Raw genomic sequence first — 72,089 nt, 5'->3', positions numbered from 1 at the left:
GTTGTTCCTTGCACTTGAGCCAAAGATTGTGTTTTTCTAGCCAACTTCCAACTTCCTCTTTACTCCTCTTCGCCGCTGTTTTACTTCCTCATTTTGCGATTCTCTTCCATGTTCGACGCACCACAAATCTTCACATCAACAAATTGCATCAGCACCAATATCGAAATCGAGTCGCTGGATTTACTTCTATCATCATCAATAATTGACGTGTAACAATTGTGGAGGCGGATCTCAGTTTCTCCTGGCTCAGTATTCGCTGTTGATTCACCAAAGACCACTCCACATGTTGTTTGTAAAAGGGTTGGTTTAATGAGCGCCTGCTTCGAGGTCGCGCCATGGTCGCTCAAACTTTCTGAAACTCTTTTGTTTTGTGGTGAATTAGTACGGAGCGCCTGCTCTTGTGGGCTGGGAGTAATACGAGGCTGTGGTGGAGATGGTGTTTGGTGTGGTGATGCTGCAGTGTTTGGGCATAGGATGACATTAGTGGAGTGGAGGTGGTGTTTGGTATGGTGAAGGAAGATGATGGTGTTGAGGGTGGTGGTGGCGTTGTAGTGTTGTGGGCTATGTAAGAAGGTGGTGGTGATGTAGTGTGGTGTAGGGTCAATTTAGTGTGGTGGAGGTTAAGGAATGGTGTGTTTATTAAAATAAGGGTTGTGTTGTTCCTTGCACTTGAGTCAAAGATTGTGCCTTCTCTTGCAAATTAACCCTTAAAACAATAGAGATTTCCTAGCTCCGGTGGAATCTCCATGCTCCGGTGCCATTTATGCTATTTTCTGCACCACGTGTTTAAGTTGGTGATATTCTTTGCACTCGTTTAAGGTTGTGTTGTTCCTTGCACTTGAGCCCAAGGTTGTGCTGTTCTAGCCAATTAACCCAAAATAAAACGAACACTAAATTATGAGATAGAGGGACTATGTAATATGGCTTGCAGCCTCAAGGTGACTATTCGTCACTATGTAGGCCTCTCTAAACACATAACAGAAGACTTGTTATATATTTCTAGGAATATTTATAAAAAAATTAATACCAATGAAAATAAGCTAGCATAATTGTTAAAGTTCATGGGTTAGTAATTAAATAAGACATAATATTGCACCATACTATACATCATCATTACCCATATTTATCATTTGTATGCTTTTTTTATAATTTGGATTTTCATTAATATAGTGGGATTTATAATTTGTATGCAATCAATGTATTATAGAGAAGAAGATTCTGATTATGAAATTGCTTAATTAACCAAATCATGAATAATCAACAATAACATTACTTCTATTTTATCTCTTTTCTCATATCTTTTAATACAAATACGAGCAAATTTTGACCCTCGTACAAAATTCTCCAAATAAGTCATAAACAATAGGTCTGCTAATCACTCCCTCCGTCTCAAAATATATTTCCATTTCGATTTTGGGTGTCCCAAAATATAGTTCCCATTTTCATATTTAGTTCCAATTTTTCCGTAATTTTTCTAGGAAAACCATGTCCCATCATTTATTTGCTTTTTGAATTTTGTTTTTTTCTTTGTTTATTCAACCAAAATGTTACAATTAATGTTCTTTCACCAATTATTCTCCATTCTCTCTCATAAAATCATATTTTCCCATACAATATTTATTTAAATAAACAAAAAATCCTTATCATCTTTCTTATTTTCTACTTGTATAAATTACAGTGAAAAAAGGTAAATGGGAACTATATTTTAGAATGGAGGGAGTATAAAAAAACAATAGGTCTTGGTATCACTTATAAGTTACATCACCTTTTTTTTAAGGCTACTTTCTTAATGCCACATACAGAATCAATAAGTTGATAGGATTTAAGACTCCACCTAATACTTGCACGCAGTTCAAACAATCCTTTATTTAGTAACAATTTTTTAAATTATCTATGCTGATTTTAGATATACTATCCCAATATAGAATCAACTACAATCAAGTCACTGACAGTCAGACAATTAACGTTACTACAATTAGTGAAAATCTTGGTTAAACATCCATCAACGAATATCAAACATTCCAAACAGAGAATATTATAATAAATGGAGATTATATTATTACTTGGATAAGATACAACTTAACCATGAAGACAAGATCCAACAAATAATAATTAACTCCCAAGATGCAGAAATAAGAGCAACTAACAACCAAATTAAAGGAAATTAATTAGGAGCTGCTAACTAAACAAGTAAATCAGCTCCAATAATGCAAGGTCATTTCAACATAATTAGTGATCAATCTTGAAACTCAATCCTCACATCCTTGATAATGACTGAATCAGTTCCAGTACGTGGAACAAAGATGATATCAAGTCCTTCATCATCATTAGCATCCAAATCGTCAATTAGCTCACTTAATCCAAATTTAATAGTAGTCATCTTCAAGTGTCCATCCTTACCACTATGTCTATGAGGAACGTTTACGAAACTTCCTGCGTACTCAGTTTGAGTACGATTTTCCAACGTTGGACTTTCATCTTCATCGTTAACATACACATCAAACTTAGAGTAAACATCCGATCTCGATTCGACATCGATCACCAAAACCTCTTCTTCATCATCCTTCTCTTGCTGAGTCCTAGACTTCCTTGGCCTTGCCAAGTTAGTCCTAATGATGTTGTCCAACGGCCTAGGGAAAACCAAGGTTGGCACGACAGGATCTGTCTCAGCTTCCGCTTCCGCTTCCGCTTCCGCAGCCCGAGCATTCTTGACGGTGGAAAACACCTTCTTAGCTGGCTTCTTGCCTGGCTTCTTACCTGGCTTCTTACCAGCTGGCTTCTTAGGACGACGATTACGCTTAGGAGTTGGCTTTGATTTCAACCAAGGGAGGTCCATTTGTTGATAGTCGTACCCCAATTTCTTGGTATCCAAGACATCTTTAACAAAGATTTTTATAGGGTTAGCATTTTCATCATAGAAGTAGAAATAGGAGTTCAAGAAATCTGTGTCCTTGAAATCCTTATTCTTAGGGGATATATTCTTCCATATGGACCATGTTCTATCCACATTACCATGGTGGGCATAGAAGATCGGGTCCCGCCCCGCGGAGTAGAAGTTACCCATATCCTCCCAAAATGGAGTATTTGGTGGTGGGTTACCAGTCCAATTATGGACGGTTCCATGTGGTTGGATCTCTAAGGTTCCAGGTCCCGGGTTGACTGGATCCCCTGCCCGGTAAGGTGCTCCTAGGAAAAGAACAGGCTTCTTGGCATTGACAACCATTTGTTTGTACATGATTGTAAGGTTTTGTTCTATTTGTTGCTCATTGGTTAATTCGCTAACCGTATCCGGCCCATCGTAACTAAGATTCATCAAGGTTGGTGGGAGATGGTTTTGGTCACGAATTGCGTCGAAGAAAGGCGAATTTTTGTCGTTAAACATGGAAGGCATATACATGCCATCAGGGTGATCCCAGTTCCAGTATGGAATGGAAAAGGTTGGATCATCGATCAAATTAGCTAAGATTCTTTCATAGAAATATAGGTAAGCCCTATGGAAGGGGAAAAATAACCAAGATCCATGGACCTGAAACTCGAGATTAGGTAAGCCAACTTGATTGTAACCCCCATTACAATAAGCACAATGCACATTTGCTTGGTTCTTAAAGCTACGAGGGTCACTATCAGGTAGAGCTTTCATTAAGGCTAAAGCTTTAGAGTACTTGGCTAAGTACTCATCATCGACCAAATGGGCAGCAGGTCGGAACCTCAACTGGTTTGGGTTAACTTTAGGCAGCTTAAAGTCGAGAAATTGTGAGGCTTTGGGTGGGCAACATTGTAAGGGTGAACCATCATCTATTTTGGCTGGCACACATTGGGTCGCATCGGGGGCGGTAGGGGCAGCTAAGGTATCATTACCACCAGTTAAGGTGGTAGCTGCACCATATAGACCACCTAGCCCAATGAGCAAGTTTCTCCTATCAAACTTGTTGGACTCATTATTGTTTGCTGCATTGCATGAGATCTTAGAAGGGATGCGGCGACGTTGGGTGGATCTAAAGGCAGAAAGTTGGGATGATTTTGATTGCGAAGGGTTGCGGGCGACGGCAGAGAGGTTGTTGGTGGTGGTAGTGGTGGTTGTGGAAGGAGAAAGAGAGGCCATTGTGCTTATATTGTGGTGTGTTTTTATTTATTGGGTGATGGTTTACCTTTCCTTTTATAGTAACTTCAGGGCAATTGGTCTAACCCCAAAAATAAATGCGAGGGATTTTCTTGCTAGAAGTGCTATTAAAAAATTGAAAAGATCAAGAAAGCCGATAGGATCAACGTGATAAGCACTAAATTGATATGATTAAATATTAATAGCAATTATTACTTTACGGCTAGTGAACTATTGATCAAATTGCGTAACTAGTATGGACACAGATCCAGCAGATGGTGACGTATCTGGACAGAAGTTATGGATGAATATTATCAAGTATAAATTTTGAGGTACACAATTTACAAATTACACCTTTTTTTAAAAAAAAATTCAAATAAAATGAATGTAATAACAAAATGACATAAAATTTATATCATTTTATTGAAGTTTATATCATTATCTGTCATTAAATATACGTGAAATTTTGTTACACAATAAGTTATGATGTAACATGTTATGATATTCAATATGCACTCATTTTTTTTTCACAATTACAAGATTATTATAATAATCATATTCTGAAGGACCAAAAATCTATGCACTGATGGCACAAACAATGATGGATGCTTTCCTCCTAGAAAAATATGTCTTTCTTTTACAACTTGTACTGTTTTTTTTTTTTTTTTTTAAAAAGGCATGCATATCATAGAAGGTTTAAAAGATTACAAGTCTAAAATAGTCTATTACAATCCGACATAATAATATCATGACATAAGTTCGGTGGTTCCAGCAGGTTCCTACGAATATTACAATCCCAATCTAAGGATCTACTATCTTTCGTCAGAGCATCTGCAAGTTTGTTTTCTTCACGCCTCACGAACTCGAACCTCACAGCTTGGAAACCCTTTTTTAGATCCCTGCAAATGTTTAAGACACACGAGTATTCTTCATTTAGAATCTGATCATGGGTGATGGATGATATAGCAACTCGGCAATCTGAGCATATAACAATAGAAGGACAGTTTTCCCGATGAGCCAAGTGAAGTCCCTCCACTATTGCAAGTAGTTCGGCCATTTTTGCATTAACAGTAAAAATTTTATTTTGAAAACCCGCAACCCAAATCCCGCGGTTTGTTCTGAGGCTACAACCTAGACCCGATGGTTCACGGGGGGAGGAGAACGAAGCATCGACATGAATAATCATCCAGCGAGGGGTCAGGTCTTTGAGTGGGTAGCTGGGTTGGGGGGTAGCCGTGTTGGCGGTGGGGCACGGTAAACAGGAGTTGAACTCTCCTACTGCAAAGGTGGCTCTCTTTAGGGTCGTGATGGGGTTTGGGAGGGGGGTCCCTTCGAATAGAAACTTGTTGCGGTTTTTCCAGATTTCATGGCATATGTATGGAAATAAGGATTGCCAACTCATTCCATTATACACACTATTGTTTCCCAGATTGTGGGTGCACCAATCATGAAGGTCACCTAAGTGTTGACCAGTGTCAATGGGGATGAGGTCCCAGATGGCCGATGCCTGGTCACAGTCTCGAAGCACGTGTAGGTTGTTTTCCTCAAAGGAGTCACAAATGTTACAAATTGGGTTAGGGACGATGTTTCTAGAGTAGAGCATTTTTTGAGTAGGGAGACACTTATGCCAAATAAGCCAAAGGAAGAATTTGATTTTTGGGGGGAAATTGCCATTCCAGACCCAAGATATATCTTTTTTGTTTTGATGGGTCCTCATGGTTTCACAAAGGAAGGCTTTTTTCAGAGAGAACTTATTCTCCTCAACCAAGGATGAGAATGGCGTGTCAGGTTGATTGGAAGGAGTCCAAGGGGAACTAAGCAGGTGGTGAGTAATCTAGAGAGGGATTTCAATTGAGAAGGGGATTCCATCCCAATTCCCCTAGTTCCAAACATCCCGAACGCTCGCGTTTAACTCTCTATGAGTGAGCGGTCCCGACACGAAGGTTCTAATTGGCCCTATTCCTAACCAATTGTCATCCCAGAAGGACACATTTATACCAGTTCCTAAGGTCCATTGACAGCTTTCTTCGAGAATGTACCACCCTTTACCCACACTCTGCCATACTTGGGACCCTCGGTTAAATTTGGTAATTCTGTCGTGATGAAAATATTTCGAGCAGATACAATCCTGTGCTAGGTTAGGGGGACCATGACACATTCTCCATCCTAGTTTAGCCATGAGGGTTCTATTTAGAGTGAGGTGGTTCCGAATCCCAAGGCCTCCAAGACTCTTTGGGAGAAAAGTCGTCTCTTTAGCAACTAAGTGCATTCTATTTTTCCCGTCCTTCTCTCCCCAAAGGAAATTGTTGCAAATTCTATCTAGGTCAGATAGAGTTGTCGATGGGAAAAAGTTTGCTTGCATGTAGTAGTTCGGGATTGTGTTTAAAGTGGAATTGATTAGAACAGCTCTTCCGACCCTAGATAGAAACTTTGTTTTCCAATTTGCTAGCCTGCTCCTAACTTTATCTACCATAAATTGCACCTCCCCCCTCCTAGGTCGCTTATGTGAGATAGGTAGCCCTAGATACATACCTAAATTTTCCAATTTTTCCACGTTGATTGTACCCATGAACAGTTTTTGAAGGTCAGCGGGGGTGTTGGGGGAGAATATTAACTTACTTTTCTCCTCATTGATTTTTTTGGCCCGACTCCTGGCTAAACTTTTGAAGCACATCTCTTACGGCAAAAGCCGTTGATTCATCAACCCTCCCAAACAACAATAAATCGTCCGCGAAAAGGATATGGGAGACCGGGACTTTTTTCCTACCCACCCAGAAAGGGATCCAATCTTTTCTCTCACATGCAAGGTTTATAAGGGAGGTGAGATACTCCAGGCAAATGTTGAAAAGGTAGGGGGACATGGGGTCCCCTTGATGGAGCCCTCTAGAATGATGGAAGGGTTTTGTTTTCTTACCATTGATGAGGACCGAAGAAGAGGTATTGGAAATGCAGTTCATTATTTGATTTATGGAATCTTGATCTAGGTTGAGGGTAGTCAGGCATTTCCTCACAAACTCCCACTCCATACGGTCATAGGCTTTCTCTAGATCTACTTTGAGTGCAATCCAACCTGATTTCCCTTTCTTTTTATGCATAGAATGAAGAATTTCCGAAGCCACTACTAGGTTAATCTCCGGTCCTCTCCCTTTGATAAAGCTATTTTGATTGTGTGAAATCCAGTTCGGGATGAGAGGCTTGATTCTGTTAACCAAAATTTTAGTGACGAGTTTATACAAGGTATTACAAAGACTAATTGGTCGAAGGTGTTTAACTGTTTCAGGACAGGCTTGCTTGGAATCAGGCAAATTAAGGCATGGCTTAGGTTTTCGGGTATTTTACCTTTCGCAAACCAAGATCCTATTTCCTTGAAAATTTCGTCTTTGACCACACCCCATTTGTTTTGGAAAAATATTGGGTGAAAACCGTCCGGACCCGGGGCTTTAAGGGGTTTCATTGAAAATAGGGCCCCTTGCACCTCTTCCATCGATGGGGGAAAAGATAGTTTCACTGAGCTATCCCATATATTAGGGGTAACCCTAAAAAAAACATGTTCGGTTGTGTATAGTTTTAGAAAAGCCAACCTTATGTGCTCGCTAACCTCCTCGGGGGTTTCTAGGGTGACTCCAACATAGAAAGAATACGACTAGCGTTTCTTTTGATAGCTACACTCTTTTGAAAGAAGCTCGTATTCCTTTCCCCCTCAACTACCCAATTTACCCTACTTTTCATAAGCCAAAGCCATTCTTCTTGCTCAAGGATGTCCCTAATTTCGTTTTCTAGGCTCAGTTCGAGATTTTGGAGGAAGGGGGACGTTGGGTTCAGGTGAAGGGCCATTTGGGTACTTTCTAGGCGCTTCATGGCTCTACTTTTCCTAAGGTAAATGTTCCCAAACTTTTCCTTATTCCAGTGAGTTAATTTTTCCTGCATATTATGGATTTTACCCTGGACATTATCGCTCATCTCATCCCACGCAGTTTGGACAATATTATCGTATGAGGGGTCTTTAATCCACATGGGTTCAAATCTAAATGGTCTATCCCCGTTTCTAGGCCTAGGGTTATCCATTTTTAGCAGAATCGGGCAGTGATCCGAAGTAACTCTAGGTAAGTACCATATACTAGTGTTTGGGAAGGAGGTAAGCCATGCATCGTTCCCCCAGCCCCTATCCAACCTTTCAAGGATTGGGTTGCGTTTTCTTTTATTAGACCAAGTAAATTTTGGACCGTTATAGCCTAGGTCGATTAACTTGCAATAGTTCATGGTTTCAACATATAGCTCGACGCGGCGCCGATTTATCATCCTTCCCCTAAATTTTTCAGATTGACAAGTGATCTCATTAAAGTCACCAAGTACTATCCAAGGTATGTTAATGTTTTCCGAAAAATCACAAAGCTGTTTCCATAAATTTACACGTAGATGATGCTTTGGGCTTGCATAAATAGATGATAATATAAAGGGTATTTTTAGGGAACTTAGCTCCACCAGCGCGTAAATCCCTTGGTAATTCTCCCCAAGTATCTGGATGCTGACTCGCTCCGATTTCCACATAAGGAGAATACCCCCCGTGCGCCCGATAGGTTCCACAAGATGAGTCGAGTCAAAGCCCAAGTCGTTAACCAGGCAACCCGTATTTTTTCTCGAGACTTGCGTTTCAACAAGGATACAAATGTCTGGGTTATAATTTTGGATTAAGTGCCGCATGTTTGGTTTGAAGGAGGGGCGGCTAATCCCTCTCACATTCCACATTATTACCGACATATCATAGGGGAGTTGAGGCATCTTTTTGAGGCCTCGTAGTTTTTCGCAGTCGGCCGTTAGCCACGGCAACACTACCTCCCCCGATTCAGGGTGTAGCCAGATGTCCCTCATGGGCTTGAGAGTGACTTCGGCTTCGCAGAGCCCATTTTTTCTTTTGGCCTCTTCCCAGTTTGCCATGATCTTCATCTGTTTCATCATGGGTAGGATGTCCGTAAGGAGTAATGCATTTGTGTTGTTTAATGCCTTGAACGTTATTGGGGCTCTTCTCACTTGGGCTTTTTGGCGATGGTGTGGAAGAAGGCTCATGGGATCCAGCCACGGCCTGAAAGAGTGGAGAATTTCCCTCTCCTCGCCGTCGGCTCCTCCCTCTCGCTGCAAGAGCCATTTCAGAAATATTTGGACTATGCTGGGCAGGTGAGATGTGTCTTTGAATTGGGGGAGGTGAGCTGGAAAGAAACCTTCTCCGGACACATACATTAGGACTTCCTTGAACCGAGGGTCTACATTGCGTGCTCGGGTCCATAATTATCTGCTTCACCTTGAAGAGCGATAGCTCTATTATCTCCCCATGCTCCTCTGCTACGAGATATTCCACAAACAAGGGAGACGTGTCCGGTTTGAGGGGTAGGGCTGGTCTCGTGAAGAGAATCGGGGCTTCGGGTTTTATTTTGTGGATTCCGGGGGGGGAGATTCCGGAGATAGGCTTAATGGGCTTAAGGATGGTGATAGTGGTGGTGGAGGGGGGGGGTAGATGGTTCGATTTCCTCCGGGGGATGATTCATCTTGGTTATTTTTTCAGAGCGATTTGGATACACTGTGGGTTTTATCTTTCTGGGTGGGAGGAGGTGGAGATTGGGTTTTTAGAGGAGGAGGGGGGGGGGAGGGAACAGGTTTCAAGGTGGGATGAGATGTATGGCCATGTTTCGGGCTGGGCATGGTTTCTGTTTCGTTGGGATGATCATGAAGATCTTCCGCGATTTCCCGTAGGAGAGAGAAGGGATTTTTATGATTTGTTTCGTCTTGAGGAGCAGGTTTCTTTGAGACTATTGCAGAGCTTTCTCTCTCTTCCGCCGTCTGATACTTCCTTTGTAATGTATCACCTTTTCTTTTTGGAGTCCATCTTCCAGAAGGTTTGCTTCTTTTGTCAACTGATTTACTTCTTCCAGAATTGCCCTTGTTGACTTTTAATAATTTTTTCTTTTCAACTTTCTACCATGCTGCATCGTTTCGAGGTTCGAAACCCGATTTCCCAAGGCGAGATGATGATGGTAGTGCACCCTTTTCTTTTTCGTTTACCACCACTGCCACCGGTGAACAACCTTTGTGCCCGAAGGCGTTACAAGTTGAGCAGTGCCACTGGCCCTCAATGAATTCAAGGGCTTGAAACCCTCTGCCAACCCAAGCTCTAGATGGTGGCCGCTTTCCACTCTCCACAAGAAGGCAAATCCTTGCAAATCTTCTGTTTCCTCCTTCCAGTGTTTTGGCATCGATTTTAACCACTTCTCTTATTGCTTGGCCTATTTTGACGAGGATGTCTTGCTTGTAAAGTTCGATAGGCAATTCCGGCAGATTAACCCACATTATTCCTTTACTGCATTTTGCTTGGGAAGGGCGAAATCCCGGTTCCCAGTTTTGGATCCATACATGGGCACCTTGGATGAACCAGGGCCCTTTCGATATTATGTTCGCCCGTTGGCTACTTGTGGCACATTCCACAACGTAAAATCCTTTCCCTAAAGCAATGAGGTTGATGTCTGCGGGCAGTTGCCAGTTCTTTCTGACAAAAGATTTCAAGAAATCCCTCGAGAAGGATTTTCCGGTGACTTTGGATATCAAGGCGTTACTCCATGGTTTAACCAGCTTCGAGTAACGTTCCTCTGAGATAGGAATGAAGACATGGTCACTTTGGATTGAAAGAGGAGGGGATAGTGCAAAAGGACAGGGAGAAGCAGGGTTTAAGGGGAGGTGGGCCGGTGGAGGGGGACCTGCGGTAACAGCTGCAAAGCTTTGGGGAAGAGGGGTGGATGGAGGGGGTTTTAGGGAGGGTGGGGGAGGAAACGTAAGAGCTAAAGATATGGGCTTTGACGCAGTAGACTCACACTCGGGGAACCTTACCTGTGGCGGGGCGGATCTACGGCGGCGGAGGGGCTGAGATTTGGCCTTCAGGGTTGGGTAAAGGGAGGGGTGATTATTTTGAGGGATTTCTCCTAGTCAGGAGGTTTCTCTCTCATCTCTCTGATATTCGTGGTAGTTGTTTTACTAATCGCTATATATCAACTAACTAAATTAATTAGTTGGTAAGTACTAAAGTCTAGATTATGGGAGAATCTTCTTCCACACTTGTATGTGACATGAGTACAATTATTACCCCTTGCAAATAGGTCTGTTCCTGACATTTTGGAGACACTGTGGTAAATTGAAAAATATGGGACCTCCCTAATTTCGACTAATATTCTCAACATATATTGATTTAAAGATATTAATGGCAAAGTTCTACTTTATATAGTTTTTAGCTCATAAAAAATGAATTTATTTTAGCTTAAATTATTTTATAAGATACCCACAGGAATGATGGTCATTATATGTTTATGACATGTCTTCCTAAATTAATTCATATATTGCTTCTTAAATTTATCATGTCATCCTCGTCATCGAGCTGTCAGTTGGAGTCTAGGTTTTAGATTACAAAATTGTGTAAACTCTTTGACCTTTTGGATTACTTCTTTAATAATGGGTCTGAATTTCGTAAAAAGAAAAGGCGACAAAAGAACCGCTCCACTTTTTAACAGTTCCACTGTGACATTCATTTTTACCCATGCACTACTTTATTAGCATATAATATCTTCAACTGTCTTACTTTATCAATTCGTACAAGTAATAAAACAGAATACTTTGAAATCAATATACAATGAGATAAATCTAATAACATATCATATAATATTTATTCTCATATATTAGTAACTTGGTAGTCAAAGTGGGGTAAATGAACCATCTAAAGATAAAAAGTGAACAATTATATAAAGTTGGAGGGTATGAAATAGCAAAGAGAAATAGTTACTCTATCCAAAGGAAAATAAAACTCTCTTACTAAAGATTAGGTAGCTATTTTAAAATCATTGACAATAAAAAAAATCAAAAAAGGAAACTGAAGCAGTTTCAAAATAATTGAAAATAAAAGAAAACCCAAAAGGAAAAATAGAAAGCTGAAAAAATAGAAAATGTTGGAGGTGGGATTCGGACTAGGGATGGAGAGATGCAACAGAATCCTTAATCATTATGATAATGATTTGTAGAACAACAAAATGGGCCTTTTTTCCTGGGCCTTGGGTGGGCGACCGTCCTTCCCGAGCTCAGGGACAAGCCTAGTTGCAAAGTGGGATCACCAAATACCCCTTCCAACTTGTGCAAGAAATATTCATCTTATCTTTTAAAAAATAGTTAAAGTATAAATGGTGCGAGCTAAGTTTGAGTTTGGAGTAGGTTAATTTAACTCGCTAGTATTTTGAGTTCAGTCAAGCTCAGTTGAGTCAGGTTTTAACCGAATTTTCAAGAAATCGAGCTTTTATCATGTCAAGCTTGACCGTGTTTTATCTTAAGTAGCTCAAAAGTGTCTCGTCTTATTAGCATTGTACCCTTAAGGTAGACGATATGTTAGATTTAGGCAGTTTGCTTGTAATATTAATGGAGTATTAGAGTTCCTCACGAATTTTGGCCAAGACCATCTCAAGTAGCTCACGAGTTGCCTCCTCGCATTTATACTCCTAAGCACAGTATCGAAAATGTTGGGTCGATTTTAACTTTTCTGACAAAAATAATGTAGTACTAATAACTCACGTTATAAAAGTGTTGAGTCAACTCCATATATCGTTATTCTGAGGTGAATAAACATTTAAGAGTTTTTCTATGTAGTGCATCTCTGTTTTACGAAATATTATGGTACCTGATTTTTTTTAAAATTTCCACGTTGTACCCCTAAGTTTTCTAAACATCACACAAAATTCATTTACAAAAAAATTATCAAACAGTAATTTTGGGACTATCTTACCCAATGGACATAAAGTAGGATTTTTTAGCCTTGTTAGTTGACTAGGGTTTGAGATAATTAAGAAATTGAAGGCTAAGTGATGTTTGGGATTGGACTTTCAATTAGTAAGGGTATATTGTGTAATGTTTAGAAAGTTTAAGGGTACAATGTGGAATGTTCAAAAAGGTAGGGTACGTACAACATAGAATTTCGCAAGACACAAGGGCACTATATAGAAAAACCTAAATTCTAATTAAGGGGTCGAGAGTTTGAGTCAAGCCTAATTGATTCTTTAATTACAAGTCAAGTTTGAGCTTCTTGAGCCCGAGCCTATGCCAACTCAATTGCAATTTAGTTTGTGTTAACTTGCTTTCTACAAATAATACAATATTTTTTTTTGGATTTTCATGTTGGGTAATAAAATATCTATGTTGTAGTAGATTTTAAATTTTCATTTGTAACTACCAAGTTGACTATTGGATGATCAGTTGAGATTCTCCCATTCTCTTAAAAATTGTATTAGAAATTGACAATTGCAATGCCAAGAAAGGAATTGATTTGAAAGCTGTGTCATGGTAGGACGCCGCTGACTTCGCCTGACAATGGTGGTAATTAACACTGACCGAAAAGCTATCCAAGGTTAACACAATATAATATAAGTTGTCACCACTAACAGAGTAGGCTATGGAGATCACAACGTACCGAGGAAGAAGAAAATAGAAGAAGAAGAAAATGAATTTTGTGTATATCAACTGATTTGTGAGGCATTGATTTTATAGGAAGAAATCAGAGCAAAAACGAAAGTGAGTAAAAGAGAGGAGGATATCAAGGGATCGCCATAAATATTGTAACGGTTGATTACGTTATAGTCTCCAAAAAAACCATTACACATACATTCAGGCCCGAGTCCAAAAAGATAGGCTTCAGCTCAACCCAGAACCCAGGCCTAGGCCTGGTCTGGAAGGGCCGCGCACGCTCGTGTTTGTGATAACATGCCCAAATCCAAGCATGATAACCAACCACAAAAGCATCTAAAGTAACCAAGTCCATAAGTATAAGAAGGGAGGGAATATATATAAACAAGGGAGTATACCCTCCCACAAGCGATGTGGGACTTTTGGCAAAACCAAAGGAAGCTTTTTATGAGCTTACTGTATATTCGGTACAAGTGTTACAAGGTGTTGAGAAAATGTGCAGAGCCTTTCTTTGGTCAAGAAATGTGTATGCAGCTAAATCGGGAAATATATATAGCTTGGGATAAATTGTGTTGTGGCAAAACTAATGGTGGCCTGGAGTTTAGAAATGTGCATATATCGAATTTGGCTAGTATGGGTAAGTATGTGTGGGTCTTGGCTACAAATCAAGAGAACCTGTGGGTGAAGTGGATAAAGGCAGTGTATCTGATGGATGGGGATTGATGGACTCATACTCCAAGCTAAGGACTAGTGGTAGCTTGTATTGGAGGAAAACCTATGAAACCTAGCAGTTTTTGCAGCAACAATTTAGCAGGGCAGAGTTCTATGCTATGAATGCTTACTCTATTAAGCAAGTGTATTGTAAGATGATTGGAACCATGGAGCAGGAGCATGTATACTGGGATCATATGGTATGGAATAGATTAAGTACACCAAAGCACAAATTCATTACTTGGTTAGCTGTCCAGACTAGACTTCACACTAAAGTAAAGCAAGTTCGAATTGGAGTTTCCACTTCAGGTACTTGCAGCATATGTGAGAATGGTGTAGAGACACATGCTTGTTTTTTAAGTGTGATTTTAGTAAGAGACTTATGGGAGTTGTTAAAGAGTGGTTGGGGATTACAACAGTCACTAGTGACCTTGTTCGTTTGCAGCATTGGATTCAGCAGAGCATAAAGATTAAATTTAAAAAGAATGTGTGGTATGCTAGTCTAGCTGCTGTGATTTATTTCACCTGGCCGTGTAGGACTAATGCTTAGTGGAATTGTGTTGTTCCTACTGTTAGTCATGTATTTAGTTAGTTGAAGCAGATTGTTAGGTAAAGAATTGTGGTTGTTATGCCACAAAAGGTGTCTAGAGTCGATCAGAATTGGTTTGTAAGCTTGCAATGGTATAATTTGTGTTGCTCTTCTTGGCTTTGGGGTCCAACCTAGTTGGTTCGATCGCTTTGTCATGAAGTAGCTAGGTTGTAATGCATTTTTGTGCAATCAATACCTTTCTTACTTAGACAAAAAAAGGAGGCTTTTCAAGCCTTGATTCCAACAATCCCCCACAAAGGCTCTAAAACCGAAAAGAATTCATGGGTAATAAGGAAATGAAAGTACTTAAACATAAATATCTTTCGATTTGATTTGATACTGTAACGCCCCGACCTCTAATCATCGTGGTTAAGTTAATTAGTTGATTATTAGCAGCGGAACCTAAATAGTCGGCGCGTTACCGCCGTACTTTCCATAAGGAAAATACAAGGCGACATAAAACATAAATTAAACATCTTATAACATGAAGCATAACGTAGATCCAACATTAGTCTTGATTAATAGAGACTTAGTTACTAATCAGAGTTTTGACATAAACTTAAATTAAAACCATGGGAGTCTATATAATCTAGATATTAAGTAAATCCTCACTGCTACGCCATCCCATTATCACAATCGGTACCTAAAACATAAAACAATATGTCGTGAGCCGAGGCTTAGTAACATACTACTCTAACATCGTAAATTCATTTCACATCATTTTAGTCAAAAACAGGAAGGAGAGAATAAGTAAAACATTTCCCAAATATATCATAGTAGGTTACATTATCTTCTTTATCATGTTCATCATCATATATCTTTTACTTTGGTAACTTGGCAAATATCGCATATCACATATCACATATAGGGACGTCTCCCTAAACAAATGGATGACGCTCTCGGTGTCCAAATATTGCCAGAAAGGCAGTCACAAATGGATGACACTCTCGGTGTCCAAATATTGCCAGAAAGGCGGCCACAAATGGATGACTCTCGGTGTCCAAATATTGCCGGAAAGGCGGTCACATCATAGGTGACATTTTCTATGCCCACATACTTGCCAGAACCATCTTTCACTTTACTTTATCATGTTTCAAATATCATAGTTACATTACATCATTATAATCATAGTCATGAAATCATTAAACCATAGCATCATTATACTCATATTTTGAACATCGAAGTCGTTTCATTTCATCGGAAATCATCATATTCGTAAAACCTTTCATATCCCACAATCCATAAATCAACAACATAGTGCGAAATACCATAAAACATCATTCAAAAGGGATTGTGGGTGTTGGCAGTAGACGTTACCTGAATTCCTGCTTAATAACCTTGATAGCCGGGGGAGGCTTGTAATATCCTTTATCTTCCTTAATCTATTCAAGAATAATTTTATTAATGAACGTTTCGTTATTTAGCTTTTAAGTCTAAAATATTAGTTTAGCCTTTATTAAGGTCATAGCGGTTATTATAACGTCGAAAAGGTCTCCTTAAAGGCCATTATTTTTTAATCGTTAATAACTTTTTAATTAATTAAGGTGACTCTTTAACAACGAATTAATGAAATAACTCATTTAGATATACCTTTAGAATTATCGAAACATTGAAGTTATATTACTACATATTATATAACCTTTCGAGAACATAACATTATTCTAGTTCATAGTTAATAACTAATTAGTCGTCCAATAATTAATTAAATAAGTTTGAAGTTATAATAGATCCATTGACATTATTTTAATATTATTTAGTCATTTAAAACTAACAAGTCGATTAACTAATTATTATAAGTGAACTTAAGTATTAGTGAAGTACTCATAACTTAAACCTAATTATAAACAACAAGCTTAATGAATTATTTTTAGTTAGTTTTAAACAACTCAACTAGTTTAGAAATCATGAATCATAACCCAATAATAGAATTTAGTAAATAAGTTAGGTGGTTTAGTAAAAATAACTAAATCAGTCCACTAAAGCTCAAAATATTAAAGTAACAAGATTAACTTGATTTACTTAACTAGGTAAATCAGATTATAAGCCCAACATTATACTTAACTTAATAAATTAAACTAACATGACTTATTAAAGCACTAAATCAGCTCTAGTTTAACTCAATTTGTCCATCTAATACTAAATAGCTTAGCTAATACAATTAAAAGTCAGATTTGAGCCCAATTAGTGAACATGCAACACTTAAATTGAATTGGTTTGGCTAATATAAGTCAGTTTTCTTTAGGCCCAATTTAACTAATTACACTAGGTAGTAGTTTGGGCTTGCATTAACATAAAACTTGAAATCAGTTTATAAGAGGGAGAAATAAAAAGAGGTGGTGTTATACCTCTGCTCTCTTAGAGCAGGGACGACACCTCGACTGATGAACGGACGCCGGCGAGCAGTGACGTCGGCGGCGAGAACGTCGGACGATGGCGGAACGTCGCGGGCGAAGGTCACCGGTGATGCTGCACAACCTCGAAAGTGACGCGCGAAGAGAAGAGAGGAGCGAGGGTGAAGAGCGCGAGGAGGAGAGAGAGATTGAAGCTGCTGGCGCGGCGGTCTCCGGCGAGTGACGTGCGAGGCGGCCGGCGAGCGACGATGAGGTGAGGGCGGGACTGAGCACGGCACAGGTGGCGCGCGCGGTGGATGCGGTGGTCGGTTGTGTGGGGTCCGAAACAGAGGAGAGAGATTATGAATTTTGGGCTTTCTCTTTTTTTTTTTGATTTCTTTTAGTTACAATTTTCCGGCGATTATTAACTGAATTTCTGATTAGAGAGAAGAGTTGTTGTTGGTGTGTTCTTGGTATTGAATCCATGACTATTTATAGGGAATTTTGGAGTTAAAATCAGTGGTTGGGAGGAAGATGGTGAAGTAAATAATCTGATTTTGTTAACTTGAGGAAGCTTTGGTGAGGATTGGTGACAGATTTGACTGAAGAAGGAGAAGAGAGTTGTTATTGCATGAGTGACAAATGGACATGGTGGAGTGAGGAGGAAGACACCATTAATGGGGATTGACCATAGCTTTCTCTTTTCCTTTTTCCCTTTTTGTTTCCCAACCAAAAATCAGAAAATTTTTCCACACTAACACCTATCAACGTGACTTAGTAACACTTTGGGTGGAATGTTGACATTTTGTACTTTAAGTAAATTATCAACTATATTAGCCTTCTTGTTTAACTCATGAAATGGTAAATTATAAATTATCGTCATAATTTAAGTTGGTAATTTATGTTAAAATTTTATAATCATTTTATTATACGTTGCTTAATTAGTGGAACGAATAAAATAGAATATATTCTAACTACATTATTATGTTAATTATTCACTTAAATATGTTTAAGATTTTTAGGATATTACAGATACATAGTGAAAAAAAAGGCAACAACTTACTTTCTAGCGAGTGAATTTCTCTTAAACTCACCAGAGTTTCGATTGAGACACCCCAATAACACATACCTACTTTAAGATCGTGCAGTTTCCGCGATACATTACACACACTTTAATTCCATGCGCACACCTTGAGTCTCATAAGTGCTCTAGAAAGTCAGCCTAATCTTTCACATAAGTCGGCATAACCTCTAAACTTACATAAGTAGTCCATCAAATGTTTCTCAACAACATCACCTCTTCAAAGGTCTTTTGGTCCTCTTCTATCATGAAAGCATAAATTAGTTCATCACTCAACAAGTCAACACAAGAACCCTCGGACAGAAAGATAGTGACAAAATCATAACCAAAGTCTTTTGCTACTTTAGGCGGTCTTTTACTTCTCCTACTATAGGCTCATCTACAACTGAAGAACTATTAGAATGCAAATCATCAGAAGTACTACTCAAAGTCAAATCAGCAGGAATATCACTATTAGTTAAATCAACACCATGCGTAGAACAAGTAGATAAACTAACAGCAGGAGAAGAATAAGAAGGCATAGATGCAATGTTACCCTTTTCAAAGGAAAATCGTGTTAAAAAAACTCAGCATCTCTATATTCTTAAATATATAGACCTATCGCTCAAAGTCATGAATCTATAAGAAGCATGAGCATAACCAATAAACATTGCATCAAAAGTCTTGGGTCCAATGATTAACTTCTTATAAATAGGCAGCGCAACTTTAGCTAGACACCTCCACACTATAAGGAAAATCAAGTTTGGGGGATACCACTTCTATAGTTTATTTGGAGTCTTATCTAACCTTTTATGAGGTACACGGTTAAGAACATGTCAGGTTGAAAGCACTGCTTCTCCCCACATACCATCAGGCAACCCAGAGCTTACAAGCATAACATTCATCATATTTTTCAAAGACCTGTTTTTTTGTTCAACGATACCATTTTGTTGAGGTACATAGGGGGAACTAAGTTCATCAATGATATCCAATTTTTCACAATGGTCATTCAAAGAGTTGTTCTCATACTCTCTACCCCTATCAGATCTAACCCTCTTGATTTTCCTATCTAGTTGGTTTTCTACTCCAGCCTTATACTTTATCAAAGCTTCCCCTGCCTCACTTTTGGCTTTAAGAAGGTATATGTTGGAGTGCAAGGTGACACTGAAGAAGGGGGGTTGAATTGAGTGACAAAACTAATCGCTTTTTGCAAAAACGCTACTGTAGCACCGTGCCTAACACAATGTTTTTGACTCGAAAATTCTGCTATTTGAATTTTTGCAAAAACTAACTTCTAATATAATATTAAAGCAAAGAATTCTAAAAATACGCACCAGAAGTAACGTGATTCAATCTCACCTCTGAGATCTACGTCCACAAAAACAAAATCTTTTATTATTTGAATCCTAAAATATCAAACTCTTGATACAATATGAGTCCCCCACTACTAACTCTAGTAGTGCTCCCCAACACTTAACTCTAAGTGTTGTTACTCTCTATAATTAATAAAATTAAAGAAAGAATAAATCCTCAAAAACGTGCTTCTTATTCAAATAAATTAGAGGACAATTACAAATGTTGAATAGTTACCTAAACTGATTAGAACTCTGTGCCACACTCTATGCTTTGGAATTAGTTTTCAGCACTCAAAATCTCTAATATTAAATATGAAAACGTGGGTTATGAAACTGAGTTTCAATCCCTTTTATATCTTATTTTCTAAACGAAAATCCTTCTCCAAGTTATGATTGTCTTTTACTCCTAATATTAAGGGATAAAACTTTTTCCTTTATAAAAACAATTTTTACCTTCTTATAAACTTCAACTTTATCTTTAATCCTTATAAGATAAGATTTCTTAAACCAACTTTTATCTTAAACTTAATAACCAAATCAGTTTTTCTTTTATCTTTATTAAAACTTCTTTTGCTTGAGAAATTCTTTTCCTTAATGTTTTCCTTAAAAATTGATTTTTACAAAATCCTTTTTAACTCGATTTTTTTTAAAATCCTTTTTCAAATCGGTTCTTATAAATTATTTATTAAAAACGTTTGTAAAAGAAACTAGAAGATCGATGATGAACATGGAGGACGAGAAATGCTAGGTGAAATCACTAGGGGGGGGGGGGAAGCCTCTTCCCAGTGATGGATAGCATCCTAAGCTGAAATATCAGGGGACTAATATGTCAAAGAAACAAGTGGAGGTAGATAAAACTTATATTAAACCCGAGTTTATATCTTAGAGTTTGTCCTGGATGGTGCATTACATCCAATAAGTGTGATAAGACTCCACTTAATGCTTGCACTTCAAATAGAACAACAATCCATTATTTTATATACTCTTTGAAAAAATTTTGTGCTTAATTTTGACGTACTATTATAATTTAGGATCAAATAAAATCAAATCACTGATAATGGGACAATGAGTATTACATTTGAATTGTAATATAAAATTAGTGAAAAATATTGGTTAAACATCCATCAACGAATATTAAACTTTCAAAACAGAGATGTTATATGTATAGTTGTATGCATTATATATGGATATTATATTATTACTTGGACGGTAACCAAATCATAATTGGAAATCATTAAGATCACAACTAAACCATGAAGACAAGATACAACAAATACTCTTATTATTATAATCAACCCCCACGAGGCATGAATAACACGTACACGAACACAAAGAGCATCCAACAACCAAATCGAAGGAAATTAATTAGGAGCTAATTAAACAAGTAAATCAGCTCCAACGCAAGTTCATTTCAACATTCAAGCAAAACAGAACTTAACTTAATCAATCTTGAAACTCAATCCTCACATCCTTGATAATCACTGAATCAGTTCCAGTACGTGGAACAAAGATGATATCAATTCCTTCATCATCATTAGCGTCCAAATCGTCAATTAGCTCACTTAATCCAAACTTCACAGTAGTCTTCTTCAAGTGTCCATCCTTACCACCATGTCTATGAGGCACATTTACGAAACTTCCGGCGTACTCGGTTTGAGTACGGTTTTCCAACGTTGGACTTTCATCTTCATCATTAACATACACATCAAACTTGGAGTAAACATCAGCCCTCGACTCAACCTCAATCACCAAAATCTCTTCTTCATCATCCTTCTCATTCTGAGTCCTAGACTTTCTTGGCCTTGGCAAGTTAGTCCTGATGATATTCTTCAATGGCTTAGGGAAGACCACCGTTGGCACGACAGGATCGGTGGCGGGTTCGGCAGCCACGGCATTCTTGACGGTGGAGAACACCTTCTTGAGTGGCTTAGGACTACGATTACGCTTAGGAGTTGGCTTTGACTTCAACCAAGGAAGGTCCTGAGGCTGATAGTCGTACCCCATTTTCTTGGTATCCAAGACATCTCTAACATAGATTTTTACAGGCTGAGCATTTTCATCATAGAAGTAGAAATAGGAGTTCAAGAAATCTTTATCCTTGAAATCCTTATTCTTAGGGGACAGACTCTTCCATATGGACCATGTCCTATCCACATTAGCATGGTGGGAATAGAAAATCGGGTCCCGCCCCGCAGAGTAAAAGTTACCCATATCCTCCCAAAATGGAGTATTTGGTGGTGGGTTACCGGTCCAATTATGGATGGTACCGTGTGGTTGGACCTCTAGGGTACCAGGGCTCTGGCCTGGTGGATCCCCAGCTCGGTAAGGTGCACCTAAGAACAATTCAGGCTTCTTGGCATTAGCAACCATTTGCTTGTACATAACAGCAAGGTTTTGGTTAATTTGTTCCTCATTGGTTAGGTTGCTAACCGTGTCCGGCCCATCGTAACTAAGATTCATCAAGGTTGGTGGGAGATGGTTTTGGTCACGAATGGCGTCGAAGAAAGGCGAATTTTGGTTGTTAAACATGGAAGGCATATACATGCCATCAGGGTGATCCCAGTTCCAGTATGGAATGGTAAAAGTGGGATCATCGATCAACTTACCTAAGATTTTTTCATAGAAATAAAGGTAAGCCCTATGAAAGGGGAAAAATAACCATGATCCATGAACTTGAAACTCGAGATTGGGTAAGCCAACTTGATGGTAACCCCCATTACAATAAGCACAATGCACATCAGCTTGTTGCTTAAAGCTACGAGGATCACTATCAGGTAGAGCTTTCATTAAGGCTAAAGCTTTTGAGTACTTGGCTAAGTACTGTTCATCGACCAAATGGGCCGCTGGTCGAAGCCTCAACTGTTTAGGGTTGACTTTAGGCAGCTTAAAGTCGACAAATTGTGAGGGTTTAGGTGGGCAACATAATAAGGTTGACCCATCATCTATTGTGGATGGCGCACATTGGGTCGCATCGGGGGCGGTAGGGGCGGCTAAGGTAGGATTACCACTTGTTAAGGTGGTAGCTGCACCATAAAGACCACCCAACCCAATGAGCAAGTTTCTTCTATCAAACTTGTTGGACTCATTATTGTTTGCTGCATTGCATGAGATCTTAGCTGGGACACGACGACTTTGGGTGGATCTAAAGGCGGAAAGTTGGGATGATTTTGATAGCAAAGCGTTACGTGGGACAGCAGAGAGGTTTTGGGTGGTGGTAGTGGTGGTTGTGGAAGGAGAAAGAGAGGCCATTGTGGTGTGTGTTTATGTTTTGGGTTAATGGATTACCATTCGTTTTATAGTAGCTTAAGGGCTATTGGTCTGACCACAAAAATCAATGCGAGGGAATTATTTTCTTGCTAGAACTATTAAAAATTTGAAAAAAATCAAACAAAATCGACAAGATCCACGTGATAAGCATTAAACTAATATTAGTATATGAATTAGAGATATTAGGTAATCTCCATTGGCTGTATTATATGTATCCATATAGTAACTACTACATTACGACTAGTAAACTATTGATCAAATTGCATAAAGAATATGGATTCGTCCAGCATATGGTTACGCATCTGGCAAGAAGTTATGGAGGAGTATTATATCTCTCTTTCTTTTACTAACTTGTACAGTTACTACTCGCTACGTATCAACTAACTAAGTTAATTAGGTGGTTAAACTCCAAATAGGTGATGCGAGTTGAATTCAAGTTTGACTGTTAGGGTTTAAAGTAATTTGACTTACTGGCATTTAAAGTCGATTTCTAGCTGAGCTTGAAGCTCAGTCGAATCGAGTTTTAATTGAGTTTTGACTGAGTTGATCTCGAGTAGCTAGTTAGCAAGTGTTTCATCTTATAAGCACCCTTAAGGTGGACAATATGTTTGATTCAGACATTTTACTATTAAAATTACTTGATAATTGGGTTTTTGAGTTTTTGATCAAAAGTTTACAGGTCGAGTTTTAAAGTTGCTCAATTCAACTAGACAACATCTTGAATCTAGCTTAATAGAGTTCAAATTGGACTTACTCGAGTCAAGTTTTGACCGAGACAATATCAAATAACTTAAGAGTTGTCTCATCCCATTTACACGTGGTATTGAAATTTGCCCCAACCCAAAACCCCCAGCCGAACTTCTATTCATCGCCCCAAAATACTTAAATCATCCCAGAAAAAGTTGAAATTACATCTCTAACATTTTCCTTCTTTTCCCGTAAACTACCACCACCATCCACCATCAGCCACCTCACTCCACCACCATCCACCTCCTGCCACCACCACCCCATTGCCAAAACCATTCACCAACCACCTGGAAGGAGTAAAAAAAATTTTAGGACGATGGACGAACGTCTACGCTGCCCATCGTCCTAAAAACATTTCGCTTGCTTCCAGGTGGGTGGTGGAGGAGGTGGTGGATGGCAATAGGGAGGTAGGTGATGGCGGGTGGTTGCAGGGGGTGGCAGGTGGTGGTTGGTGGTATGGAAAAGAGGAAGGGTAAAATAGTTTATAAAAATAAATTTGGGGTGATTTTACGTAATTTTGAAGCGACGTTTAACAACCCTTCTTCAGGTCAACTAGAAAAAAATCATTTTAGCCAAGTAAATCCATGCAATAACTATAATTTTCATTTCTAAAAGTACTTTATTCCTAATTAATACTGATTGGGTAACCTTTTCTTACAAGCAAATTTGTCAATAAAGCACGTTCCTACATAGCTATCTTTTACACTCATAAAAGTAATTTGTTTTGAATGTTATTCAGAGCAAATTTCCAAACTACCACAAGGATGCACTGCTTTAGATTAGTTTTTTTTTTTTTTTTTTACAATTAGATACGTGTATCATATTATATAGTTAGAACAAAATCCAAAACCAACTTAAGAGACCTTGATATTCGTGTTGAATGTAGAGTGTCTTTCTTAATTGATTTTATAAATTTTTTTCAATTCATAAAGTTATCCACTTATGTACCACCACATCTAGTCACCAACTATCACTTGTTCACCAAAAAAAAGTATCTAGTACGACATGCATGTTGAGACCCATAGCCATGTCATAGCCCAATATGGTCTCAATTTACATTTACAGTCCAATATGGTCTACTACTATTTTTATTTTTGCTCAGTCTCCAAGTATCAGTACTGCTGCTGCAATACCACAACAGATATTAATGTTGTCTGTAGCTAATTCTGATGTCTCATGCTCATTGGCCAGCTGTATTTACAACCGTTATTTTGTTTAATCCAAGAAGGATTCCAGGACACTTGTCATCCTGAAAATGGTGTGTCTGTAGTCTGTAATCATGAGCATCGATGTATTTATGTAGTAAAGAAAGAATGTAAGAGTCATTCAGAAATAATGGGATGAAATAAAGAGTGATAAGTTTATCACTGCTAAGCATGAATCATTCCTGTCATTGTTTTCATGCTATCAGAGCTACGGTTACACAAAATACAATCACCCACTGATTTTTTTTCTTTCTCTCAAAAACTTTACCTTTGTTAAATCTGTTCTTTCAAAATAGCTAAAAAGAGGAAGATGACTACTATTGAAACAACCAACCCTCTTTATCTCTATCCTTCAGATGGAAATAATTTTATGACTGTGAAGAAACTTCAAGGATGATCGAACTATAGATCCTGGAAACGTTCCATGGAAATAGCTTTAGCTTCAAAAAGGAAGCTAGGTTTTGTTACAAGACAAGTTAAAAGAGTGAAGGCTGAAGCATAGGATACTTGCAATAGCATGATAATCTCATGGATACTTGGTTCAGTATCTGAAGCTATAAAGAAATCCATCATGTTTGTAAGCAATGCTTGCCAAATTTGGAAACAGTTGGAGCAAAGATTTGCTCTCACTAATGGAACCAGAAAATATAAGTTAAACAAGGACTTGTATGAAACAAAACAAGATGGAAAACAAGTGAGTGAATATTACACTTCCATGAAAAGTGTATGGGAAGAACTGTATCTCTCACCACTTTGCCTGCTATCACTACCGTTACAACACAAGTAACTGAGTTCATAGGAGCTATACAACAACAACAAGATAAAACAAAGTTGTTTCAGTTCTTGAATGGTCTAGATGAGATCTATGGACCACAGAGGAGTCAAATGCTGATGATGAGTCATCTACCCACTGTGGAAATATCATGTAGTTACATAGAACAAGAGGAGGCTCAGAGGGAAGTCCTAGGTCAAGTAAAAGAAGAACCAGATTCCATTGCTATGTACAGCAAGGGAACTGGGGGAGTAATGAGTCAAAAGGGAGTGCAGTGTGTGTGGGAAGCCAGGGCACATAGCTGAAAAGTGCTGGTTTGTAATTGGTTTTCCAGGCAAAGGAAAGAACCAATGACTAAACCAGACGCAATCTCAATACAAAGGAAAAGGGAAGATGAACTACAACAATCAACAAAAATGGAGTAAAGGAAGAAATAGAGAGCAGAAGGTGGCTGCTAATGTTCATTTTAATCCTAATGATGGAACATCAAGTGTTCAAGGAAGCACCATAACTGCACAACAACTTGAACAACTCCTCAAATTGTTTCCTACACCATCTAAAGCAGGAGACACAGATGATGAAATGGAGGTCAGGTATGCAGGTATAGTGTCATGCTACTTTGCTGGTGTTGGAAAAAATGGTCCTTGGATCATAGATACAGGAGCCTCAGATCATATCACTAGGACTCCTGATATACTTACTGATCTTACAGAATGCAAGAAGAATGCATTGATCAACCTACCAACTGGTGAGACATCTAAAATTTCTCACACTGGACATATAGTGTTGAAAAACAATGTTAAACTCAACAATGTTATGTATATTCCAACTTTTAAACATAACTTGCTATCTGTTCAAAATATGTGTGAAGATGGAAATTACAAACTAATGTTTTATAAAACATTTTGTATGATAGTTGGTGAAGTCACAGGAGAAGTAAAAGGGGTAGGAAAGGGTGAAAATGGCTTGTATTACATGCTGAATGAACGAGTTAGTAAAACATTGAGAAGAATTATGGAACAAAGTACTAGCAGTACATATATGAAGAAAATTGATGTCTGTAATAGGAGTGTTATGACTGCTAGCAGCTATAGAGATGTCCATAGTGTTATTAAAAATGTTGCTAAACTTAGCAAGGAAACATTATGGCATCATAGATTGGGTCACACACCCATGAAGAAGATAATGATGATAGAAGAGATTGGTGTGAAGGGAAATGGAGCAGATGTGTTCTTAGCCTGTCCCCTAGCTAAGTTCACAAAGCTGCCCTTCCACAAAAGTGACTCAAGAGCAACAGAAAGCTTTGCACTTGTTCACATTGACACCTGAGGTCCATACAAGGTCAATTACAGAGGGAAATTAAGGTATTTTCTTACCTTAGTTGATGATTACTCAAGGGTTACTTGGGTTCATCTACTAAAACTTAAATCTGATGCATTTGATGCTATCAGGAACTTTGCAATCATGATTCAAACCCAATTTGGGAAGGAAATCAAGATATTAAGATCAGATAATTCTCTTGAACTTGATGATACAAAATGTAAGAAGTTCTTTTAGGAAATGGGCATTGTTCATCAAACATCCTGCCCTAACAGACCCCAACAAAATGGGACAGCTGAAAGGAAACACAAAAACATACTTAAGATGGCTAGATCTCTAAGGTTTCATGCTGGGTTACCTCTCCAATTCAAGGGAGATTGTGTTCTCCCAGCCACTTACATTATCAACAGGGTTCCTAGTGACATCCTGAAGGGTAAAACTCCCTATGAAGCTCTTCATGGAAAGAAGCCTGACTATAGACAGATGAGGTCATTTGGGTGTCTGTCATTTGCCTACAATCCAGAGAGAAAAAGAGACAAATTTCAAGCAATAGGAGTGTCATGCATCTTCTTAGGGTACTCTAGCACTCAGAAAGGGTACAGACTCCATCATTTACTAACAGGAGTATCATTTGTGTCTAGGGATGTTAGATTCTATAAATCTATATACCCCTATCACATATTCCACTCAAGTACTCCTCAACCACTTACAGAGCAATATCATGAAGTTCAAAATAATGTTGCTGGTATGTATGATGATGAAGAGAGTGGAGGTGAAAATAGAGAAGAAGCAAGAGAAGAAAATGAAGAGAATGAAGATGAAATCACTGCCCCTGACCTGTCTACTAGAAAATCAAGTAGAGCTCATAAGACACTTGTATGGCATCAAGATTATCATATCAGTGCCAATCATGTTCAAAGAGTAGAAACAACTCAAGTCACATCTCAATTCACTTGTATGATGGGTATTGCCAGTACAACTCCAGACCCAAGACACTTCAAAGAAGTTGTTAAACACTAACACTGGCTAGTTGCCATGAATGAGGAGCTAGAAGCTCTTGAGAGTAATCACACATGGGAGATCACTGATCTTCCACCTGGAAAAATTGCAATTGGTTGCAAGTGGTTATACACCACTAAATATGACCCTCAAAGGAATATTACTAGACATAAGTCTAGGCTAGTGATCCTTGGAAATAGGCAAAAGTATTGCATAGATTATGATGAAACTTTTGCTCCTGTAGCAAAGTTGACTACTGTGAGGGCTTTTCTTGCTGTTGCTGCCATAGAGGGTTGGCATACACATCAGATGGATGTAAAGAATGCTTTCCTCCACGGAGAATCGGAAGAAGTGGTGTACATGAAGTACCCACCAGGCTATGAAGGAGAAGGTTTTAGGTTTGATATCTCATCTCAGGAGGAGAATGGAAGTAAACCTCCCAGCAACAAGGTATGCAGATTGCTCAAATCTCTCTATGGCTTAAAGCAAGCACCAAGGTAGTGGTTTGCTAAGTTAAGATCAGTTTTGATGAAAAATCGGTTCACACAATCAAGAAATGATTATTCCTTGTTTACTAAGGTTGATGAATCATCATTTGTAGCAATTCTTGCTTATGTTGATGATCTGATCCTAACAGGGAATGATATGAAGACTGTCTCTCAAGCTAAGAGTTTTCTACATAAGGAATTCAAGATGAAAGACCTGGGGAACTTAAGCTATTTCCTTGGAATTGAAATAGATAGAACTGCTCAGGGCATTTTCTTATCTCAGAAGAAATACATCAGGGATCTTCTTAACCAGTATGCTATGACTGGTTATAGAACATTAAAGCTTCCTATGGACACTCATGTCAAGCTCCTCTCCACTGCAGGAACTCTCCTCCGACATCCTGAGATTTATCAGAGACTCATTGGGAAACTTATCTACCTAACTCTCACTAGGCCAAACATTGCCTACACTGTGCATGTTTTAAGTCAATTCATGCATAGTCCCACATCTGTTCACTTTCAAGATGCAAAAAGGGTGTTAAGATACCTAGCTGGATCACAGGATCAAGGTATTCTTCTTGCTTCTAAGTCATGGGCTCAGCTTAAAGCTTTTTGTGATAGTGACTGGGCAGGATGCCCAAATACAAGAAAATCCACATCAGAGTTCTGTATCCTACTTCGGAAGTCTCCTATTGCATGGAAATCTAAAAAACAAACTGTGGTGGCAAGATCAATAGCAGAAGCAGAGTACAGGTCTATGGCTATGGCCATTTGTGAAGTCATGTGGGTTAAGGAACTGCTCAAGGAACTATGGCTTAAATATCTTGGCTCTACTCCTAAACTATGTGACAACCAGGCTGCACTAGCTATTGCAGCAAATCCTGTGCACCATGACAAAACCAGACATGTAGAGATTGATTGCCATTTTATTAGAGACAAGGTAGCTGAAGGTCATGTCAATCCTACCTATGTGCCTACTACTGAGCAACTTGCTGATGTTTTAACTAAAATCTTGACTACTGACCAACACAGACAACTATTAGTCAAGCTAAGAGTTTACACACTTCAATCAGTCTCCTCACTCTCATCTTGAGGGAGAGTGTTGAGACCCATAGCCATGTCATGGACCAATATGGTCTCAATTTACATTTACAGTCCAATATGGTCTACTACTATTTTTATTCTTGCTTAGTCTCCAAGTATCAGTACTGCTGCTGCAATACCACAACAGATATTAATGTCTATTGTCTGTAGCCAATTCTGATGTCTCATGCTCATTGGCCAGCTGTATTTACAGCCATTATTTTGTTTGATCCAAGAAGGATTCCAGGACACTTGTCATCCTGAGAATGGTGTGTGTCTGTAGATAGTCTGTAATCATGAGCATCAATGTGTTTATGTAGCAAAGAAAGAATGTAATTAAGAGTCATTCAAAAAAGATGGAATGAAAGAAAGAGTGATAAGTTTATCACTGCTAAGCATGAATCGTTCCTGTCATTGTTTTGAGTGCATGAACTAAAAAATGTTGCCCTCTTACTCTAAAAAATGTTACCTCTTAAATACAGGATTTCCATTGATAATTAATTAGTTTCCTATATATTTAACATCATTGTTACGATTTTAAACTAATGTTTTAAAAATAATTTTAAATGAAAAGAAGTGGTGAAAATTTTACATCAATATTGCAACATCCACTTCATTATATACAATTACATGTACAACAATTGGTTAGCCTTTGAGATTGCTTTAGATGAGGGTTCTTTCTTATATTTGTTCATCTTCTCTCTTATCTGCTGACATTGCAAAATCAATATATATCCTTCATCAAAAAGTTTTATGGCGTCATCACAAGGACAAAAACGCCATCCCACTATAGTATGGGATAAAGTCTATCGACCTAACTCTAGGGGATTAGGGGAAGACTCTAGGTCTTAGAAAAACCTTTTCCACTGAATAAAGTATTCATCATCAAACTCTGATTCTCACAAACCACAACAATTTATAGGCCAAAATCATAAAAGAAAAATACCTTGAAAAAATTATTGCACTCCAACACAAGGCTCCCCAATTGGAGAAAAACTCTCTCTCAAAGATAGATCATTCTCAAACGTATAAAATGAAAAATAGAAAATGGAAAAGATATTTTTTTTTGGCTCGATAATTGGATTTCTCATAAAAATCTCCTAAACCTACTTCACCTTCCAGAAGAACAAGTTAATTTATACCTTCAGCTAGAAGAGTATATACTCCCCAACAAAATATGGGAACATTCCAAAGCTCCACAAATTCCTTCTCTATCATATAATTGTCAATATAAGAGGGACACCTTTGCCTCAAACATCAAAGACACACTAATATGAATCAAATCCCAATTGGGAACTTCACATGAAGTAAAATCAGCAATTTGGCTAACCCATAACCTCGACCCAGAGGAAAATAATTGGCGATATCATTCTGATGGATTTGACCCATATACATACCACTGAAACTTAGATATTGTTGTAACCTAAGGGAACACTCAAGAAGGGGGGGGTTGAATTGAGTGGTGAAATCTAATCGATTTTCGCAAAAATCCTTTCACAGCTCAGTGCCAGGCTCTGAGCTGAACACTCGAAAATTACTAATTTGCGTTTTTGCGAATAACAATAAAAGATATTAGATTTGACACAATATATAACGTGGTTCAATCTCACCTCTGAGATCTACGTCCACAAGAAACAAAAACTCTTTTATTTCTTTGAATCCTAGAATATCAAACTCTTGATACAATACGATTCCCTCACTACTAACCCTAGTAATGACTCCCAACACTTAACTCTAAGTGTTGACACTCTCCATAATGTAAAAGTTACAGAAAAGAACGATCCTCAAAGATGTGCTTCTTAGTCAAGCAAATAGAGGACAATTACAATTGTGAAATAGTAACTTAAACCTAACAGCTCAGTGCTATGCTCAGTGCCAAGGAAATAGTTTTCAGCTTTTTGATTAGACTCGATTTATCTCTCTGAAAACGTGAGATTTAAAAGTGAATTCTGATTCCCTTTTATAGGCTTGGTTAGGACGAAAATCACTTAAAAATATCTTTATCTTTTAATCCTTGATTTAAGGGATAAACTTTATCTTTTTCTATCTTTATCTTTTAAACAAACAAAGATAAGTTTTCCATCTAGATTTTCTTTTTCAACTTAAAGTATTTTTCCAAATCCTTTTAGAAAAACTGAAAACACGTTTTTATAAAATTCTGTTTTATAAAAAATCTTTTCTTTGAAAACACGTTTTTCATCAAAATCTTTTATAAAACTTGTTTTTATTAAAACCTTTTTTCACGCAATTTTTAGAAAATCTTTTTTCTTTAAAAACTCGTTTTCCTAATCCCTTTTGATTTCTGATTTTGAAAACTTATTTCCTTTTATATAGAAATATAATTTTAATATAATTATTTACTTTCTTAACTCAAAGAAGATAATAATTATATTAACTTTATATTTCTATATTGAGCACATTGCATATTACTAAGCATATTACATTTGAATCTAAAGTTACTATTCTAAGAAATTATAAACTCGAACTTCATTCTTGATTCTTCTTTTCTTCAAAGTCTTCGTTTATCAATTTCTTTCTTCATGCATCTGTTGCAACTGTTACATACTTTCATGCTATAACATACTATATTAATTTTCATCATCAAAACTTAACATGTGCATAAAACATAACATGTACATGCACAACAAATTCCCCCTTTTTGATGATGACAAACTCATGAATATAATATTGTTACATAAACATTTGTTCCCCTTAAAGTATGCATATTGACTTTTGTTCCCCCTCAAACAATGCATGGTTTGATTATTTACCCTTTTAGAAACTATCCGTACCTTAGATTAATATAGCTTTCAATCATTCACTTGTCCCTACATGCTCATTTATATTTTATTCACATTATCTCAACCTAGAATATCATCAAGATTCTAATCAATATTATATGCTTTCTTTTCCCCCTTTTGTCATTCTCAAAAAGCAGCAAAAAGACAAAAAACACACATATAGTCAGAATATATCCAAAATAATCCAATAGCTCAACCAAGTGGGCTAGGGATGCTGGTGCTACAACTAAACACCACTTCACAATCATCACAAACATCCAAAAAGTATCCAAAAGTACCAAAATAGTTATAAAAACAACAAGTTTACAAAAACAACAAGTTTACAAAAACTACAAAGCATTATCAAAAGGTCAAAGTAGAACTAGGATAAAGAAAGCTGGTCAGGGTTTGGACATAAGTTGACGGTGACGTTGAGCGGCAAGGGTATCACTTGCTCTTTGACGAGCTGAAATCTGCTGTAATTGCCGGCGCATCTCACGCACCTCCTCCCCAAGCTTCAAACAACCAAGACAAGCATCCTTTTGAACACAACCCGAAAATCTTTCTTGACCAATTCATCATTCATAACACATAAATCCATCTTGCTCAAAAGCCCAGTACTCATAACATCAACACAGGTGACCCCCTTAGTATGGGAACAAATCACATCAAAGGCATCAAAAACCTTAGTAAGCCAAACACCATAGGGATAGTATAGAGAAGAGTGAGAAAGATTCTTCATATGGAGAATCATCAGATGAGGCAGACTAATGGGGAGATCATGAATCAGCAACCAAAGAAGGACCTGGTCCATAATGAGACATTCACCGCGGTTTTCAATGCGAGGCAAAATAGACTTGGTGATCAAGTTACGGAGTAGCTTATGTGGAGCAGAGAGACGGGAAACAGAAAAAATTTGGGCATGAGTGAGGGGCTGATCTGATAAGGTCCGGCTAATCGTGGCGTTGTCAATTCCCGACAACAATGGCCATGATTGGTGAGGTAATTCTGAAAAACCTGAGCAAGGTACTCCTAAGATCTGAGCTAACTCAGTCACAGTGAGGGTAATCATAGTACCATTGACAAACGAACTTAAGACCAAATCCATTAACAGACAAATTCTCATAAAATTCAGCAACCTTAGATTCATACACCCAGCGTTCAATTCATCAGTTTCACCCAACCTTGTGATTGTAAAGCATCCAAGAAAAACTTAAATGCTGGTTGTGCAACCCAATCAGTGGGAAAAACCCGACCGGATAAAACTTTGACAGAAGTTTCTTGCGGTTGTGAAGCAGAAGACTTACCGGAAGGATTTTTTCGTTTTCTTGACGGAGGCGCTTCGGAGGTAGCAGCGGAACTTGACGGACCGGAATGTGGTGGCCGGCGAGGAGAGGGAGGCGGGTTCGACTTTGGCACGGAGTGTGTAGCAGATCTGGTGGTCGGTTTTCGGACAAAGGGTTTTGTGGCCGGAGATTTTGAACGAGCTTTTTGTGAAGGTGGGGGTTTTGGTAAAGTTGTTGTGGACGGTGGGGTTGACTGAGAGGCGGTGGAGGAGGTGACGGTTGGGTGGAGGTGACGGCGGGGGTTCGAAATTCTTGGAGGTGATGATGGGGGTGTGGGGTCGGTGAGGGGTAGATGGAGCGTCGTTTTCTTGAGGAACCGCCGCCTAGCAACCATCTTTCTTCCCATGGTTGAGCACTTGCAGGTGAAAGTAGAGAGAAGGTGGAAGGTTTTTTAGGGTTTAACCGGTTTGAGAAGGGATTGGGGTTTGGGTTATTTTGAAAGTAAAAAGGCCGGTTTTGTGGGTTAGGTGGGTTAATTATGAGGGAAGGTTAGTCTACTTAGCCTTATTTCTCAAATGCTTTGCACGAATTTCGAAGAAAATTTTATAAAACAGTTGTTGAAATTCTTTTGTTTTAAAAAGCAACATCAATGAAATTTTCGAAAATTGTGATACTTTTGTTGGAATTTTTTATGGAATTTTTCTGAAGCAACTTAGGTGTCAGTTATCAGGACAGCATCAATAGCCTTTTCAGGAGTCTTGAATTAAATCAAACATCTGACTTAGTGTAGGTATAATCTTTTGAACTCTTAAGTTTGCAAAGGGATCAAAACACATAATCAACTAGGCACTGAAATCAACCCCAAGGCTAATCTAAGTTTTTCAAATCTTTCACGAGCAAGGGTTTAGTGAAAATATCAGCTATTTGGTCTTCAGTACAAATAAATTCAAGGGCTATATTACCTTTTTTACATGATCACGTAAAAATGATATCTATTTCTATATGCTTTGTACGTGAATGTGAACAGGATTTTTAGAGATGTTTATGGCACTTGTATTATCACACATAATGGGCACATTATCAATCAAAACACCAAAATCTCTAAGTTGTTGTCTTACCCATAATACCTGTGCACAACAAGATGCGGCTGCAACATATTCAGCTTCTGCAGTGGAAAGAGCCACGGAATTTTGCTTTTTGGAAGCCCATGAGATTAAGCAAGGACCTAAGAAGGTGGCTGTTCCAGAGGTACTTTTTCTATCTACTAAAAACCTGCATAATCTGCGTCAGAAAAACCAATCAAGTCAAAGTTGCCTCCTTTAGGATACCATAGATATAAGTTATTAGTGCCTCTTAAGTATCTAAGGATTCGTTTGACAGCTTTGAAGTGAGACTCCTTTGGACATGATTGAAATCTGGCGCAGAGACATACACTGTGAAGAATATCTGGTCGACTGGAAGTTAAATAAAGAAGAGAACCTATCATACCTCGGTAGATTGTTTCATCTACTTTCTTACCATTTTCGTCCAGATCTAACTTAAGTGCAGTAGGTACAGGTGTAGGATAAGTCTTTGAATCTTCCATACCATACTTCTTCAATAGTTCCTTCACATATTTCTGTTGATGTATCATGATGCCATTATCCAGTTGCTTGATTTGTAAACCTAGGAAGAAACTTAATTCTCCCATCATAGACATTTCAAATTCACTCTTCATTAGTTCAGCAAAATAATGACATAATAATTCTGTAGTTGCTCCAAAAATAATATCATCAACATAAATTTGAACAACTAGCAATTCTTCCCCCTTACTTTTCAGAAACAATGTCCTATCTACTGAACCTCTTTAAAGCCATTTTCCATTAAAAAGATAGATAGGCGTTCATACCAAGCTCTAGGAGCTTGCTTTAAACCATAAAGTGCCTTATCTAGTTTATAAACATGTTTAGGAAAATTTTGATCAATAAAGCCAGGAGGTTGTTCAACATACACTGTTTCTTTTAAGTACCCGTTTAAGAATGCAGTTTTGACATCCATTTGAAAAAGTTTAATATTTTTAAAAGCTGCAAAGGATATCAAAATTCGAATAGCTTCTAAACGGGCTACAGGGGCAAAGGTCTCATCATAATCAATTCCCTCTTGTTGGTTAAAGCCTTGGCACACTAGTCTGGCTTTATTTCGAACAATCATCCCACTATCATCCAGTTTGTTTCTAAAAACCCATTTTGTTCCAATTACTGATTGATGAGTGGGACGAGGTTCTAGATGCCAAACTTCATTTCTTTTGAATTGATTAACTCATCCTGCATAGCCAAAATCCAATCAGGGTCAGTCAATGCAATTTTATAATTAGATGGTTCAATTTCAGATATAAAAGCATTGAAAGCACAAAAGTTATGAAGAGATGAACGAGTTTGGACTCCCTTTGATATGTCTGTGAGTATTAGGTCAGTAGGATGTGATCCTTGGTGTTTCCACTTCTTCGGAGTGAAAATTTCGTTCTGTGGCTCAGTGCCATGCTCTGAGCGTTCACTGTTGTTTTCGTTTTCTTCAGCTTCTGTTGGTTCTGCCGACACTTCTTCTTCGACAGTTTCAGTTATCTCTTCTGCATCTTTTTCATTCTCGTCGCAGTTGTTGATTTGTTCTTCAGACTGTGCCATGCTCTGAGCCTCAGAACTTGTTTCAGGTTGATTCTCATCATGCTGTTTGTCTCGTGACTCTCTAATCAGTCCAATAGAGAAGTCTTCGTCATCATCTACCTGCACATCTTGTAAGCTTTTATCAGATTCATCAAATATGACATGGACACTCTCCTCCATACGCATTGTTCTTTTGTTGTATACTTTATATGCTTTGCTATGAGGAGAGTAACCAATGAACACTGCTTCATCACTTCTTGGATCAAACTTACCCAAATTATCCTTGCCATTGTTGTGAACATAACAAGTACATCCAAAACATCTTAAGTGAGAGATATTTGGTTTCCTACCTTTGATGAGTTCATATGGAGTTTTATTCAAGATGGATCGTACTTTAGTTCTGTATATATATAGCATGCAGTACTTACTGCCTCGGCCCAAAAACTTAGGTAAGCCACTTTGTAGAAGCATGGTTCGAGACATGTCTTCTAAAGTACGATTCATCCTTTCTACAACTCCATTCTGTTGTGGTGTTCTTGGTGCAGAGAAATTATGATCAATTCCATTGTCATTGCAGAATTTTTCGAAATCTGTATTTTCAAACTCAGTGCCATGATCAGTACGGACAGACAGCAATTTACAATTTGTTTGATTTTGAACTTTTCGAATATGAACAAGAAAAACATCAAATGTTTCATCTTTCCCACCAATGAATAATGTCCAAACAAATCTAGAGAAATCATCAACAAGTACCAACACATATTTGCTACCACCTCTACTCCTTACACGCATTGGGCCACAAAGATCCATGTGAATTAGTTCCAAGGGTTTAGAGGTGCTAACAAATGTCTTTGACTTAAAAGATGATCGAACATGTTTGCATCTAGCACATGCATTACAAATTGTTTCCCAATCAAAGTTTATGGATGGTAAACCATCTACTAAATCCATTTTTCTCAATTTGTTAAGCAGTCTAGAGCTAACATGTCCAAGTCTTTTATGCCAAAGTAGTGGATTATCTTGTAGGGCACTCATGCATGAAATTTTCTCATTAGGTAAGGTATCTAGACAGATTATATAGACATTGTTTAATCTTTTACCTTCCAAAATTACTTCCCTAGTTTTCATATTCAAGATTTGGCACAAATTTGCCTGAAATTCAACAACATTACCTTTATCACACAGTTGTGATATACTTAACAAGTTGTGTTTCAGTCCATTTACCAACATAACATTCTCGATGGAGTGTGTTAGAGACTTGCCGACATTGCCTATTCCAATGATCTCTCCCTTTTTGTTGTCGCCAAATGTAACACACCCTCCATTGTGGGCTACTAGTGAGAGGAATTGTGTTTTGTCACCAGTCATATGTCTTGAGCAACCACTGTCGAGATACCATAGGTTGCTTCCTCTCACGTTTACCTGCACAAGAATCACTTGTTAGTTTTAGGAACCCATACTTGTTTGGGTCCCTTTTTCTTACGTTGAGCATCTAGAATGTCTTTTCTAACCCAGATTTGAGTGACATGTTTAATGTTCTTTGCAATTCGATTTTTCTTTTTGTTACAGTCCTCAATTAGGTGTCCATTATTTCCACAAAATTGCAAATAAGATATTCAGGAAGGCCAACATATTTTCTTTTTCGAAAGTCTCTTTCGAAGGGTCTGGCACTGAGCCTGGCACTGAGTCGCTGGTCAGAATATCCTAATCCTGTTTTGTTCGTGTTGTTTGTGGTGCAAGTTAGGTAATTTAGAGCATTCTTCCCATTGGTCCATTTTTCGTGCATCTTTCGAGCAATAGAAAGTTGTGATTCCAAATATTCAACTGAGGTGTTCAAATCACTACTTCTTTTTCGGGAAATCTCTAAGTCCTTTTTAACCTTATCCAGTTCTTCTTTTATTTCTCATCACTAGGTAGCGTAAGTGGGACAATTTCAGATTGTTGTCTTGAATTTTTAAGTTCATTCAACTCGTGATTTAAATTTTCAATTTGTTCCTCAAGACTAGACTTTTCAGCTTGGAACTCAGTGACTGGCACTGAGTTTGTTTACGAGATTATCAACTAGAGTCTTTCTTGTTTTAGTGTGTTTATCTCTAAGTCTTTCTCGTCAATCCTTTTTATTAGAGTTTTGTTTTCTTTCAGCAATTCCTTATATTCTGTTTCTAATCCAATTTTTAGCCTGGTCAAATTTTTTATTTCCTTTTTCATGTTATCAAAATTATCATTCATGTTTTGACAATCATCAATTACGTTTTCAAGCAATATGACAAGCTTACTTTTGGAAAGAAGATGAATTGAAGGTTTTAAAGAAGTTAGACTTACCTCACTGTCTTCTTCCTCTTCAAGAGGGTTCGAACTTTTAGCCATCAAGCATAGATGTGAGTCGTCATGGCTCAGTGCCGTCTTCAGAGTGGTCTGTACAGCATTCAGACATAATTTTGTCTTCGTGGCACTGATCTTCGTCAGAATCCGAGTCTCCCCAGACTGCTGCGATCATGGCTTTCTTGTACTCCTTCTTAGACTGCTCTCGTTTTCTCTAGGCTTTTCTTCATCCCACAGAGGGCATTCTTTAATCCTGTGATCATACTCACCACACTTGAAACAACCAGAGTTAGTAGCACTTTTCTTAGGGTTAAAAGTAGTGCCTTTACCTTTGGAGTTTCCACCTCTCCTGAAGTTGTTATTCCTATTCTTTTTCAGAAAGTTTTGAAATTTCCTAGTTAGAAAAGCTAGTTCTTCATCACTATCACTATCATCTGTTTCTACTTCAGTTTTTAAGGCCAACCCTTTATTCTTTGGTTCACTTGATTTAGAGTCTAAAACAAGTTCGTGAGTCATTAAGGAACCAATGAGTTGTTCTAGTGAGAGTTTTGATAAATCCTTAGCCTCTTGAATAGCAGTTATTTTGGAAGCCATTTATTAGTCAAACTTCTTAACACTTTTCTAACTAAATCTTCAGAAGAATAGATTTTTCCTAAAGATCTTAGTTCATTAGTTATTAGTGTAAATCTGGTAAACATATCTTTAATAGATTCATCCTTAGTCATTGTGAACAGTTCATATTGTTGGACTAGTAAATCTATCCTAGACTGTTTTACCTCGTTTGTACCTTCATGTGCCAATTCCAGTGTGTCCCAGATTTCCTTTGCTGTAGTGCATGCGAGATCCTTGAATATTCATCAGGTCCAATTCCAGATTGGAGAATACTCATAGCTTTGTAATTCTTTTCGCTTTCCATAGTCAACAGAATTGTATTATCTTCCTCCTTTTCGATCAGTTTCCTTCAGCATCTTTGACTTGAATAGGTAGAGGCCAGTCTTTATGATTCTCCAGCATTCAAAATCAGAACCTTGAATGTAATCCTCATCCTAGTCTTCCACCATCCATAGTCTTCCCGTTGAAAACTGGACACTTGGAATACCTGTCAATATCGTCTTGTGTGTTCATGGTTTCTATTCTCTAGATGTGAGTCTTACGAGAATAGCCTGCTCTGATACCACTTGTTGTAACCTAAGGGAACACTCAAGAAGGGGGGGGTTGAATTGAGTGGTGAAATCTAATCGATTTTCGCAAAAATCCTTTCACAGCTCAGTGCCAGGCTCTGAGCTGAACACTCGAAAATTACTAATTTGCGTTTTTGCGAATAAAAACTTAAAAGATATTAGATTTGACACAAATATAACGTGGTTCAATCTCACCTCTGAGATCTACGTCCACAAGAAACAAAAACTCTTTTATTTCTTTGAATCCTAAATATCAAACTCTTGATACAATACGATTCCCTCACTACTAACCCTAGTAATGACTCCCAACACTTAACTCTAAGTGTTGACACTCTATAATGTAAAAGTTACAGAAAAGAACGATCCTCAAAGATGTGCTTCTTAGTCAAGCAAATAGAGGACAATTACAATTGTGAAATAGTAACTTAAACCTAACAGCTCAGTGCTATGCTCAGTGCCAAGGAAATAGTTTTCAGCTTTTTATTAGACTCGATTTTTCTCTCTGAAAACGTGAGATTTAAAAGTGAATTCTGATTCCCTTTTATAGGCTTGGTTAGGACGAAAATCACTTAAAAATATATTTATCTTTTAATCCTTGATTTAAGGGATAAACTTTATCTTTTTCTATCTTTATCTTTTAAACAAACAAAGATAAGTTTTCCATCTAGATTTCTTTTTTCAACTTAAAGTATTTTTCCAAATCCTTTTAGAAAAACTGAAAACACGTTTTTATAAAATTCTGTTTTATAAAAAATCTTTTCTTTGAAAACACGTTTTTCATCAAAATCTTTTATAAAACTTGTTTTTATTAAAACCTTTTTTCACGCAATTTTTAGAAAATCTTTTTTCTTTAAAAACTCGTTTTCCTAATCCCTTTTGATTTCTGATTTTGAAAACTTATTTCCTTTTTATATAGAAATATAATTTTAATATAATTATTTACTTTCTTAACTCAAAGAAGATAATAATTATATTAACTTTATATTTCTATATTGAGCACATTGCATATTACTAAGCATATTACATTTGAATCTAAAGTTACTATTCTAAGAAATTATAAACTCGAACTTCATTCTTGATTCTTCTTTTCTTCAAAGTCTTCGTTTATCAATTTCTTTCTTCATGCATCTGTTGCAACTGTTACATACTTTCATGCTATAACATATTATATTAATTTTCATCATCAAAACATAACATGTGCATAAAACATAACATGTACATGCACAACAGATATCCAAAACAAATATTCCACAAACCCAGTCCTATTATGAAAAATGGATTCTACGTACAATTATTGATCACTGTCACTTGACAGGCTCTTATTTCTATCCAAATTCTTGTCCTTCTCACTCTTCCCACTCAACCATTCCCCCACTCTTGTAGCTTGGCATCCTCTCCTATCCTTTCTTCAAACTAAATTTCGATGGTTCAACCCGCTCCTATAGTGCTGCAGCTGGTGTTATCATTTGCAACCACCAAGAGAAGCTCCATAAGGCTTGCACTTACAATTTGAGAAAAGCGCAAATCTTCGTAGCCAAAGCTCTTCCACAAGGAATTATAATCGCCATTCAAGAGGGTATCCAAAATTTGTTAATAAAAGGAGACAATCTGTTAGTCATCAATGCATTACAAGAAATATGGGTTCCTCCTTGGCAAATTGCAAACATCATAGAAGATGGAAAGATCCTCCTCAATTCTTTCAACAATTGGAACATCAAACACATCTACAGAGAAACAAACAAGGCATGCAGATTGAATAGTCAATGTTGGGCACTTAGCCAACTCTCATTTTTATATGGCAATATTTCAAAAAACTATCTTTTATAACCAACTTTTTTTAAAAAAAAACCTACCTTTTAACTTTTTTAAAAAACTACCTTATATAATAAATTTCTTTCAATATATTACCATTTTATGTTTATAATGATTATTAATCATTAAATGACTTATGCCTGTAGGGTTGCTGTTAGTGGGAAAGCTAGGTAAGACGATAGAAACGAGAGGGGAGGACTGAAAAGCATTCTGTAGTGATCGAATTATTGGTGGTTAAACCTCATTAATGGTCAAATGGTAGTATATTGAAAGAATTTTGTTGTATTATGTAGTTTTTTGAAAGAAAATTTTGAAAAGATAGTTTTTTTTGAAAAAGTTGATTATAAAATGTAGTTTTATGAAAATTTTCCTATTTATATAGGAGATTGTAAAAATTCGGCTTAAAACTATATACTTCCTCCGTTTTAATAAGTGAAACATAGAGAAAGTACACATACCAAGGAATGTAGGGTGATGAAACAAATAGGTTATGGTCCCCTCTTGCTTTTTGGTGGCATATTTGTAATAAGAATGAATTATTTTTACTAATTAGAGCTTGTTTTCACTTATTGTGAATATGCCAAATAAGGAAAGTGTTTCACTTATTGTGAATCGGAGGAAGTATATCTTTGTAAACGATGTATTAGAAATTAACTAATATGGTTACCTTTATCTAAATCTAGTAATTTATGTACGCGATGCGTGTTTGGATTTTTTTCGAGACAAAAACTTGAGTTGTTTTGGCATAAATAAGAGTAAAATTTGAATATTAGACATACAAAGTATGATTTTTTTTAATTGCATAATTTGATTGGTAACTTTTTAAAGTTAAATTCGATGAACAAAAAGGAAAATTTATTGAATTTATATATGATTTCTTATTTTACAATTTTTTTTACTGATATTTGAATTAAGTACACTACTTCTCGATTTTAATGTAATACGAAATACTTGATTGTGTATTAATTGATAAAACATTTGACTAATATAATTTTCATATTTACTTTGTTAGTATGAATGAGTGAATACTTGTAGACAATTGACTTTATTTGTGGTGACTAAGTTATTATATAATTGTGTTCAATATTTTTGTTAATTTTTTTATTCTATATTTGAGTTTGAATTTTTTTTTCTTTTTTTGCAAAATAGTTAATTTATTAATGAGGATAATAAAGTAATTTTCTAGGAGACACCACAGCTCCTTCCTTCCCTTATATAATATAGATATAATGTACAAAAATCGCTTTCATACCTGCAACATCATGCAAATCATCCCAAACTTAAACTATGCCCAGTAGTCCAATGACCATTTACAACATAATTAGGGGTGACGAATATGACACAACCCTGATACAAACTTAGGGTGCGTTCTATTCAACTTATTGGACCTGAACTTATTGGACCTTATCTGAACTGAACTTATTGAACCTGAACTGAACTTATTGGAACTTATTAAACCTGATTGGACCTGATTCAACTTATTGGACCTGATTGGAACTTATTGGACCTTATTGGAACTTATTGACCTTATTGAAACTTATTAAACCTTATTGGCCCTGATTGAAACTTATTAGACCTTATTGGACCTGATTGAAACTTATTAGACCTTATTGGACCTGATTGAAACTTATTTGACCTTATTATACAAAAACATTGACCATGAATAACATAAATATTACCACTAACGTAAATACTACCCCTCAAAATTTTTTATGGAGTAATAATTATTATAATTCGTCCTTTAAAAAATAATTATTATTAATCATCTCTTATGTTAATTATTTAACAAAAAAAAATTTACTATGTATATATTTGCCTATACATAACTTTCACCACTAATATATCTAATAGTCTTGTTTTGATTTTATAAAACACTAGTAGAAAATCAAAAATTTATATCTTTCATTGTTATTAGTAACGAAAACATGTTATCTCTAGTTATTTAAAGACGAATTGCAAAATATTGTAATTATAATAATTATTATTATTGTTAACCTTAATTATTTGACCATGATTATAATATTATTTAAATAAATAAGAAAATAATAGACACTAATACAAGTATAATACTATATAATCATTGTGGTACTTTAATTAAAATTCTAATAATAACATAATCAGCTAATAGTGATATGAAATTATGAATAACAAAATAATGGACAATAATACAAATGTTTATTAAACATTGACTATTTGGACCTTATTGGACCTTATTAGACCTGATTGGAACTTATTGGACCTTATTAGGCCTGATTGGAACTTATTGCACCTGATTGGAACTTATTGCACCTGATTGGAACTTATTGGACCTTATTAGACCTTATTGGAACTTATTGCCCTTATTAGACCTTATTGCAACTTATCTGAACTTATCTGAACTTATCTGAACTTATTGGACCTGAAACTTAATTTTTTAAGTTGAACAGAACGCACCCTTAATGATGTTGATAATGTAGTTTAATCATTTTGGTGTACGAATAATATAATATAGGACGCACGAAACGAGCATATGGAGTATATATTTAATTAGTAGCTATTATCGAATTTTTATTTTTGATATAATTTATGTACGCAACAATTAATCAACCATTTTGTTTTGGGTCACAATTGAAAGCGTATCTGTAAGGGCTCATTTGGTATTACTGTGATTTTTTGTTTTATGGGTTTTTTATTTTCAAAGTCATATGATATATTTATGTTTTATAGTGAATAAAAAATTAGTCAAATTTACTGGAAATATGACGGTTTTGAAACTTACAACTAAAAAGTGAATACCACTTTTTCTGATTTCTTTTTTTTTAGTTGTTAGTTTTATGAAAAACTGAAAACTGAAAACAAAAAACGATAACGACCGGGTCCTAAAATTTCAAGTTTAACTCTTTGTATTGCCTTTCTATTGATTCTCTTGTTGGAATTGGTCCTTCAAAGTTTCTTCCTAGAGTTTAGGAACGTGGGTGTGAGGTCAGTAGATTAGCATAGCATGCTTAGAGTTAGTGGTTAGTTAATTTCCTTCTTTTAAGGTTAGTGGTTTACTTAGCATGACTTTGGTTTGTTGGTTAGTAGAGTAAAACGTGGGATTGCATTCCCAGTTAATTAGTTTAGTATTAGCCTATATAATAGGCAAGCTACTGTCATTCTATTTCATGAGAAAATATTGAGTTATGAGTTTGAGTTTCTGTCTTACAACTTCTGCATTGTTCTTTCCATTCCTCCTAGAAAATTAACATGGTATCAGAGCCGATGGTTCGATCCTAAGCCTAAAAAAAATAATCATAGATAGTCGTGAGTTGTGAGTCATAAGAAAAAAAATGTCGTCAGTTGTTCCAAATTTGAGTGAAAATGTTTGAGAGTGTTTTGTTATGTGCGTGTAAACAAAAAAAAAAACGGGTGTGCTTGTTCGTTTAATGTGTCGACTGGTTCCCATTTAATGGGTTGTCAAGTTCGTGGGTATGCAAGTGGTCGTAGTTATGGTTGAGGTAGTGGTCGCGGTTAGGAAGAAAGTCGAGGTCGAGGTCGTGGAGAAAATCGAGATCGTAGTAAATATGGTCATAGTTGTGATCCAGAATATGGAGGACGTGTTGAGTAAGTAAATTATGATACAAAGGTTGAAGAAGAAGAGGGTCGACTCTTCTAAAGTCATGTGTCGTGAAAGTCATAGTCGAGGTCGTGTTCGTGGTCGAGTCCAAGTCGAAGTTCGTAGTCGTGTGGTCGTGTTCAGCGTGTTTGTGGCAGTAGTTGAATTCCATGGCAATATGGATAATGAGTCTCGTTTTTTTTTTTTTTTTTTTTGTTGGTGAACTCCCAAACTTTGAAGGAAGGGGTTGTGTTGGAATTGGTCCTTCAAAGTTTCTTCCTAGAGTTTAGGAACGTGGGTGTGAAATCAGTAGATTAGCATAGCATGCTTAGAGTTAGTGGTTAGTTAATTTCCTTCTTTTAAGGTTAGTGGTTTACTTAGCATGACTTTGGTTTGTTGGTTAGTAGAGTAAAACGTGGGATTGCATTGCCAGTTAATTAGTTTAGTATTAGCCTATATATAATAGGCAAGCTACTGTCATTCTATTTCATGAGAAAATATTGAGTTATGAGTTTGAGTTTCTGTTTTGCAACTTCTGCATTGTTCTTTCCATTCCTCCTAGAAAATTAACATCTCTTTAGTATATTAAGTACAAGTATTCTTCCCAAAGGAAATTACATCAACCAATATTAGCTTCCTAATATATCTATAATCTATATAGCTCAATAATATCCTTGCGTTCATAACACTAATATCTCGTGCATTGGAACCTTTGGTTGTTTTTTTTTTTTTTTTTACACCAGCAAGTAAATGTAAGAGTCAACTATGCAACCTAAAAATGGAAAAATCGACACACCAAGAAAATCAAGCCATGATGTGCTACCAATAATGTCTACCATGTTACTGTCGATTATAATCTTGATAAAAGACCGACACTTCCCTAAAGAGGAGTAATTCTTTGAAATTTTCAAGATCGATATGGGTCTTTGTGCAGTGGTAATAATAAATTATAATTACGTGGTCGTATAGATATAATTATGAAAAATTAGCGGTTAAAAATTTTAGACCTACAATTATCAAAAGCGTCATACTACCTCCGTTTTCTAAAGATCTTCCCTCTTTCCGTTTCAGTGTGTTTTCAAAAGATCCTCCCTCTTTTACTATATTCCTTATTTAGAATTATTTTTTCCTTTTTACCCTCTCATGTCCCTATCATATGATCCACCATTACATTATTAGTTCAATTCTACTCCCTTTCTCTCTCCTACTTTAATCCCTTTTTATTTGTTTACTTATCTTAACTATTTTCTCTCTCCTACTTTACCCACCCCTCTCCTACTTTACCCACCCTACACCCTGCACAAATTGATTCTCATCGGTATATGTAGTAATAGTAACAAGGAAGATCTTTAGGAAACGGAGGGAGTATTACAGTACATAATTATTTGTGTAACTAAATCTCACACGTATATAATGACACACAACGACACATAATGATACGGACTCCAACAAAAATGACTTGGAATCTATACAAATAATGACATGAATCTAATGTCATTCTGTGATTTATTTCATGACATTTGAGTTTTATTTTAATGTCATTTTGTAATATGTTATCATATTATTATTTCTGATTGTTCATGACATTGTGTCATTTATTTTATATCAATTCTAATATGGTTCATTTTATGACAAATGTGAGGAAGAACATATAACGAATGCAGATTAGTAATAAACAACACATAGATTTACGTGGTTCACCAACAGTGTGTTGGCTACATCCATGGGTAGAGAGAGAAAATAGTTTTGTTGATGAAGAGGAGTATCATATTATATATGTGTTTTAGCACTAGTGACGACTTAAAATGAAATTAGGTTAAATAACAAGTCAAACCCCGTTTCGGAAATCTCCCCCGCTTCAAATATAACCACCGCCCAATCAGTCGGCCCACTATATCAAATGAAGAATGCTCTTAGGCCCGATCAGGAGACCTTCGCCCTGTCGTAGATCAATAACATCACCCGATCGAGCACACCCGCCCGACGCCATCGGGCCCCCAGCTTCTAATCCTCAGCTTGGACCTTCGACCCCACCTGGTCGGGTGACATTGCCTGACTCGACCGGGCGGGCCTGCGACAGCATCATTTGACGAACCCGAAACCAGATTCAAGGCATTATCTTACGAATCTCCACCTTAACTTGAATTCTCTCACAATGAACCAGAAAATCAGATTAACAGATGCATTGAACACAATGACCAGATTCTCCCTACAACCAGAGTTGCCCCGAAAGACAACCAGATTAGATTTGTCCCTTAAGGGCACCAAATTAGCCCGTAAAGGCCCCAGACTTTTCCCAAAGGGCAACTAATAATCATGCACATTGAGCAAATCCAATTATTGTTGAAACTTGCTATGCGGAACGGGCTTGTTGAACATATCAGTAGGATTATCAGGTGTACCTACTTTCTTCACCTTAACCCTTGTCTCACTCCTCAGAAAATGATATCTCACATCAATGTGCTTAGTCCTCTCATGATGGACTTGATCCTTGGCTAAGCATATTGCACTCAAACCATCATAATACATAATGGCCTAATCGTGATGTAAACCAAGACAAAGTAGCCCTTTTAACCATATCCCCTCTTTAACAGCTTCTGTCAACGCCATGTACTCTGCCTCACTAGTAGACAAAGTAACTTTAGCCTGCAAAGTTGCCTTTCAACTAACAACAAAGCCACCAATAGTAAATACATAACCCGTCATAAACCTTCTACTGTCAACGTCACCAGCATAATCAGAATCAGAATAACAAGTAACTTAACACTGAGTATCATTCCCATAAAAAAAGACCAACATCAAACGTACCTCTAAGGTAACAGAAAATCCTCTTGACTGTCTGCGAACGTAATCGAAAATCCTCTTAACAGAAAATTCACCTCGTCGTAGATAATTTCTTTTATTTGCCACCAGTTAGAAGATCTGGTCGTTATTGCTCATTATCTACGACCAGAAACGTGTGTGGTCGTAATTTTTGGTCTTAAATGACACATTTTGTTGTAGTGATCACCCATGAACCTACTAACAATACTGAATGCATGTGCAAGATCAGGTCTAGTGCAAACCATAGCATGCATCAAACTCCCTGCTACACTAGCATAAGGAACCCGACTCATGTACTTCTTCTTCTCGCCAAACTTAGGTGCAAAAGCAACAGAAAAATGACTATTGGAGGCACTTGGAGTATCTATAGGCTTAGCTGTTGACATGTCAAACCTTGACAAAATATTTTGAATGTAACCTTTATGAGACAAGAAAAGCTTTCTCTAATCTATTTCCTTATAGATCTCCATCCCCAAAATCTTTTTCGCAGCACCCAAATCCTTCATCTCAAACTCAGGACAGAGATGCCCTTCAACCTTTGAATATCAGACTTGTACTTTGCAGCTATGACCATACCATTTACATAAAGGACCAGATAAATCATTGATCCATCATCCACACAACAATCATACAACACTAGTAGAAAAAGGACGATTTGCGTCCCCTGATTTGCGTCGCACAGACACGGAAGTGACGCAAAAAACCTATTTGCGTCGCATGCTGTAAGGAAATGTCGCAAAAGACAACCTATGTGCGTCGTATCTAACTAACGTGTGACGCAAAATGACTATGTGCGTCGCATGAAGCCCATGGTGCGACGCACATAACAGAAGCTATGCGCGTCGCATGAAGCCCATTGTGCGACGCACATTAAAAGCCCAATCCAACTTTTAATGTACGCGTGATAGCACGTCGCATGAAGCAAACTGTGCGACGCACATTAAAAGCCCAGTCCAACTTTTAATGTACGCGTGTTACTACTCCTCTAACTCTATCTCAACCCTAATTTTCTTTCATCAGCAGCCTCTCTCTAACTCCTCTCTCTCTCTCCCTTTACTCGCCGTCACTACTCTCTTTCTCTCTCAGATTTCCTCCTCTCTCTTTACGAATATACGAAATCTCCTCCCTCCTCCTCCTCTATCTTACCGTGAAATTTCATTCACTTTTCTCGAATGTTTTGTACGAATTTCAAGAACAAGAAGATCTAGACTTGAAGAACGAGAAGAATTTGATAAAAAAAAAATATTCCAGGTATATTTTTATTATTTTTCAAATGTGTGGTGGTGGAAAAATTTATAATGTCGTTTTTTTTTTGTCGAGTGTTTTTTGGAAATTAGGGTTAATTTGTTTTACAAACGCTAAAAAATCTTCAGTTTACAATTTCGGGATTTTAATAGATTTTTTTGTTCGATTTTTCTTCCCTAAAGTTAGGGTGTTGATTGGAAGAACGCCTTGATATTTTTTTTAAATGCGTGATTGTGGCTGAATTATAATTTTCATCTTTTGAGGAAAATATTAGATCTTCGATAATGTGTTTTTATTTTGTCGATTTTTTTTCTAATTAGAGTTAAATGATTTTTTTTTTTTTGAAACTGTTATAATTTTTTTAAATGCATGGTGGTGGAAAAACATTAATGTGTTTTTTTTTTGTCGGTTTGTTTTGGAATTAGAGTTAAATGATTTATTTTGAAACTGTTATAATTTTTTTAAATGCATGGTGGTGGAAAAATTCTAAATTTAATTATTTGAGGAAAATATTAGATCTGATAAAATTTGTGTGTTTTTCGTTGAGGGCGTTTGTTTCTTTGATTATGTTTTTTCGGTTTTTCTGTGAATTATCTCAAGTATTCTTCCTCAATTGTTCGTTCATTTTTGATAGTTCCGGTAACTTTTTCAGTTTCTAACATCAGTTAAAATCAAATTTGTTTTATATGCAGATTTATTGGAGGAGAAGAAATTTACAGTCCAAGCATTTCGATCTCTTTAGATATGAAATTTTAGTTTTTTTTATATATTTCCCTCATGTTGTAAACAGAAGATGAATATGGTGGTTTGAATTAATTTGCATTATGTTGTAAACTCTTCATGTTGTGAATGATATTAATGGTGGGATTATTTACTGTATTTTTTTATTTGAATTTGCATTATGAGCAATTTATAGAGCGTGATTCGAATTTGTATTATGAGCAATTTATAAACCAAACGCATTAGTAGTTATTTGTGACAAATGATTTTTTTTTTATTAAAATTGGTGATGTGCGTCGGATGATGGTTTTCACACGACGCAGAATTTCAAGATTTGCGTCGCACATAGCCATGGTGCGACGCAAATCACAAATATGCGTCGCACCTTGTGCAATGTGCGACGCACATCCTCCTCCCCTTGCTGGCTTGGGTTAGAATTGGGGCCTGGCAAGAGCCACTTGCGTCGTACCGTATATAGGTGCGACGCAAATAGCTGAACCATCTGCGTCGTTTCGCATACGACGCAAATCGTTTCTGAGCCATTTGCGTCGAGGGCTTTGGCGTCGCACCGTAGTCCGACGCAAATAGGCGGCTCACATCCGACGCAAATTGTCTTTTCTGTACTAGTGCAAACTCCTGTTGTATCCCAACTCAATCATATAGCTATTAAACCTTTTGTACCAGTGTCTCAGAGACTATTTTAGCACATAGAAGGACTTCTTCAATATGCAAACATAGTCTTCTTTTTCAGGAACTTGGAACCACATCTGGTTGAGTCATATAAATCTCCTCTCCCAACTCCCCACGTAGGAAAGTTGTTTTCACATCTAATTGCTCAAGTTCAAGATCCTAATGTGCAACTATTGCTAGTAACACCTTGATGGAAGTGTGCCTGACCACTGGGTAGAAAATCTAATTATAATCAACTCCTTCCTTTTGTGTGAACCTTCTTGTAACAACCCGAGCTTTATACTTCACTAGTAGCATAATTGCTTATTGCTGCAGTAATATTGCTGCGATTTTACCCATACGCAGCAATATATGACGTAAAAAGAAAAGGTAAAATATAAAATAAAGATATTGCTGCGGTTTCTGCCAAAAACCGCAGCAATATGATATCAATAGGAAATTTTTTGAAAAAAGTTAACTTTTTGACCAACCCTATTGCTGCGGTTTTTGTCAAAAACCGCAGTATTATATTTAAATAATATTAAAAAATAATATTTTAATATATTGTTGCGATTCATAGAAAGAACCACAACAATCTCATTAAAAACTATTAAAAACAAAGGTATAATACGCGTTCAGCGCGTTATCCTCAGTCGGGTTTTTCTTTTCCTCACTATTCTCTCATCCCCTCACACGCTGTTTATACTCCTCTTACCCTTCACCCTCACTACTCTCACCCTTCACCCTTCATCTTCGACCTCTCTATTTCGTCCTCACCTTCAACCTCCTCAACACGACCTCACCCTATCCGCCACAAGAACTAGACTCGCCACATTAACATAATCTACTGTCGCGTCGCTATCTTCTTCGAGGTTGATTCCGACGATTTCGAGGAATATCTTCTCTATGCCGGCAAATTACCATCAGCTGCTCCGATGAAATTACAGTGATGCATCGTAAAACGAGTGTTTTTTGGTTGCGATGACGGAGTTGATGTTGCCGCCTCATGAGATTGGTTGCGAATTCATTGATGATTTCTTCTTCTGTGCTTGAAGGTGTTGGTAAGACGTTGAAAGGTGGGGCTCTGCGTAAGGAGTTGCTGCAGTGTTTCGTCAAACGCGATGGCGAGATGAAGGGCAGTGGTTGAGGCTGTCGAATGCGAACAAGAATTGAGATCTTTTTTTTTCAGTTCTGTTTTTCCCCTTTTTTTTCGTTTATGTTTTTTGCCTTTTTTTCGTTTTTTAAATTTGTTTGTAGATTTTTTGTTTTAGGAATTTTGTTGATTTTCAGTTTCTTATTTTTTTTTTAATATATTTTTGTTTTTGTTGTATTTTTTATCATTAGTCATTTAGTTGTAACTGTTGTTTTTTTTATTTTTGTTTTTTCATTTTACTTTTTGATCTTTTGTACTTCCTCCGTTTCTTAATAAGTGCAACATAGAGAAAGTGGGAGAATACCAAGGAATGTAGAGAGAGAAAGTTGGGACCACAATAAAGTAGAGTAATTCAAGTGATGAAATAAAAAAGTTGTGGTCCCCTCTTGCTTTGGTGGCATATTTGTAATAATAATGAACTTTTTTTACCATTTTGAGCTTGGTTACACTTATCGTGACTATTCTAAATAAGGGAAATGTTGCACTTATTAATAAATGGAGGTAGTATTATTTATGTAACTAGCTTTTTTATCTTTATATATTAGTGGGATTTATATGTCATTTCATCTTCAGTTTGTCTGTGAAATTGGTGGATAGTGGATGGGTTAGTTGCATAGTTTTAATCTTTCAAATTTAAATGCAAAATGCAAAAAAAAAAAAAAAAAAAAAAAAAAAATCCTATACCAGGACCTATTGCTGTGGTTTTTGGGCAACAACCGCATCAATACATCAAACCTATTGCTGCAGTTTCTAGCCAAAAACACAGCAATACGTTGTACTTTTTTAATAAAAAATTAAGCTATTGTTGCGTTTTTGGCTAGGAACCGCAGTAATAGCTTGGCCTATTACTGCGGTAAAAAACTGCAGCAATAGGTAATTAACCTATTACTGCACCCTTAATTGTTGCACGGTCAAAATCGCCGCAGTAGGCCATTTAATGACCACAGCAATAAGCATTTATTCTACTAATGCTTGATCCCCTTAGAAGGTGAGTCCCTTCCTTCTTCTTGAAAACCCATTTGCACGTGACAATCTTTCTCTCCTTAGGACATTTGACTAGCTCTCAAGTCTAATTTTTATTTAGAAAGACCATCTCATCTCCCATTGCAGCGAGCCATTAAGCAGACTCACTACCTGAAATAGCTTCTTTATAGGTGGATGGCTCATGAGTTTCCACCTCCTCATCAATCTACAGCGCATAAGCAACCATATCCTCAACACCATATCTCCTTGGAGGTCTCACACCAACTCTTCCAACTCTATCAAGTGTTATGCTAGGTCGATGTATTTCAGATGAGGTTGATCGATGACTAGAAGATTCAGTAGCACCATGTTGATCTTGTCTATCTTGGTGTTATGATTGACTCTCACCATGAGTGATTTACAGCTCCACATGATTATCAACATAGCTACTAACTGACACCACGGTATACTTCACAGTAGAGTAGTTAAGCATATAGTTTTCATCAAAAATTACACTTCTATTAAGTATAACTCGACTCTCAGAAGGTGACCAGATTTTATAGACTATAACTCCACTCCCAAACCCTACAAATACACCCTTTTTAGTTCTAGGTTCTAATTTACCCTCACTTACATGATAATAAACAATAGAACCAAAAACTCTCAACAAAGAATAATCTGCAGGCTTACCATACCATACCGTATAAGGTGTTTTACAATTAATACCTGTGTGAGGTCCACGGTTTATCAGATAGCAAGTTGTATTTACAACTTCTGCCAAAATCTTCTAGCTACCCAACATTAGCTACAGAGCATGCACCTCGCTCTCTCCAATAGGGTAGCAGAACTCCAATAGTGTATGATTCATGCGTTCTGCTACCCCGTTATGTTGTGGAGTATCCCGGACAGTATGATGGCGAGAAATCCCTTCATTTTTGCAGAATTCATTAAACTCAGACCAACAAATTCCATACCATTATCAGTTCGCAACCTTTTGATCTTTCTTTCAGCTTGATTTTCCACCAAATCCTTCCACTTCTTGAAGTTCTTTAAAGCCTCACTTTTATGCTTCACTATAATTACCCGAGTCATTCTTGAATAATCATCGATCATCAACACAAAATACATGTGACCCTAATAGATTTAACTCAGGAAGGACCCCAACGATCAATGGATATAATCAAGTTTACTATTTGTTCTATGAACAACCTTTGGAAACTTGCCGCGATGAAGCTTCCCAAACACACAATGCTCGCAAAACTCTAGATCCTGTACCTTGCCCCACATAGAAGATCCCTTGTTCACATAATTTGCATCCCCCTTTCACCCACATGTCCAAGCCTCATATGCCATAGCTTGGTCATATCCTCCTTCTTAATCTCATATGATGCAACAACAGTAGAATCTGTCACAGTAGAACCTTGAAGAAGATATAAGGTATCATTTTTAATACCTTTCATAACCACCTTTGAACCCTTGTAGACACTCATAACTCCACCTTTACCTTGAAAACCGAAACCCCTACAGTCAAGAAGACTCAAAGATATCAGATTCTTTGTCATCAGCGGAACATGCCTAACTTCGTTCAAGGTACAGAATTTACCATCATATGTCCTCAAACTGAAACGTAAATTTATTAGATTGTTCTACTTATTCTATATTTATGTACTATTGATTTTTTTGTTTAAATTTTCAGATCTCTTTATGTGTTGCCTTTTTTTAAATCTAGCGTTAATTATGCTTATATATGTTTAAGATATGTGGTTTTCTCACTAATAATTTGTTCTTCCTGCATTTTCTGTTAGAATCTCTATGTTATCTCATTTTATTGTTCTTCTTCGTATAATTTCTGTTATTTTTTCACGTTTTCTGTTGTTTAAGCTTCTTTTTTGGTTACTTGCACTTTTTTTGTTCTTTTTAGAATTTGGTATGTGGAATTTACACTAGATCTGTGGAATTTCCGTCTTTTGCTGCTATTGGGGAAATTCTTTGAAGTTTAGGGTTATTTTTAATTATTTTTCTTTTTTTAAAAAAAAAATTGTCTTGGTTTATGATCTAATGTTTAGGACAATTGCAGCTATCAGTAATTTTTGGTATTTTCCACTTGATAATTGCAGCTATTTTTGGTATTAACTTGGGTATGTTCTAATGATGTTGCATTATTTCTTCTACCAAAAAAATATAATTGTAGCTATTTTTGGTATTCACTTGGTGTTGTGCTTGTTTGCTGATGTGATGTGATTTTGTATTGTTGTACTACTAGTTTTAGGACCCGTGCATGATGCACGGGAGTATTAATTGCTTGATAGCATAAATAATCATCAATAAAATTAATCAAAATATCGTAACATATTTAAATAATCATATATGAAGGCATCAAATTGTTATTTACAAAATGATTTTTCTAACGCAATCTATATGTTTGAAAACACTTCCTTGTAAACTACGTTTGTTGTACTTGTACGCACTCCGTGTTCTTTGTCAAAAGGAAGTATCTTCAGACCTTTTTTGCTCGTAACTCTGGAAACAGCAACATAAAATTGACCATGGCTAAAAACAGGTCTCGGGAGATACAGGCCTACATGAGACAAAGATTGTCCTTGACTTTTATTTATAGTCATAGCAAAACAAACCATTAAAGGAAATTGACGTCTCTGAAATCTGATAGGAAACTTGGTGGAGTCCGACGGCGTCAATGTCATTCTTGGGATAAAAACTTTTGCACCCACATTACTTCCGGAAATAACAGTAGCTTCAATAACACGATTACCTAAATGATTGACGACTAACCTCGTGCCATTACATAATCCAGATGTTTGATCAATATTACGTAGAAGCATAACGGGCGCACCAACCTTTAATCGTATGCTATGATTTGGGAGACCAGAGCATTTAATTGTATTGAGGAATTCAGTGGAGTATATTTCGTGGACTCCAAAATTTCCTTCCTCTTTGCTTATAGCATCCGAACTCAAATAGACTTTCTCTTCTCCTGGAATAGTAGATAGAACATTATCATTAACAATCTCCACTATCTCATTTGTTGGGGCCAAAATAGCTCTTTCTTGAAAATATTTAGCTTCCCAAATATGTTCCTGTAGGTCTGGATACGTGCTTTCAACAATTGCTAAAATCGGATCGGCCCCGGGATCTATAAGGATATCTTTTGCAATCTCGACGACGGCTTCACCATCATTAGGACCGCCAGCATTTCCATCTCCAACGCTTAGTATCCACTCTGAGAATTCTCGCAATTCATCAACAGAAGATTTTGAGGAACTTGATTGTAATCTCATATTGCGAGTAAGTGTAAGGACCTTACACGAATCCCATAAGTAAGACGAATTAACGGTGGCGAACACGATATCCTGCCTACTTCCCTTTGGTACAACTGGTAATATCTGCCTGAGATCACCTCCGAATACTACCACTTTACCTCCAAATGGTCGATGCAAGTTATCCCTATCAACAGACCTCATTATGTCCCTCAAACTTCTATCAAGTGCTTCAAAACAATACTTATGCATCATCGGAGCTTCATCCCAAATGATAAGTTTTGTCTTGATGAGAAGATCAGCTAACTCCGACCCAGGGCGAATTCCGGCGCAAGTAGAATTTTCATTTACATTCAAAGGGATACCAAATCTAGAATGAGCTGTTCTTCCACGTGGAAGGAGGAGAGAAGCAATTCCACTTGAAGCTACTGGCAATACAATTTCGCCCTTCTTTCTTATTGCAGCACATAATGTTTTCCAAACATATGTTTTACCCGTTCCTCCATAGCCGTAAACGAAAAATAGACCTCCTTCTTCACTCGAGACAGCATCCAATACTTCTCGATAAATCATCGACTGCTCATCAGTTAAACCTTTATACAATTTGTCGTGTTCCACGGTCATTTCCTCAATGTCATATGAAAGCTCATCTGCTATAAGCTTGTTTTGTCCTTCAAACATGATTAGTTCATCAGGAAACGGCATTTCACTGAATCTACGCAAGCTGCTACCATTACTTTGGAGCATGGTTTCAATCTCAGCCAATGCAAAAGATTCGATTTGATCATCGGTTAAATGCAGGTCTGTGAAACATATAAACAAAACAGTAACCTATATTAAGAATGCAAATTGCTAAAAAGTATGGTTTTTGACTAAAAAATATTTTCGTAGTTATTTACCTTTATTTTTTTGAAGACAACGCTGTTTGTAAAGTATGTCATCAGATAATAACTGCCATGTCTTATGCCAAACTTCCTCCGGCTTCGACATGCTACCAGATAATAGTAACATAGAGAACAAATGTCTTAGATAATACCCTGATTCTCTAAAACTTGCTTCTGTTATTGCATCGACATATTCCTTGTCATCATCAAGTAAACCCCTTGCATAGCAAGCTTCCTTGAATGTAGGACACACTACACCATCAACCGTTCTAATGTCTTCGTAGCATTTTACAAAATTTAATAAAGTTCTAAGGTAGAACTTCTCTCCAGATCCAGGTGAGACATGGTAGATTCGTCCTATTGTGACACCTCTAGATCTTGGGGTCCACTCTCTCTGTGCCTGTTTCCAAACAAATTTTGTAGGGAACTCCACATAAGTAAGCTCCCTAGCTTCTTCATATTTTTGGTTACATTGCATCCAAGCGAGGAATTTCGTATTGTCAATATGAGGTCTGTCTAGTACGGATTCTACATCCACATGGTCGTTAAACAAAACGGTTTGTTCTCCCGGTAGATGAAAACTTAATCTTTCAACAGCAGGGGTTCGATAATGTATGTTGAATCCAAAAATCCTCCAAATTGCTTCACACGCCGAAATATATCGGCAATCATAGTACATCTTTATTTCATCTATTTCTTTACCTTCACCTTCTTTCTGTTTATCTTGATAAGCCGCAGCCGTAACCCTATCATATCCCTTGTTTATATATTTGAACAAATATTTAATTGATCTAGATTGATTACACCATTCAACGTTTATGTGTCCTTGATATTTACGAAGCAATTCAGCATTATATGGGACAACATACCGATTATCAAGGTGAACCCCACTCTTCTCAACTGTAGATCCATTATCTCTTCGTCTGTACACTGGATATCCTTCATCATCTACCTTAGTTGCCTCAATAAACCTTTTGGAAAATGCTTACTGCATTGCTTGTCAATCATACACGGAGCATTTGTATTTGCTGAGCCACATGGACCGTGCATCATGTACTCGCTTACTGCTTGATATAGTTCTGGATCTTCAGTTTATCGGGCAACTCAGCACAAATAATCTTATCAATATCTGAAGCAACAGGGTATTTGTCTCCCTGATGCATGAACAACAAAATATGAGCGTGCGGCAAACCACGCTTTTGGAATTCAACTGTATAGACCACTGAAAATAAGCAGACAACAAAATTAGTTTTGATATTCAAGTTAAATAAAAGATACAACGATAGCAATCCAATTAAAAATAACATATAATAAAAAATAATAATATAAATAAGGACGATGTCTAACATACCAGCCCTAACCCTGCCAAATATTTTGCCATCTTTCAGATCTTTCACCAACTGGTCTAGTTTCATCTTAAAAACTCGACATATGATGTCTGGCCTATCCTCTGGCCTTAGGCCTCTTTTTTTTACAAATCTAGTAATCTCAGGCCACTTAGGATTACACGTAAATGTTATGAATAAATCTGGATAACCATACCATCTGCAAATAGCCATCGCATCTTGATAGTTTTCTCTCATATAACTATGTCCTCCTGTGAAGGAAGATGGCAATACTATACGACTTCCAGTCGAAGATCCCTCGGTTTCACCTCTCTCGACAGCACCTCTTAAATTCTTGACATTAGCAGCTCTCAAGCTTTGTTGGTTGTGTCTAAGAAAAGACAACCTTTCAGCTTCAATCATTGTGTAAGCATCAACTATGAATTGTTGTAACAACCTTCGAGATAATAGTATTGTTGCCGCCTCCAGAGCTCGGTCTTGTATTCTGTATGCAAAAAACTCACGCATTGTGAGTTTAAACCTCTTTCCTGTTGAACCGTCTGATGGAGTCTTATCCCTGTGCATAATATCTGTTCTAAATCCATCTTCTCCGTATGGAAATAATAGTGGATATTGCATAGCGAGGTAAGAAGGATGAAGTTCGGAAATTTGTTGTAGCTTTCCACCCTTAGTTTCGATAATTATATCTCTTTTGTCGGCACTATCAATATCTCCTACAATAAGTGCAGCTACTTCTGATGTTGTTGGCAAATTATAAGTTCTGCCATCAGCCTCTCTTTTGCCAATAAGTTTTAATTTCAAATTCTCACACGTGTTAGATGCAAACCTATCCCTAGCCATTCTAAAATTATGAGCTAAAGGGTTATTATGATCTAACATATCTTGTAATTCTGCAACTAAGCGATCTTCAAACTTGTCTGGGTTTGATGTACTGGTAAACATAATGAATAATAAGTTAGGATTTGAAAAGGAATATATAAATTAAACAATTAAAGTTACAATGATACTTAAATCCATTTACTATGTTGTACCTTGCAGCTGTTTTCCTGTTCTTTATTTCATCCTCAGTATCATATATGTACAGCTGAGAAAACTTTGGTCGTGCACCATCAGCAGGCAATAAAGTACCTATTAATGATGATTTTGACCACCAATTTTATAATTATATGGACCTCGACCTTTAGATGTAGGTGCAATAATCCTTCCACCCATTGATGTAAACGAATACATCATATTATATCCTCTTATATTTTCAAGAAAATGGTTGCTTCTATTATGTTTCTTCTTCAATAGATCATAAATAATTTGAGGTGGATGTTTTAGCAGAGGTAGCTGAACCTTCCCTTGCATGCAACACAACGAAAACTTTGGCTTGATGTTTTTGGATTTCTTGTTAGCTCTCTCATTGAACCACATTTCCGCGCCACAAAACTCACATACATGTGTTGGGTCTCCTAAATCTGAGTAGCTCTCTGTCAAAAAAACAAAATCATTAATAAATATGAGATATAAACATAATTAAGAAGACAACACAAGAAATCATAATAATAAGTACGACATTTCGCATGATATGCAATAGTTATTACAAATTATATGCCAACCTGTAACGATATCCATATAATTGACGTCGTTGTCACTATCGTCTTCTGTAACACAGTCATCTTGAACGGTAGTATTTGATTGGTCATGAGAACTTGATGCAATATTTTCATCTTTATATAACAGTCATAAAAAACAATACATTTTAGATACGATGTTAAAAGTACTTCAAATATTAGATACTTGTATTTAATAAGTAAGTAATAAATTAATACCATTTATAATTCTCCGTGTAACTGATTTAAGGATATTTGAACTTCGAACCACATGTCTCTTAGATCTAACATTACTATGAGATTGTGCCAATTCCAACATGTCTCCAGAAATCATAGAGCTGCCTATTAATTATTGCGTTTTAGTTAATATAAAAAAAAATCGATGTAATTATAGAATACAATCAATTCATTGAATAGTACAAATGCATACCTCGAGCTCTTTTTTCTAACATAATCTGCTTTCTATTACTTCTGGCAATATCAGAAGGAGATGGTGTGGCTAAAGTAAATGTCAAATAAATATCTTCATTAGATTTTGCATTTTAATTTTATTTAATCGTTTAATATAAATAATAATAATTACATAGCAGAATGTATGTAAAGCGTATACCGTTAATAACAATGCTGGTAGGATTATTGTTAGAAATAATTGTGTTTAGCGGTTCCTCAAAAGACGACTTAGAAGATGATGATTGCAAATCTAGAAAAATAAAAATTTGTATATTAATTATCTTAATATAAACATTCACATTTAATTACCATATAAAGGGAATTTATTATATATTTACCTATACGCCCCAATGGAGTAGTACAAATAATACTTGAATCATTAAATATTGTGCTTATTGACGGTGAATTAACAACGGATCCATCTGAATTTAATACGAAAAGATAAAATAAGTTTATATTTAACATACGATAATATTTTGTATAATAATAGCCTCCATAGTACACATCTATACCGTTCAATGAACGACAAAAAACATTGGAATTAAATACGGATTGCTGCGTGCGTCGCTAAATTGGCTGAAACTTTTTCACGTCTTTGCGATAATATTAGTTTTCTTTTTTGCCTTGCACATCGTTGTTCAATTATTTTGATACAAATTGATTTAGAGATCTTGAGGATACTGCAAACAAACAAAAACAATACAATACAAAAAGTGAATTAATATAATGACAATATAATTGCCAAATGAAAGCCAAAACAAAAAATAATTTGTTAATATACTAATTGATTAAATTTAGAATAAAATATTTTATTATGACTATATCATAAGTAATCATAGTATCACAAATAAATTAATATTGAGAGGGTTAAAGATAAAATGTTTACATATAAATTCTTTTTAAAATCCATGTTTTTTTACATTAAAATAGACTGCTTTCATTAAATTAACCTATATATTATTTGTTTTATTTTAAAAACATATAATAACATTAGTAACATACCGTTTGACTATGTATAAAATATCAAATTATAAGCTAACATGTAGTGATTATACTTAAGTCAAGACAACATTTATAAGCAACCTTTCTTATTATATTTATGATGATTCACATGCATTGCATATTAACTTCATTTCATTACAACAATATTTCCATTACTTCATTTCTCTATCTCTCTAACTTCTCTCTATACTTCTTTACAAAATCTTCATCTACTCAAAAAATTTCCACAAAATTTACTTCATTTCTCACGATTTTGTTCTACAAATTTTCTATTCTCAAACTCAAATACACAAAATCAACACCAAAAAAATTTCTTCATTTCTCACGATTCTTGCTTCGAAATATATCGGTAGGATATAATATGGAAATTCTACATATTTCCATTTTTTCAAAGTTTTAATTCGGGAATTTCTCAAATGTTGATTAGTTATGGGCGAATTACTTGCAAAATATAGTTGCATGTCATCATCTCAACATATTCAATATGGAAATTAAAGATTTTTGGTAAGTTTTATTTTTCTTTTTTTTTCGTTTTTTGTTTATATGGTATATACTATGTGGATATGTTGTTTTATATTTTTTTTGATTTTCCTTGTAAACATATGAATAAATACAATCTTTAGTATTCGAAATTTTATTTGCATGTAAAGTTTATGATGAATAATGGGTGAATTTAAGTTAAAAAAGTTTAATAGTAAGTGACAAAATAATTTCGTTTATATTTTTTTTTCTTCCAATAATAGTATATATGATAAATCTAAAATTTTAGTTTTTCTTTAATTATAATAATTCATATTACTGCTTATTAATAAAAACATGAAAACACAAAAAAGAAATCAGATTTTTTTGGTTCAAAATGTATCGGTAGAAAATAATATAGAAATTCTTCATATTTCCATTTTTTCAAAGTTTTAATTGGGGAATTTCTCAAATGTTGATTAGTTATGGGCGAAATACTTGCAAAATATAGTTGCATGTCATCATCTCAACATATTCAAGATGGAAATTAAAGTTTTTTGGTAAGTTTTAATATTCTTTTTTTTTCGTTTTTGTTAATATGATATATGTTATGTGGATATGTAGTTTTATATTTTTTTTGCTTTTGCTTATAAAAATATGAATGAATACAATAATGAATATTCGAAATTTGATTTGCATGTAAAAATTATCATGAATAATCGGTGAATATAAGTAAAAAAGTGTAATATTAAGTGATAACATTATTTCATTTATAATTTTTGTCTTCCGATGATAGTATACATGATAAATCTATAATTTTTTTTTTAAAATTATAATAATTCATATTACTCCTTATTAATAAAAATATGATTGAGTAGTTAGATTGCATGTTAATGTTAATTGAAAATTAAGGTAAGAAATAATTATTTTTGTTAATTTAAACATGTTTTTTTTCGTTTATGTGTACCAAATAATTTTTTCATTATGATTACATAATTTATTCGTTATAATTATTAATATTATTGGTTATTATTACAAATGTGATTGAGTATTTAGATTGCATGTTCATATTTCTTTAAAATTAAAATATTATCTTCAACATAATGAAAATAATAAATAAAGTCCTAATATTATTAAAACTTATAACCGTAGAATGTTGTATTTAGTGATATCATATCAAATGTTGTCTCTTTTAGTTTTCAAAAAACTAATACACAAACAAATATGACATCTATTATTACTATAACATATTTTATGTCATATATAATTACATATAGAGTAGTACAAAAAAATAACTACATTCATGAGCTTTTAACTATTTTAACATTATAATGGGAATATTATGGAATAGAAATACCATTAGATATGTCGCATAAAGGAGTTCTTTGAGTAATACAACTTATGTGACTTCTTTGAGAATGCAAATCTACTTGTTGTTCTTGACTAACATTATCTGCAAAACATCAAAAAAATGTTATATTTCACATAACCAAAAATATTAAATCATATATTATAAGGAAATATGTATAGACAAATACAATGAACAATACATACCATGTAACATGTTATGATTCTTGTTACGCTTTTTATGTAATATAGATTTCCTGTTTTCCCTTGCTAATTTGTACTTCTCCCTTTGCGTATTGCCAATTCCATATATAATTGGTGAATATGGATTGTCATTTGATTGCACTTGTGTTTCAAAACTTGTCACAACTATGTATTTTAAAATTATCAAATATGTCACAACTATAAACATTAGAAAAATGATGAAATTTAAGTTATAAATAATGATAAATATCTTACCATTTGAAATATCACTTAAATGAGAGCGTTGACTTGTAAAATCCTCTGTTACTCTTGGCGACAAAGGATGGGATTGGATTTCGAGTAAGTCTGCTAATTAAAAATAGAATTTAGTAGAAGCAATACTTGTATAATTAATAAAGGAACATATTGCCATAGAATAAAATACATATACATTAGACAGTATTTGATATTCCTGAAAGTTTAAAACTTCATCAATTGTAATTAATAGTCTTAAATATAATATTGTATTGAAATAATAATATTTTATTTGTTTTATTGTTTTCATGTGGATATGCATTCGAATAACATTCGTATAATCAGCCAACTTACAACACATCCCACAAATATATGAAGAATTTAGGTGAGAATCCTAATACTTATATATTATACTATTGATATATTATTTTTCTTTGCTTTAAAAAATGATTACTAAACCGTTTATAATTAGTTTTTATAAGAAATATTTGATATTCCATCAATATCGTGAAATGTTAAATGTAATAATTAGTTATTGTAATTTGTTTATAGTTTAATTGTAATCTAATAATTAGTTATATTGTATTTATTGGGAAGAAGATGGAATATCATATATTCATATATAAAACCTAACTATAAACGGTTTGATGAATACATACCTGTATGATATGCATGTCGTTTCGAACCCCTTCCCTTCTTAACATGACCGTATTGATTTGATGCACTTGGATCATCATTTTCATTATTCATTTCGAATTGATGAATGAATTGAAATGCTAAAAATAAATAATCATAGTATATCTTAATGTATTATTTGAATGAAAATTATAAACTATGAAAATTGATATACATATAAAATATATATTATGTAATAGGAATACATATCTACGTATAGTTGGCAAATATTTCAATCCTGATTTTAGCCTTAATTTTAGTTATCAAATATTACCTAGCTAAGATTAGGTTAAATTATCATGTAATAAATATGGAAGGTTTATGCAACCTTTTATTTTTTTTTTGTCAACCTTAGAATCATAACAGATATTATAAGATAACATTACCTTAAATTAGACATACTTCCTGTTAATACACACCATTTAAAATTTTAACCTTTATTAAATATACAATACTACTAACGTATTTATATATTAACGTTGAAATAATTGAATGTAGTCCTCAATATATTATATTAGTCGATTTTAATAATTATTTTATGATTAGTCTAAGTTATATTGAAATAAGGAGTGAGAGTAAACTATGAAAAAACGTTTATAATAACAAACATATTTCCGGACTAATAAATTTTCGAGACACATATTGTAAATGCATTAAATCATTATATTATAAGTACGAAAATATAATTATACTTAATACATAAATGATAAAAAGAACATAAGTTCTCGATTACACTTGCAAGAATCACATAATATTCTATGATCATCTGAAACTTCGTAGTAACATTCATGATCTTCAAAAAGATTTCTATCCAGCTTACATGCTTGTTCTCTTCACATAAATAAAATCCTGATTCAAGAGACATCTTATTTTTATCCATACTCCCGAAAAATTAGAACGGATTTTCTTCTACATTCTACAATCTCCTTCAAATCCATTTTCATCAACGTACTTGGTATCATTTTGAAACCAACTTCCTTGTAACTCGCTTCTTGACTACAAAGATATATAAGTCCAACAAATAAGTTGCAACTAAATATCCTTCATTTGATGCTTTCTCGAAAAATGAAATACCATCTTCTATCCTCAAATCAGTAAAAAAGTATGGCCTATAAACAACATATAGATATATGATAAACCAATATAAAGTATACTTGAAATAAAAATCAAATAACATACACTTTATAATGTGAATGTAAAGAACTATAATTTATAAATATTATGAATACTTCTTGTAGAAAAAATTACCATTCCAACTCGAACAATAGCCTCAACGTTGTTGCACTCTAAACATCGTGTAAATATGAAATCCATCTTATCTATGTAATCCAAGATAATCTTAGCAAGCTTTCTATTGATAACTTTTGTAGAACTTTCTTACTTCACAAATAACATTGAGTGTCTGCAACTATATAAAAAAATGATTATTTACACATTATTTATAAATGATATTATAGAAACGTATGAATAAATTAGTTGTTCATCGTTCATACCTTAATTTGCACCTAAATAAATCTCTATAGAATTAGCTCAACACGTGAAATAATATCAACAACGATTTCTGTGGGAAGCCGTTCCATTATACATATATTATCAAACTTCATACTAAGAATTAGTTTTACTGTTGGCTTAATCAAATTATAAATCATATAAGTTGTATAAATAATTTATTTTTAAGTACAACACATTTAGCAATCGAGAATACATTATATATATGCATCATGCACGAAATCTTATCAAACGTATACTACACAATATTTTATGCAATAAATAAATTGTCATAAGATTTGATATTGTGAATCTTGATATTTTCGTATATAAAATATATCATAACATATGTGAAATTTTTAAAATGTGCAATTATACTTATGTTAACTAAATATATGACTTATTCGAAATCAATTTGAAAACGGCAATTTCTAATTGACAGATTTTTTTTTACATTTACCTACTTGTTTTAGAAAAAGAAAAAAAAAATCGGATACTAATCAAATCAAATATTAAACTATTTAGACTTTTTTTACTAACAAATTTAATTGAAAGTTACGTTATTATTGATGAGAGAATATGGATACAATGCGTAAACAATATAATAAAAAACTTTATTAAAAATCTATATCTACATATTATTATGACATAAACGATAGGAAGAATAAAAGTTCACGATTACATTTGCAAGCGTTACATAGTATCATAGGTTCATATGAAACTATATAAAGGAATTAGCACCTTCCAAAGGTTCTTTTCACCTCACATTTTATATTGTTTAAGCATACAAATAAATCTGATTGAATAGTGATTTTATTTTTTATCCATATTGTAGAAAAATGATAGCGAATTTTCTTCCTACATTCGACAATCCCTTCCAATCCCATCTTAATTAGTGTATCTGGTATCATTAAATAACCAACTTCCTTAGAATTCACATCTTCACTGAGATTTATTAGGCCCAATAAATAGGTTGAAACCGTATTTTTTAAACATTCCTTAGTTAATAATATTGATGATTCAAAAAATCGACATATATCTTTTAAGCAGATTTTTTATGAAATTCGAATTAGTTATGGTTTTATTCGAATATATGTATCATAACTCTTTTTTTTTAAACATTCCTTAGTTAATAATTAATGATTGAAAAAATCGACATAATTACTTTGGATTAAAATCGACAAAAATTCGAATTAGTTATGGTTAAATAGAACACAATTTGTTTAGTGGCATAATTAATAGGACATATAAAACTTTGGATAAATATAAGTTGTATGATGGTGGAGAATAATTATAAGAGATAGATATGTAGTTGAGTACAAAATATATTGCCATTCAATGTGACATTTGCATTAAATTTAGTAGGTCATTGTTTGATTGAAAGATGGTGGGGACTTTATATAGGTCAAAGTATTTGAATATTGAATCATAAAATCAATACATTAGACAAAGTACTTAATAATTTGATATGACATGACAACAAATAAATAAGTACATAAAGAAAGCCATAAAGATATGTAAATCATCTTATTACAACAACGTACTAAAAAAAATGAACCAAAAGAAATTAAATAATGTTATCGATTATTTAAAATGGTAATGAAATTACATCAAACTTTAATTACTATGTTTTAATCAATTGATAGATAATCAACTAATACATTGTTGTTACGCCACAACATTCCATATTGTTTAATCACAATCTTCAAATAGTCATCATCAATCTTGTAAGCTCTTGATGAATGCATTGTAGATCATATAACATCATATTCGAATAATCAAAATTGGACGATACCCATTATTGTTGTCCAAACGTCTTCAACATAAGCCCAAACTTCATTGCTTTTATTAAAATCATATGTAAACATACTGGACACCTTGTGGAAATAAAGATGGCCTCCACGAAAGAGTGTTTAAAACCATAAGATTCAACATCTAGAAATTCGAATATTCAACTTTAGCGGGCCATTTTTTTGATGGATTTTCGGTTTCTATTATATTTGGAGAAGAACATAATATTGATGTAGAAGTAGGGGAAGAAGTTGACATCAACATGCAAATTGAAGGTCCGAAATTGAGTTGGGATGTTTGAAGAGAAAACGACACTATTTATACTAAAAAATACCGTTTTTTTATTTTTTTAAAAATACGTTATCAAGCTAATTATGGTTGATTGACAATCAGAATAACTATTGATTGATTGATTAGTAATATAATTTCGAAAAGTATCAATTTAAATTAACTAATTGATTGACAATTACCATTAATCGAGGCAATAATTAAGATTGATTGATAATTTAAATTACTTCCTGTATTTAGTTGATTAGAAAATATTCGAAATAACCCAATATGGCAAAAAAAAATTTCGGCCAACACTAATGGTAATTCGAAATTTGAATTACGAAATTATACCATATATAACTCTCAGTCACAATACTATATGTTTGGAATATCCTTGATTTCCGGAAATCTCTTATGAGATCATGATATTAATTGCCTAATTTAAAAAATGAATCAATCAATTTCCGAATTCCTTTGCATTTTTCATAAAATTTTCGGCCAAAATATTCTCCATTGCCAGTGGACACTCTCATTGAGAGTTTAATTGTGAGGAGCTCTAGAATTGCTCGGTTAATGTGAGCTTGCCACGTCAGCTTTTGTCTTCTGCTTTAGATAATAGTATAGATTGTGCTTTGCTGTTGTTGTGCTTGTGGGATGCTGCCGATGTGCTTGTTGATTGAGATTCATTAACAACTCTAAGATAGAACATACTCTAGTTTGTCTCGATGATGAGCAATGTAGTAGATTAATATATTTAATAATTTATTTGTATGTGTATATTAGTTGGAGATTAATAAATTGTTAATTGCTAGTGTTATATCCAATATAATAAATATTTATCTCCTCTCCTTTACATTATATAACTTTTCACCTTATCTAGGACATGTTCTCTTCGGCATAAAACAACTGAACTGAACTTATTTGCAGCTGAATTAAATTATAAATAATAGTATTGATAATAATATAATGTAATATTATTTAATTAATAATAAATTGATAATAATGATTTATTAATAATAATAAGTTATTAAATAAAATAATAATAAATTATTTTAATAAATTATTAATTAAAAAAAATTGGACAAGAAGAAGACGAAGAATTAAACGATTATGAAATTAAACTAGTTAATGTTCGATAGTATTATTATTTGGCTAGTAATTCAACTATCAAAACGTGTATTTTTTTTTTATTTCAACAATGACAAGTATTATTGTTGTTATTATTAATAGTATTAGTGTTGTCATCTATTAAAAAGTTTGTACCTTAAATAATGACAAATATTATTGAAATGTGTAGGAGTACTTCTTAGGCTTAAATTATCATTTCAATATAATTAGCCAAATCATATAGAAAAAAAAGTATTAGCAAACTAATAATTAGAAATACTAAAATATTATTATTTTTTTAATAAAAATAATATTTAAAGCAATATTAATAGGAGTAATAATAATAGTAATAATATTATAATATTAATTGAAATCATGATATTACTATTTATAATAGTAATAATAGTAATAGAACTAAATTATTATCATTATTTTATTATAAGAGAATTAAATGACTAAATTGAACTAAACTAAACTAAACTGATTGCAACTGAACTGAAAATAAGTTGGGGAGTAAAAGTCTTTAGTATATTTTTTTTCAGTTTATAAAACTTTAAACAAGTACACATCACTTAAAAAAATGAGAGAGCTTATTTGAGATTATAGTAAATTGGTAATCATACAATATGTGTTAAAAAAAACAATACAAGACAATTGTATTCTTAAAATATCCTAAAACAAGTATATGATGTTCAAAGTTCAACCTTTGAATTGAGAATGTAATTTAATTTTTTATTTAATTAATTATTAAACGAAAGAAATTTTATAAATTAACATATTTAAATGAAAGTTTAACCCTTAAATCGAGAATGTAATTTAATATTTTATTTCATTCTTTATGAATGTAATAGTTTTATAAATTAATATATTTAAATGATTTTGTAGGTATAGAAAAATAATTGAACTTCAGTAATTTTGTTGAGTTTACTCGTCCAAATAAGTTGGTTTGAAAAATTGGATCAAATCAGGCATATCTTATTTTATCTGGTTCAACCGAATTCTAGTTAAATTTGGGTCCTTCATAAACAAATCGAGTTGAACTATGTATTTACTGGGCCTAATTGGATTTTGGGTTAATATCTGGTTGAGATACAGTCGGATTCGGGTTTGAATACAGGTCTGTGTGGCCACGTCAAAGTATAATCTCGTCGGGTGTCGGTCAGGTCTGGCTAATCCCATGTCAGATTTTGATCAGTTCTCGTGATTGACTTTCATAGGTCAAACCAGGTTCAAATAAGGTGAGAATCAAGTTCACCCAGCAATGAGATTTTTTTTCCAAGTACAACTAAAGCATGAAACCAAGAAGATACGACAAATACTCATATTATTGAATACGAAATATTATTCAGCCCCCACGCAGGATGAAGGAATAACACGCTCATGAACACAAAGAGCATCCAACAACCAAAACAAAGGAAATTATTATGAGCTAACTAAACAAGTAATTCAGCTCCAATCAACCAAATTAAAACAGAACTGAATTAGTCAACTTGATCGATTATTAATCTTGAAACTCAATCCTCACATCCTTGATAATCACTGAATCAGTTCCAGTACGAGGAACAAAGATGACATCCATTCCTTCATCATCATTAGCATCCAAATCATCAATTAGTTCACTCAACCCAAACCTAACAGTAGTAGTCATCTTCAAGTGTCCATCCTTACCACCATGTCTGTGAGGCACATTTACAAAACTTCCTGCATACTCAGTTTGAGTACGGTTTGCCAACGTTGGACTTTCATCTTCATCGTTAACATACACATCAAACTTGGAGTAAACATCGGACCTCGACTCGACATCGATCGCCAAAACCTCTTCTTCATCATCCTTCTCATTCTGAGTCCTAGACTTCCTTGGCCTTGGCAAGTTAGTCCTGATGATGTTCTTCAATGGCTTAGGGAAAACCACTGTCGGCACGACAGGGTCAGTGGCAGAGTCTGCAGCTAAGGTAGCATTAGCACCAGTTACGGTGGTAGCTGCACCATAAAGACCACCCAAACCAATGAGCAAGTTTCTCCTGTCAAACTTGTTGGATTCATCATTGTTTGCCGCTTTGCAGGAGATCTTAGCCGGGGCGCGGCGGTTTTGGGTTGATATATAGGCAGTTAGGTGAGGTGATTTTGATAGCAAGGCGTTACGTTGGACGGGAGAGAGGTTGTGCGTGGTGGTGGTTGTGGAAGGAGAAAGAGAGGCCATTTTGGTGTGTTATTTTTTATGTATGGACGGAGAAGATCCACGTTATAACAAAGAAAAAGGGAACGGTATTTTTGCAAATCGTGGTAAAATACAAAGTGGCAGGTGGCACATCTGTATGAACTACGAATAATACGGGGTGTTTAAAAATATTGGTATATTAGTTAATAGTTAGGATAGGATTTGGCCGTTTGGGGTTTTGCTTAATTGGCCAGTTTTCCTATCTTCGTGCTTGGATCTTCTAGGCTCGATTCATACTCTACTACATTTATTTGGGATTTAAAAACAGAAGGGAGATTAAGGGTATATGGCTTGTAATGGATCTCTAGGTGGAGGTCATGTAATAGGGTAGTATAGATGATTTCTTCTTATCTATTTAAAAAAACGGATTTTTCACCAAGTGCTTATTAGATTTTACAAAATTTATGAGATACCCATGCGTGTTCAAAAATTCATCGGGTACCCTTTAAGTTTGCACATAATATACCAGACACCGTCAAAAATTGATTGGTGTTGATTATGTTAACTTAAATGACCTGAGATCTTTCGAACTTCAACCTACTTCGCCTATTAACCCGCATTATGCCAAAAATATCCTTTTATAGTGATATAAATTTGTTTTTTTTTCATGCGGTCAAAATAGTTTTAATTAATAATGATCAAAGTATCTATTATAAAATTGTTTGCTTTTGAAAGACTTCATTGGCATAATATGAAATATTAAGGGAATTAAGATAGAGATCATCTAATTTCCGGTTATTTAAGTTAATATAATCAACACTAGTAAGTTATTGAGGGTGTCTAGTAAATTATGTGCAAACTTAAAGGGTACCCGATGAATTTTTGAAAACGCAGGGGTACCTCATGAATTTTGCAAAATCTCAGGAGTACTTGGTGAAAAATCCATTAAAAAAAAGATAGGATATTATATAAAGTTAATTATTTGCATAATTTTTCATAAACGATAAATTAGGGGTCCGCGTGTGTAGAGGTCTCCTAATTAATTACTTCTTTTTTTCTTACCTTGTTAAAAAAATTGTTTGCAGAATTTAACTTTTATCTCAATATTTAACTAAATTTGAATGCGATATTAACA

At 35.2% G+C, this 72,089-nt stretch overlaps 2 protein-coding genes, 2 long non-coding RNA genes and 1 pseudogene across 4 annotated transcripts; 1 reads left to right on the top strand and 4 right to left on the bottom strand.

Annotated features, from left to right (window-relative positions):
• Positions 1 to 2,035: 2,035 nt before the first annotated feature.
• On the bottom strand, positions 2,036 to 4,139 carry LOC109135688 (polyphenol oxidase I, chloroplastic). The gene has a single exon (XM_019251137.3). The coding sequence runs from the start codon at positions 4,100 to 4,102 to the stop codon at positions 2,237 to 2,239; it is 1,866 nt and encodes a 621-aa protein (XP_019106682.1). The 5' UTR covers positions 4,103 to 4,139; the 3' UTR covers positions 2,036 to 2,236.
• Positions 4,140 to 20,875: 16,736 nt separating this feature from the next.
• LOC104900759 (polyphenol oxidase, chloroplastic) lies at positions 20,876 to 22,902 on the bottom strand. The gene has a single exon (XM_019251136.3). The coding sequence runs from the start codon at positions 22,868 to 22,870 to the stop codon at positions 21,065 to 21,067; it is 1,806 nt and encodes a 601-aa protein (XP_019106681.1). The 5' UTR covers positions 22,871 to 22,902; the 3' UTR covers positions 20,876 to 21,064.
• Positions 22,903 to 54,700: 31,798 nt separating this feature from the next.
• On the bottom strand, positions 54,701 to 58,778 carry LOC130589789 (uncharacterized; annotated as a pseudogene).
• A 2,450-nt stretch (positions 58,779 to 61,228) lies between these two features.
• LOC130589795 (uncharacterized) lies at positions 61,229 to 64,166 on the top strand. The gene is made up of 2 exons (XR_008967458.1): positions 61,229 to 62,240; positions 63,811 to 64,166. It is a non-coding gene; the product is annotated as an uncharacterized LOC130589795 (long non-coding RNA).
• On the bottom strand, positions 62,889 to 63,443 carry LOC125492931 (uncharacterized). Its single transcript, XR_008967459.1, has 2 exons — positions 63,235 to 63,443; positions 62,889 to 63,133 (listed from the first exon to the last, which is right to left on the bottom strand). It is a non-coding gene; the product is annotated as an uncharacterized LOC125492931 (long non-coding RNA).
• Positions 64,167 to 72,089: the final 7,923 nt, after the last annotated feature.

Source organism: Beta vulgaris, chromosome 8 (genome assembly GCF_026745355.1).
Source record: "Beta vulgaris subsp. vulgaris cultivar EL10 chromosome 8, EL10.2, whole genome shotgun sequence".
Lineage (NCBI taxonomy): Eukaryota > Viridiplantae > Streptophyta > Magnoliopsida > Caryophyllales > Amaranthaceae > Beta > Beta vulgaris.
The sequence above is the reverse complement of the archived record's forward strand: the minus strand, read 5'-3'. Positions and strand labels throughout refer to the sequence as shown.

Excerpts from the sequence above, each read along its gene's own strand:
- LOC109135688 (XM_019251137.3), bottom strand. The coding sequence starts at position 4,102 with ATGGCCTCTCTTTCTCCTTCCACAACCACCACTACCACCACCAACAAC.
- LOC104900759 (XM_019251136.3), bottom strand. The coding sequence starts at position 22,870 with ATGGCCTCTCTTTCTCCTTCCACAACCACCACTACCACCACCCAAAAC.